The sequence below is a fragment of the Sander lucioperca genome, chromosome 5 (assembly GCF_008315115.2).
Source record: "Sander lucioperca isolate FBNREF2018 chromosome 5, SLUC_FBN_1.2, whole genome shotgun sequence".
In the NCBI taxonomy this organism is placed as follows: Eukaryota; Metazoa; Chordata; class Actinopteri; order Perciformes; family Percidae; genus Sander; species Sander lucioperca.
The window spans coordinates 35,990,698-36,051,645 of NC_050177.1; the positions used below are offsets into that span (position 1 = coordinate 35,990,698).

Consider the following 60,948-nt stretch of genomic DNA (forward strand, 5'->3'; position numbering starts at 1 on the left):
TTGAACTTTTGAGCTCATCACAGGACACTTTACCATAATGATGTCACTTTACATTTTAATTACTTTTTACTTACTGTTTTACAAACTGTTTACACCTCTCTCTAACCACCCACTTCATTAAGTACACATGCATAATGTAATGCAATCAAATGCAACAGCTCCGCCATTAATTATACTTTTACAAAGCTTCATATTTTAGTTTAGATTCAAACTCTACTTTATGTTTCACCCCCAAATCAAAAATACAAATGTTTTCTGTCTCTTACTTTAAGTATCCATTGTTTTGGTGTGAATTGCCCAGTGTCAGAAATATCAGCAATAGAGTTGCCTGACTTTTTTAATATAATGCCACTATATGGCACTCGGCTTGCTGTGTTTAAAGCACAAAAAAATACATTGTTTTGTTGAAAAACGCAACAGCAATGTTTTTTTCATAATGTTTTTTCCAGAAATCATGACTCAATTACTCAGGATTACATGCAGACCTCTTTGTAAGCAGTTTCATGTTGGAACTACAAAAAATTGTATGCTGTACATGAAACTGCTCACAACAAATCTGTAATAAATCAAAAAAGGCATCTCTATGGCCGATATCTCCAAAACTCGGCTACTCACACCAAAACAATCTATGATAAATAGCACTACAGGAAAAATATTTACTTTGATTTTGGGGTAAACTGTCCCTTCAACCTTGACTATAAGAATGTTAGAATAATTAAATGGTTAATTTATTAGCTGTTAATATTTTGCTGAGAACCTCATTAAAGATTAAAGTTATCTCTTAATTTCAAACAATGTCATTTTTAATAGATAAGATTTCAGGTATTTCCAATTGTAAATACGACTACTAAAATGTCTTGGACAGGTGCATCTGAGGGATACAACAGCGTGTTTATTAGAGAGTATAAGTAAGGGGTTTCTTTCACTCAAATATGCGAGTTTGATTGATGACTGCCAGGTCAAGAGGTCACGACCTGTCAAAATTTTGATTGATGTTCGACAGGTGTTTCTGACGCAATCCTTCCGGAACCTTCTAGAAAGAGGGCGTGCCTCAGACCAAGGAGGAGTCCAGAAACTGCATATTAATGCATCGAGACAGGAAATGCATTTTTCAAATGAGCAAATGAGAAATGAGGGTGACAGGAAATACGTAGATGATGGTTTTGAATGAGTTAAATATCTTTATCAGTATTTGTTATACTATTAGTTTATGTTTAAGATCGTTAAATCCGATTGTTAATGCATTCAATGTCTTTTAATAATATAGGAATGAACCGCAAACAAAAAATATTAAAGCTATTAAACTATTTAAGCTGACATCCCGCAAAAATATTGTCCAACGGTTACATTGTCATACTTGGTCCAACAAAGCGTGTTATCATTATATGAAATGGAACAGCTTAATAACTAATAACTTGGGTCAAATTAGGTTTTACATTTTGTAGAAAATGTGTGCATGCATCGCTCTGGTTCGTATTTTTGGTTCCCAGTGTCCTCTGCTGCTCCAAGTACATTACAATATTACAATATTGCAAAGGAGAAATTATTAAGGACTTGTTTCTGCAGCTCTTTCTGTATAAACTGAGTGCTCACCAAAAGCAGCTGTCTCCCGCGAGCCGGAGGAAGGCGTCTTATTTCAGGGGCAACTGTTTCTGTGTCTACTGGTCTACTGGTCTAAGGTCAGGGGTCAACCTCTGCTCTCACACACACACACACACACACACACACACACACACACACACACACACACACACACACACACACACACACACACACACACACACACACACACACACACACACATACACACACACACACACACACACACACACACACACACACACACCCTCGCCCTCCCTTCCTCTCTCTCTGGTTCACCCTCCCTCTCTCTCCCTCTCTCTCTCACACACACTGTCCTCTGCCCTCCTGCGTCCTCCGCTGCTCCGTACTCATCTGGCTGTGCCTGCATCGTTCTGGCCCGGGGATCTGTGTTCACTCCCCTTTTCCCTCCACACCTATTTTTCCCCATGCCCGAACACTCTACCGGAAATTGCGTTTTCAGTTCAAATGAGCTAACCAGTGAGAAGTCAAAAAAAAAAACATTTCACATCAACATTCCCTGTACCATAAATGTGGTATTTTTCATCAGATCACACAAAATCACACGTGGCATTTGAACACATAACATACTTAACATACATAAGACTACTTTCTTTGCATTTTGAGTGATTTATTCAACTTAGTCACACTTTTTTTTGTTTACGGTCAAAATGTAGGAAATTAATGGGAAAGATACACACACTCCTACAACTTTCTTGTGCTTGTGTACCATTATACACATGAAACACACACACACACACACACACACACACACACACACACAAACAGACACAGTTCATGTTGTCATGTAGCCGCTTATGCATGTGAACCACTAATGTTCGCCCGCACATGCATATGAATTTTAACTTGTGAATACAAAACTTATTTTGTATCATTTTAATTTAACTAGCAAAACAGATTTGTAGTGATTGACAATTCACAATGACAAACATTGACATTGACTTAAAAGATTGGTTGTGTTTAATGTGGTGAAAGATGTCAATTTAAAAAAGATAACGTAGCAGCAAATAGTTAAGCTTGTATTAAATATACAAACGTTAAAAAATATGTGCTTGTGACATTTTTGTATTAATACAGCTGTTAAAATTATATTTTATTCTCCTTGATGTACACAATGCTTATAATAGCTGTAAAAAATGTAAGATAAGATTCAACTTTGCACCCTGAACCCAATTTGTTTCTTTGTAAAACGCCAACGTTAAAAGTAAGTAGTACTACCTTGAAGTTATATGACTTCACCAGATGCATTTATGTTTTAGCGACATGGCATCGTAATTTCCCAATTCATAATTAACACGTTGCCAAAATGTAAGTCTCACAGACAAGATATGGTATGTTCAACATGAATTTTAACTTGTGAATACAAAACTGATTTTGTATCATTTTAATGTAACTATCATAACCACATTCGCTTAAAAGATTGTTTGTGTTTTGTGGTGAAAGATGCCAATTTAAAAAAGATAACATAGCAGCAAGTAGTTTAGCTAATTATATTAAAAACATTACAAACATTTTTAAACCTTATGTGATCAGTGTTAATAAAGAAAAGAAGAAAAAAAAGTAAGACAAGATTCAACTTTGCACCCCGACCCAAATTTGTTTCTTTGTAAAACACCAACGTTAAAAGTAAGTAGTACTACCTTGCATTTTACTCTGGTCTCGTGTTATCTGCATTTCAACCTGAGCTCAATTATTTATAATAATTAATTATACAACGCAATATGCAACTGACAACTATGTATGCATGTATTTGAATGACCGACAAATGATACATCTCTTAAGAGCAGAAACTAAGAATTTAAGACCACAGTTTTTATCCAGTAAAAGTATCACTGAAAAGACCCTGAAGGGTGTTGGAACGGCAACTATGATTAGATCAAAACTCTGACTCAAACAAGGTTCTTGTTATTTACTAGAAAAGAGAGGATTTAAGAAAACTATAAGCGATAGTTAAAAAAGAAAAAGATATAGGAAGCTTGGCCCTCTAAGCAAACTGTTATTTTATTTATGAATTCGTATATCCAAATGTGATATTGTTGACTTTGTATTTGTAATATTGTTATACAATGTTCTGTCTTTTTCATATCTACAACATCTATCAATGTTGGAAGATCTCTCTTGGAGTAGACTAGTCTCTCCCTTTGACAGAGCGAGGGCCTCTAGCATGCAGTTGTCAGCTAAGGTCAAAGGTCGACCTCTGCTCTGCAGATCTCACACACACACACACACACACAGTTTTATTTTCTGTTTTTCTGTTTCCTTGACCCATTTTTTAGTCTTAAGTACTTAATACAAGAAACAAGTTAACAACATCAGTTAGTTGCAAGGATGTATAATACAAATTATTGCAATGATTATCTCTCTCCTATATTGAGTAGTCAGGTCAGTCTTTACCTAAACACCTTTATGCTTTGTACAACTTGACATTAATGTAACTTTAAATAAAAGCCCCATACTACTACTTTATGTGAAATGTTCAAATAGTTAGGAGACAAACTGCGGGTTCTAGTTTTAGTGCTATATAATTCAGACCAGGGTAGCTTAAGTTGACTGACATTCGATAAAATTACCAACCAGTTGTTGATGGAATGCACAATGCAACAGGTAACTTTCCCTTCTGTCACATGCTGCCAGAGTGATATAGAGCCAGCGGACGGGTTGTCTAGCTTTAACTTTCACTGTTTATTTTACACAAGTGTAGACTTTTCTGTTTTTCTGTTTCCTAGTCTTAGTCTTAAGTACTTAATACAAGAAACAAATTAACAGTTAATTATGCAACATTAGTTAGTTACAAGGATGTATAATACAAATTACTGCAATGATTATCTCTCTCCTATATTGAGTAGTCAGGTCAGTCTTTACCTAAACACCTTTATGCTATGTACAACTTGACATTAATGCGTAACAACTACGTTTTAACCAGCTTTATCTTATTATCTTGTATTATCTTTTAGAAATAGTATCATATCATATATGCTGCATGAAAACGCGAGCCATAGCAAGGGGCCTCTAGGCTAACCTCTGCTCTGATGAACATACACACACAGAAACACAGACACACACACACACACACACACACACACACACACACACACACACACACACACACAGAGACACCAGTGGTATGTCAACAGCTATACATTTATGTCCACATACGTTCTCGCTTAGTAGTTATCTTTAGATTGGATATGTCATTAGATTAAATGTCCGTAGGAAAATAATTTCCAAACACAACCAGAACCACTCAAGCTAAAAAGCATTGAGGGTTAAAAGCCACATGTCCCACTGTAGCCTTTCATCTCACTATATACACACTTTGGTTTTATTTGTTAACCCTGTGTTAACCTTGTTAAGCTGTAAATGTAGCAATTATTCTCTCACTTTCATAAGGAAAATTGTAGGGTATATCTATCCAATTACAAATGCAAAGTACCGCTTATTAAACAAGAACAAGAAAATATATGAATGGATTTAAACACCAGTGCAGCCAAACACTATGAACAATCTTCATTTAGACAACACACACTGGCACTCAGAACATACTGAAAGTAAAAACACTAGCACCAAACACCAATACAGAAACTAAAAACTTTTAATATTTACAGTTGGGATAATTTGACTGATTTCACACAAATCAATATTTTCTTTAAAGAAAAAATATTTCACCTTAATTCATTTTATTTTATAACATACTAGTTTTTTAGGTAAACAAGAAGGAATGAAAATCATCTGTTTGCGTCAATAGATAGATTTTTTTGATTTTTTTAGTAATGTATGTACATACTGGAAAAACGAGAATTGATTATTTTGGAGGTGGTGCTTCCGATTCCGGTGATATGGCAACAGCTTGATTGAGCTCGCTTATTTCTAACTCCAAAAGTAATTTTGTACTTTGTTTATCCTACATCTAAAGAGGAAAATATGCCAGGCAGCAAAAACTAGTTATGAACGAGTTATAACGCATAAGGAGACTAATAAGTATTAGCCAAAGAAGAAAACGGCAAACAAACAAATTGCCGGGGACGCAAGCAGCATGGCTGACTTAAGTGAAATATACAAATTGTTTGCTGAGTTAAAAAATTCCTTAAGCAATGAGTACAAAGAACAGAAAGATTTTCGTCAAATCGCCTAGACAAAAATCTAAGACACGTGTCTTTCTTACCGACAAACAACCGCGAGGATGACATTGCCTTGATTCAGTGGACTCACAATGAACGTACCGTCGTACCTCCCGGGCGAACCAATAACATTTTCATTGCGGCGTTTACTACAGCTTATGGGCGTCTAAAACTGTACAGTTATTTAGAAAAGTTGCAGCAGAACGTTCTGTATACAGATACAGACAGTCTGATATATGTGACAAAAGAGGGCGAGGCACCTCTGGAGCTGGGTAATCTTCTCGGGGAGCTTACCGATGAGTTGGACGGGGACACAATTCAGGAATTTGTAGCAGCGGGACCAAAGAGCTATGCCTACCAGACCAAAAATCAGAAAAAAGTGGTTATGAAGGTGAAAGGCATAACGCAAACTCGTGAGTGCTGCGAACAAATCAACTTTGATAGCGTGTCAGAGCTGGTGGAGGGCTACCTCAGGGGTTCTAAAGAAATGTCCCTTGAGACACCTCAACAGAATATTAAACGCGATAAAAAAGGGTTTCTGTTGAAAAACGCGTCATTCCGGAAAAAATTTAGAGTCATTTATGACAAGAGGAGGTTATGTCCTGACGGTACAACTCTACCTTTTGGTTACTAACGACGCATGATGGAAGAGTTTGATTTTGATCCGAGGTTAAAGGGTCCATTTTCGTGTCTGATAGTTGGCCCCAGCGGATGTGGCAAGACGTATTTTCTGAAATCTGTACTGGAAAAATGTGAACGTGTGATGGATATTGTACCTCAAAATATTGTTTGGATTTATACAAGTTATCAACCCATGTATGACGAAATGAAGAAAATGAATAAAAAAATCAAGTTTGTCCAAGGTCTACCTGATTCTTTTGAAGATGCAAGTATGTTTCCTCCTGAGCAATCACATCTGGTCATACTAGACGACGTCATATTTCAGGCATCTGATCATCCTGAGGTGGTGAAAATCTTCACACAATACAGACATCATCGAAATATGAGTGTTTTTATGTTAACCCAAAATGTATTCCATAAAGGCAGATACAGTCGTACCATAAGTTTAAACAGTAATTATCTGGTGCTATTTAAAAATCCCAGAGATCAGCTTCAGATTAGGATACTAGCGCATCAGATGTTTCCCTCACAAAAACAGTTTTTCCTGGAAAGTTTTGAAGATGCTACGAGAGAGCCACACGGTTATATAATCCTAGACCTCACACCTTCATGCCCAGAACGTTACAGGGTGCGTACAGGGTTACTTCCCCACCAGCAAACGACGATTTACATACCAAAAACAAAGTAGGACGTCATTATGTCAGAGCGTATAAAACGGAATGCTCTGTTGCTGAAAGCACTGTACCACGCCACGCCTTCAAAACGTAAAGACATTTTGAAACACTGTTCACCCGATTTTCTCCAAGCCTTGTGTGAGGTGGCTCTAAATCTGTTAAAAGGGAATCTGCCTGTATCGTCTTCTCAATACAAACAAGTGAAACGTCAAAAGAAGATTATCAGGCTGCTGGCTGATAAAAAAAACAGTTTAAAGCGTAAACATCAGGCTCTGAAAAAACAGACGGGGGGCTTTATCCTACCATTACTGTCGGCAGCTATTCCAATATTGGGAAATTTGTTAGGAGGACTGCTTCCAAAAAAATAAAAGATGTCTCTGAGGGCTGCCAAGAAAATGTATTTGATTTCACCTCAACAGTTGAGCAAAATAACTAGACCAGAGCCGTCCATCAGACAGACGGCTGAAGATGTTTTGAATGAGAAAATGAGCGTGGTACTAAATGATCCTGGATTAAATTCATATGAAAAAGCTAAAAGGTATGAAGCTTTACTGCTACGATATCTCACTTTGCTTAAACAAAGTAAGAATGATGTTCACAACCAGGGCATGAAGTTAACTTTTTTGACCACCAGCCACTGTGGCAGGTGGATTTTTAAATCCACCTGCCACAGGGACTTTTTACCAGCCACTTTTTTTTGTGTCATAAAGGTGAAAAACAGGAATTGCTGTGTCTCTATGATCCTATCCTGTCCTATTGATGGTAGCCTACTCGTGGACATTGCTCCGTCATCAAGTGCTGTAGTATGGGGGCCCGCCTTGATAATCCTGCATAGGGGCCCGGTGTTGGCTCGTTACCCCACTGATATAAGAGATGAGATGACTGACAAAATCAGGAGTAGCCTACGTGCACCACAACAACAACAACAACAACAAAACACTGGTGAATGCGCACCATAACACAATCATTTTTTTTGTATAGTTCTTAAAAATAAAAAAATAAATAAAAAAGGAAACTTGTTTTGGGGAGAATAATACTTATTACTATTAATTCATTACTCTGGGCTGGGATTTCCTAGGAACCTTACCAAAAAGGCTCAGGATGCTGCAAATGTTGGTAAAATATGAAAAAGGCTGGTGGATTTAAGACACAAAATAAATATGTATTGAATGAATCAAATATGAACATATCTGTCATTGTCAGTGGCTTGTTAATCTTTACATTGTTAGTTAATTTCCTATCCTGGCCTGGGACACACATTCATACGGTTTAATAAAGTAGGCCTACTTATTGGACTTTAACTTATCATTACACTTACAATAACGAGAGTAGCTGTCCTCAATTTAGGTCATCGTGTACGTCTCATCTGCGTTTTTTCCTGCATCCACCGTGTGCGTTTGTGTGTGATTGTGTGTGTGTCTGTGCGTGTGTGTGTGTATGTGTATGTGTGTGTGATTGTGTGTGTGTGTGTGTGTGTGTGTGTCTGTGCGTGTGTTTGCGTGTGATTGCGTGTGTGTGTGTGTGTGTGTGTGTGTGTGTGTCCGCCCGCCCGCTGCAGAGAGCCGACAGTATTGAAACAGCAGCAGCTTCAGTGACAGCGTACATTAATGTTAAAATGTCTACATGTTGGCAGGACGGTCTGAAATGTTTTGACGGTCTTTCGCTGTACGTTTTGTTGGTAAACGTGAGATGTTCGAGTCACATACACGTCTCGTCTTCATATCAGAAACTAGGAAATTAACTTTACCCGTTCTCACTCCCGCTTGGTCAGTGGCTGCACGTGGGATGCTGGGATTGTGTTAGTAATGAAAATGCGATATGGGGCCCCGGCTGTCAATCAATGTCTTCCAGTGATGCGGGCCCCTGATTGGACCAGGCCCGTAAGCAACGGCGTAACCTGCTTACCGATAGTTAGGTGTCTGAATCACTCAATTCTCATTGGCTACCCGCCAACGTGGCAGGTAGATTGACAGTTTCACCCGCCAATCACAAAAGTTACCCGCATTTGGCGGGTGGGCGGGTGCCAATTTCATGCCCTGTCTGTGTGTATGTTTATGTAATTTTCTGTTGTTATACATGTTTTCTTTGTTTTTCCTATTTGGAAGTTTATGTCATTTGAGGTAATGTTTCATGTATGTCTGTTGTTGTTGTTGATCTCGTGTATGTTTGTATGTATGTGTATGTCCTCCTTTTTCTATGCGAGCCACCCAGGGATGCACAAAGAATTTCAGCCTTGGCTGACAATAAAGTTGTATCGTATGGTATCGTATATCATTTTCTATGTACAGTTTTAAAGAAGTATTTCTGCACATTGCCTACTAAAATCAGTTTTATTAAATACCATGTGGTGTTCCAACATTGGAACAATAACCTACATGCAGGTTTGATGACTAAAACATGGTCTCATTTACAATTACTGTCTTTTTCTCAATGCTCTTATCTTTTGTTTTTAACTCACTGCCATTATTTTAAAGTTAAGGTTTTTTAAAAGATGAATCCTTGCAAATGTGGACAGTTGGGATTTTAATGTCTGTGCGTCTTTAACACGTCTTTAATTTACATTTATACAACGTCCAGAAAAGACGTATAAAAAACTTTCATTCTGGCTCCCGAGAGGACGTCTTCTGGATGTCCATAAATCGCGTATTTTAGACGTATTCTAGATGACTTTTTGCTCACTAAGGAAGAAAAAAAAAGAAGGTAAATGATTAACAGCTGGCATGCGTGATTTGCGTCTGGAGCCCAGACATCAGTGACTGATCATCCTGGAGGAGAAAATCTCCAGCCTCTACCTCGTTGAAAGATGAGAGGACTGACTGTTGGGCTCCGGGGCATCACCTCCGTCATCCTAAAAGAGGACCGCTTGTTTTAAGCTGTGAGGCATCTACAGTGATTTTACTTTTAATAAAATGATTCAAAATTTTATAATTTTATAAGGTTTTGGATTTTGCTAAGGTTCTCCACTGTCACATTTGGTCACGTCATTGCGCCAAAGAAATGAGTGACATTTGTGAAGATGGTGTGGTGTCTTAAATAGTAATGCTGTGATGCTGTATGAAGAGGAATCCGCCGACATTGTATGTAGGCATAATTACACGTAAGTCAAAGTTATATATCATCAGATACAACATATTTCCCCCCTTCGAGACTTAATAAAGTCTCGAAAAACAAAAAGAATATAATTACTACAAAATAACACTTCTCATATCAGGTTCCTTATACTATAACCTTTGGAGTGTAAACAAACTTATAGAGTGTAACAAAATGAAATTTTTGGAGTGTGAGAGCGAAAAACCCATCTGGCAGCTGTCTTTTCAAGTAACCATCAATCAATCAAGATAGGAAAATTCTCTCACGGTCCCTCTGCCTAGGCGACCACCTTAGTACTCCAGATCAATTTAGAAAATAAATCTTTATCAATTTATGTAGAATTATGGTTTACGCAAATACATGTGAAGACCACAGAAAAGAAATAAAATCAAAACAATGTCCAAATTCAGGCAGGTCGACCCTTTGGATCTGAAAAAGGACTTCTATTTCCTAGACCCCATTTCCCTAAGCGTAAAAAAAAGAAAGAAAAACATCTGAGATCTCCATATGTTCACTCCATGACAAAAAACATCATTCTTCAAACAATTGATGCAAGAATATTATACAAAGCATGTATTACTCTGCAAACATGTATATATATCAGACAAACACAGGAATGTAGTCCACTACATTGCAGCTTCTCAGCAACGTTGATGTGGTGAAATCTGAACAGATCCATCCTGGTTCAGATTTCTTCTAGTTCCTTCATATTGTCCATATCCATATTTGTATCTGTATCCCCTCTGCACATTACCCCATATGCTCTGGAAGAAAAGAAAACACTGACCAGTATCGTTTGCAAAACAACACATGAAAATTAAAAACATCAAATAAGAATAAAAAATAATAATACCAAAAATAATATATGATAATATGAATCACATTCCATTTCCATTTCCCCCCTTCGATTAATAAGAAGACAGTAAATACCACTACAAAATCCAAAGAAATGTGAAAAAAGCATACAGGAAAAAACTAAAAAATTAAACCAAACCCTCATTTTAAATGACATTTAGCCAATCATTTTGTAGCATGTAATTACTCGCTTTCTACAAAGTACCACACAAAAGTCTCTCTTCACTGTTTGGTTACCAGATAGTGGGTGTAATAAATCTCCTCATGTCCAACTCTGTCAACCTCATCTATGTGACATTCCTGTTTAAATTAGACACAAGACAAACCAAGTCTGCTTGCTAATGTAATGTGCAGAACAATCGTTCCTCTCCAGTAAATTGTTTCTGTAATTGATAAACCAAAATTGTAATCACTATCAAAGTTCAATGAACTACAGAGCTTCACTCTGGAGTTTTTGTAAGTTATTTTACCTTTTTACAGACTTCATTAACACCACTGCAACTTATGCAGACTAGTGAAATTCAAATCAGATTTCTAAACCTCTATATAAATGACAAAAGATGCTGATCCATCATTGGGCTATAATAACTGATTTTTATTCGCAAATCTTAGAGAGAAGTCATGAACAAATGACTGGTACACTATAAACAACAAATAAACCAATGCAAACAACTTTTAATTTGAGTAGACTATATCTGTGATTGGGAGTTGTCTTATCTTTTCTCACATTATCACTGCTAATGTTTTATGCATTCCCTATGCATCCCTATTTTACTTATAGTTACACAATTGTTCTAAGCTTACTTTTAACAAAATTCTGAGAACAGCACTCTCAATCTGCTGTTTATAACAACTTTACATCAATCCAATTCAAATTCATACATGAGATTACTTCCCAATAAATTATCTGGGCAACACTCAAATAATAGAAACATCTTCAAAAGTTGCCTATGTCATTAGACCACAAAAATAAAACAGTGAATGTTCTTTTAACATTTCCTGACACACCAACCAAAGTAGCATATTTGTCACTAGTCTTGTTAGAAGCTGTCACAGGAAAGTCCTTACAAATTTAACAAAATACATTTCACCAGGTACTGACAAAATGTAAGGTTTCCATACCAGTTTGCTTAATTTAGATGTCTGTCTCAACTCTTCACATAGGTGTATTCACATAGGAGTAACTCTATTTTAAAAGTAGAAATAATTACTTCTTTAGAGTAATTGTATTTTCAAATTGTGTGTTTGTTGGTGCATTACCTCCTTTTTATGTGTTGGTGCGTCAATGCGTCGATGCGTCAGAGCAAATCCGATCTCTCTCACTCCTCCCTATTTCTCTGGTCAGTCTGCTGATGTCAACGCTCATCTGTGCAGATCTGTATCAACTCGTGACTGTCCTTGTCCTCAATTGTTGGATCTCTTTCCGGCCCTGATGACACCAGCTGACACCCCCCTTTCAGATCTTCTAGGTATCTCTAGAATCCTGGTTCCAGGCTCCTGTATCCTCCTCTGTAATTTACTCTGGAGTTTCTTCCTGGTCTATTACAATCACGGGCAAAGTGTCCATCCTGTCCACGATTAAAACACGCTTGTGGAGATTGCATAAAGTATGAATCAAATCTTCTTCCTCTTCCTCTGCCTAAGCTTCCTCGTCCTCTTCCTCTCCAGTTCTGTATCTGTCCAAAAACTGGCTGTGGATATAAAACAACTGGAACCACGAATGGTGGTTGAGGCATCTGGGGTTGGACTTGGCTCGACTGAAGTTGTGGCGGTGATTGTTGATTCTGTGGGCACTGGTTTTGCAAAACCACGGCCTGCTTCTTGTCCTTCTTATTCTCCACCAGCTGCATTCAATTGAGTTTTCTAAGAGTTTCTCTGTCCCGTTCTTTCACTTTTTGGGACCCTTTTTTCAGCAATTTGTCCCTCTGTATCTTCAGCTTCTCAAAGTTCTCTTCCAATTGCTCCATGTCTCTTTCAATCTCTTCTATGCTAATCGCTGCAGGATGAAATCCTGTAGCTCTTCTGCTCTCCAAATCTTCATTGCTGTCTCCATCTTCACTTTCATCACACTCTTCTGAATCACTCTGATCATCATCCTTTGTCTTGCTAAACCTCAGTCTGCCCTTAGTTTCCAGATGTTTCATTTTCTTCTTACTTTTGGAGCTTGGATTCATCTTTATGGTTGTTTCAGCTTCTCAATTATTAGTTAATCTGTGAATGTTTCACCAAAGTACTTTGTAGGCATGTGTGACGTTACTTCTTTAATGTCAGTCTCTGGTCATGCCCTGAGAGCCATCTGGGTGTCCAATTCAGTCACTTAACCATGGACAGTTGTAAATCTGTCGCCCCTCCTTCTCTGCTGCTCCAGCTCCAGATGCAGTTTCTGGTGCAAGTGGGTGGGGGATGGGGCCAAAGTTGACTACCGAATCAGCTTGTAGAGGAGTGAGACAGGTCTGCTCTGACATCCATCGAGGCACACTGAATAAACACAAAACACAACACCTCCGAGAAGCATTACTTGTACTTTTAATCATACTCATTTTAGTTTTCTTGCTTCTAACCTATGACGCCTTTTTTCCATTATCCCATAAAACTTTCTTTTCCCTTTCTACCGCATACACTTAACATCTTCTCTCAGCTTTCCTGACCATCTTTTGTAACAATAGTTACTCATTATTAACTCTAACTGTTTGATTAGGATTGAATTACTCGCTGTTTCTTCACAGGAATTGGATTCATTAATTCTGTTTTCCACCTTCACAAATGTCACTCATTTCCTTGGTGCAATGACATAACCACATGTGACAGTGGGGAACCTTAGCAAAGTCAAAAACCTTATAGAATTATCAAATTTTGAATTGTTTTATTCAAAGTAAAATCATTTTAGATGCCTTACCACTCAAAACAAGTGGTCCAACATTTTAAAATGGCAGAGGTGACAATCCTGAAGCCCATCAATCAGTCCTCTCATCTCTTACTTTCAATAGAGGTATAGAGGCTGGAATTTTCTTAATCCAGGGTGATCAATCACTGATTTGGGTTCCAGCAAATCACCTATGCCAACTATTAATCTCTCCTTTTTTCCTTTTTCTTTCAGGCCTAAGCCTTATTTATCCTACTTTTATTCTCAATTTTTCTCCCAATTTTTCTTATCATGCTTCAGAAGCAAGCATAGTTAAGGCTTCCTAATTAGAAGGACATTTTAAATTCTTATGCCATTTCTCTAGGTGTTTTATGACATTTTCTTTCTCTTTTTTATCTATCAACATAACTCTCATTTATAAATTTGATGGATCCCAATCGCCTCTCCAACCGCTTCCATTCACGTCATCCACAAGCGACAGCATTCGGCGGGGACGAGGCAGCCGGCAGCTACCATCAACCTCCTACCTAACAGTCGGCTCTATCGCCTAGTTTTTATTATACTAATATAGTGTTTTTAAAACCAAAGATACATTTTTACGTGTAAGTAAGTAGAGCCTCACGCTAATTTATCAAGACTAGGCCTACCGGCTAAACTAACGCTAGCCTCATGGCAACCTCTACACCTGGCGAGTCCCCACTCCCCCTCAGGATTTCCTCGTTGTTTAATAATACAAACAAAGAAATTGCTGACCTCAGGGAAGATGTTCGTCGGCTTTCCGAGGACTTAAAAACCAAAGATGCTTTGCTAACCGCCTGCTTGGACGTGGCTCATAATCAGTCGCTCCGGATCTCATCTCTCTCGGCGGCCTTCCAGGATACCGCGCCATGGGACCCAGCTGCCTGCCCACGCCCATCGTCCTGCTCGACACCGGTTATCAAGCCACCCTGGACTGAGGTGGTTTGCGGCCGAAAGAGAGCCTCGGGTAGGGCTCCATCGCCTCCTGCCCTCAGCCTCTCCAACCGCTTCAATGTCTTGACGGAGTCGGAGCCGGTGGCGGCCAATGCGGCTCACCAGGCTCGCCCTGCTTCAAAGCAGACTGACCAGCCGTCGTCACGGAAGACGATTGCTACCGCGCGGCGAAAGCTTCTGAGGGATGCGGTAGTCAGACGGTCCGGTGGCCTACACTGCCTGGATCGGCCAAATGACAACGTTCCTCAAAAACAATCCCCACAACCGAACGGTAAGCAATCTTCCTCTTCTTTTCTCTGTCCATCTGAAACCGACACTGACTGTTTTGCTCCCGTCACCGGCTATCCACACCCCCCCACTCCTCATCCGCTCTTCCCCCTAACCACAGTAATTATCGGGGACTCCATCACTAGAGACCTACGGTTTCATAATGCTGTCACACACTGTTATCCCGGAGCCAAAGTTGCAGACATCCTGGCTAAAGTTATGGACCTGATACCCTCATTTCCGACCTCTATCAAACGCATCGTGGTCCATTGTGGACATAACGACATGTCCACTCGGATTCAGGAGTGTGAGCGCACAAGGCGAGACTTTACCACTCTCATTGAGGCTTTAAAAAGCACTGGGAAGTCGGTTTTTATTTCGGGCCCACTTCCATCTCTAGGTCGCGGATCAGGCCTCTTTAGTAGACTACTCTCCCTTAACACCTGGCTCCAGCTCACATGCAGCATTCACAAGATAGGTTTTATTGACAACTTCAATCTGTTTTGGGAACGTGGCTCCCTGTACAGCAGGGATGGGATTCATCCCAATACACGCGGAAGCCAGTTGCTACGTGGAAATTTGCACCACGCCGTGCATACCCAGACCTCTGATTGACTGTTTACATCCCGTAAACACTCCCACAAGCACACTGACCAGACACACTCTCCCAAAGTCAATAATCAGAGATACAGCGCTACACGCCCCTCTGTGCTCCCTTCAGAGCAATCACCCATTCATAATCCCATAACCACCGTGTCTGTCCCCTGACTGAGACCGTTTAAACAAAACACTAACAAAAGAGGTGCTATACTAAACAACCTAATTGGAATTAAAACAACCACTGCAACGACAGAACAGAATAGGAAAATCAAATGTGGACTATTAAATATTAGATCTCTGTCATCGAAAGCATTATTGGTAAACAAATTGATATCAGATAACCACATTGATTTATTCTGCCTCACCGAAACCTGGCTGGGCCATGACGAATATGTTAGTTTAAACGAAGCCACTCCTCCCAGTCATAATAATACCCAAATTCCACGAGGCTCAGGCCGAGGAGGGGGAGTTGCAGCCATATTTGACTCGAGCCTGTTAATTAATCCTAAACCTAAACTAAATTATAACTCGTTTGAAAGCCTTGTTCTTAATCTTCAACACCCAACATGGAAAACAATACAGCCAATTATATTCGTTGTTGTTTACCGAGCACCAGGTCCATATTCAGAGTTTTTATCTGAATTCTCAGAGTTTTTATCATGCGTAGTCCTTCAATCAGACAAAGTACTTATTGTAGGTGATTTTAATATCCATGTGGATGTTGACAGCAATAGCCTTAGTACTGCCTTCAACTCACTACTAGATTCAATTGGTTTCAGTCAGAGGGTGCATGAGGCCACGCACTGTTTTAACCACACCCTCGACCTTGTGCTAGAATATGGCATCCAAATTGATGATTTAATAGTATTTCCGCAGAATCCTTTATTATCAGACCATTTTTTAATAACTTTCGAATTCCTACTACCAGACTATACGAATTTAAATAAAAGTTTCTACACTAGATGCTTATCTGACAGTGCTATAGCTAAATTTAAGGAAGATATTCCAACAGCACTTAACTCGATGTCATGCCTTAATATAACAGAGGACCGTTATGTTAACTTTAGTCCCTCCGAACTTGATAACTTTGTAGACGCTGCTACGGACTGCCTACGGACTACTTTAGACTTGGTTGCTCCTCTCAAAAAGAAGATGATGAAGGAAAGGAAACTAGCACCTTGGTATAACTCCCAAACTCGCAAATTAAAACAAATCTCACGAAAACTTGAAAGTAAATGGCGTTCCACCAAACTGGAAGAATCTCGTGTGGATTGGCAAGATAGTCTAAAAAAAAATTATAGGAGGGCCCTCAGAAATGCCAGATCAGACTACTACTCAATACTAATAGAAGAAAATAAGAACAACCCAAGGTTTCTTTTCAGCACTGTAGCCAGGCTGACAAAGAGTCATAGCTCTATTGAGCCATCTATTCCTATAGCTCTGAGCAGTGATGACTTCATGACCTTTTTTAATGATAAAATTATAACAATTAGAGAAAAAATTCAACACCTTCTGCCCACAGCTTCTAACGGCTCACCATTGGGCGCAGGAGGGCTAGAGAGAACGATAAGACCTGATACTTATTTAGACAGCTTCTATCCTTTAGACCTCCAACAATTAATGTTAAGGGTCTCTTCAGCTAAGCCAACTACCTGTCTCTTAGACCCCATTCCAACGAGGCTACTTAAAGAAGCACTACCCGTGGTCAATACCACATTACTGAATACGATCAATATGTCCTTATTAACGGGTCACGTACCGCAGTCTTTTAAAGTAGCTGTGATAAAACCTATTCTGAAAAAACCCACCCTCGACCCTGAGGTCTTAGCCAACTATAGACCTATATCTAACCTCCCGTTTCTCTCCAAAATCCTTGAGAAGGTAGTCGCTAATCAATTGTGTGACTTTCTGCATAGGAATAGTCTATTTGAGGACTTTCAGTCAGGATTTAGAATGCATCATAGCACAGAGACGGCACTGGTGAAAATCACTAACGACCTTCTAACTGCTGCTGACAAAGGACTTGTCTCCATACTTGTCTTATTAGATCTTAGTGCTGCATTCGACACTATTGACCATACCATCCTCTTACAGAGACTGGAACATTTAGTTGGCATTAAAGGAATCGCACTAAGCTGGTTTAAGTCCTATTTTTCTGACCGATCCCAATTTGTTAATATTAACGATAAACCATCCAAATACGCTAAAGTTAGCCATGGCGTTCCTCAAGGCTCAGTGCTTGGACCAATTCTATTCTCTTTATATATGCTTCCCCTAGGCAATATTATTAGGAAACACTCAATTAACTTTCACTGTTACGCAGACAACACCCAATTATATCTGTCAATTAAGCCAGACAAAAGCGGTCAGTTAGCTAAACTTCAAGCGTGCATTAAAGATATAAAATCCTGGATGACCCACAATTTCCTGATGTTAAACTCAAATAAAACGGAAGTTATTGTGCTGGGACCCAAGCACCACCGAACTTCATTATCCAAAGAAATAGCTACCCTAGATGGTATTGCCCTGGCCTCCAGCACTACTGTCAGAAATCTAGGAATCATTTTTGACCAGGATCTATCCTTTAATGCCCACTTAAAACAAACCTCTAGAACAGCCTTTTTCCATCTTCGTAACATTGCCAAAATCAGGAACATCCTCTCGCAAAACAATGCTGAAAAACTAGTCCATGCATTCGTTACTTCCAGGCTGGACTACTGTAATTCTTTACTATCAGGCTGCTCAAATAAGTCCCTCAAGACCCTCCAGCTGATCCAGAATGCTGCAGCACGTGTTCTGACAAGAACTAACAAAAGAGATCACATTTCTCCTGTATTAGCTTCTCTGCATTGGCTTCCTGTAAAATCCAGGATTGAATTTAAAATCCTTCTCCTGACCTACAAAGCACTAAATGGTCAAGCACCATCATACATAGAAGAGCTCTTAGTACCTTATTGTCCCACTAGAGCACTGCGCTCCCAGAACTCAGAGCTACTTGTGGTTCCTAGAGTCTCTAAAAGTAGAATGGGAGCCAGAGCCTTCAGCTACCAGGCTCCTCTCCTGTGGAACCAGCTCCCAACTTGGGTTAGGGGGGCCGACACCGTCGCCACATTTAAGAATAAACTGAAAACCATCATCTTTGATAAAGCTTATAGTTAGGGAGTGAGGAGTTGCAGAATAAGTAGAGTAGAGTAGAGGGAGGCAGGAAGTACAAGCCCATTCCGGCAGGGGAGAGTACGAGCCCGGTCCAGAGCCCCTCTCTTTAGCCTGCCTCTCTTAGTTATGCTATTATAACTCTAGACTGCTGTGGGAAGCTCCTTCCAAGGACACAATGAGCTGCTCCCTCTTCTCTCTTTTCACTTGTCTCCTTTTGTGTGCATCTTAGTCCCAGAAATGCTTGTTACTAACCTAGCTCTGGGGAGTTTTCTCCCCGGAGTCCCTTTGCTTCTTCTTCACCCAGAACATCGCCTTGGAATTGGGTGGCACCTACACCGGGGTCCTGGGTGCAGCTGACGCTATGGACTTACTACACCCTGCTACGCTCTGCAATCCCCCGCAGTGTCCGACTGCGTCCTGCTGCGTCCAACCGCGTCCACCCAGGCTGCTGTGCCACACTACACCCCGTAACGCCCTGCTGTACCCTACTATGACATGAACTACTACGACTACCATTGTGATCACTGTTTCACTATCTTTATTATGACTATTATTGACACCATTCACGACTCCCCCAACTGGTGCCGTCAGACACCGCCTACCAAGAGCCTGGGTCTGTCCGAGGTTTCTTCCTAACAAAAAAAAAGGGAGTTTTTCCTTGCCACTGTCGCTATAGCTACTGCTAATGCTTGCTCTTGAGGCAACCACTGTAATAGTTGGGGCTTCGTAAACTACAGAGTTTGGTCTAGACCTACTCTATCTGTAAAGTGTCTCGAGATAACTCTTGTTATGATTTGATACTATAAATAAAATTGAAATTGAAATTGAAATTGAAATAGTTAAATAGTCAAGCAACAGCCACTTTAATGTTTTACTGAGCTGCACTCAACCCCCCTTCTCCTTTAGCCGCTTCGTCTCTGCCCTTTAGTGCAGGTAAGGAGTGGCCTAAACTTTCTGTGAAGACTTGAATTCCTAGCATTCTTGGGCATGCGCAGATCAGTCAGCAGTGTGATTTCACAGTGAGAGGAACTCCAGAGCACCCAAGCTCACACTCAACCAAGAAGAATAACTAAAGAATCACTCAGCTTACTTCAACATAAAATTTCTTAATCTTAGTAGTTTCAAAGCAGCAGATAATGCAAATAGCAATATGCTATCACAAAGCAGTTTAAACGATCTCAAAGAAATCAGAGAGAACTTAATGATTTTTACAAATTCTCTCAACAGACAGACCTATTGTCTCTCCATTTTTCCCTTCAACAGACCACATTCATAAAACAACAGTGACACGAGACAAAATGAACAAACCAACACAAAACATAAAACACAAATACTAATTTGAAGCTTCTTAAGTTTACTATAGTCTAGTCTATTTTCACATCCTCCAAAAAGGGACTCATAAGTTTTAGCAATTTTTGAAAACGTTCTCCTTCGAAGAAGACTCATAAGATTATTAAACAAAAGTCCTCCCAAAGAAGGCTCATACATTTTAACACTTTAGAAAACATTCTCTTCAAAAAGAGACTCATATTTTTAGCCATAATGAACAGAATATTTTCCTTACTAAACTAAACATATATATCTAATATAGGATCCTTATCACGCATACACAGCCTATCACACACAGCAGAAACACCATTGTTCACACGCACCGCTGTTCACACACACTCTCTCATACACACAGAAGTCGACATCATTCATGCATGTAATTCCTAAAAAGAGCCTGCTTTCCGCCGTATTGTTCTTTTCTTTTCTTTTCTTTTCTTTTTTTTTCTTGTTTCTTTTTCCTTATTATTTTGCTACCTAGATATAGAAGTCCAATGGGAAGTCTGCTTCAGACACTATTCGTCAACAATGTATCGATTGGGAAACCTACCATTGAACTGTTAGTCTACACCTCAGTTCTCAGAACTGGCTCAGACTTTTCATCTAATAAAAGTTCAAGACTACGGCCCATCCTATGATCGCCTTTTTTCAAAGGGCTTTTTATCAGATTAACGGCGTTATCCTTTATTCTTTGTTCCTGTTATTTTCTCTTTATTCTTCCTGTTATTTTCTGTATTCCTTTTATCTTCTCTTTATCACTTCTTGTTTTTATTTTCTCTTGTTTCCTTTTTCTTTATGTTGTTTAAGCCAAATTGCCCTGGCCAGGGTTATCAACTGTTTTCTTTAATCCAGTTTGCCTATTCCTTAAAACCTTTTCACATTGTCTATGTGAATATTCCTTAATCCCTTACTTTTTCCTTTTCTCTATGTCTTTAACTTCCTTACGCCTTTGCTTCGTTTTCTTCTTATTTCTCAAATGTTAACTCACACTTCCCCCTGTCTGTGTTGATTTTAACGCAAATAAATTTAGGACGGAACTCCCCCCTCACACAGCAATTCACTACACAAAACACACACAGGTTCGACACGATGCAATCCCTCAACGCACACACAGAACCACACATGAACTGACCAGCGCCCAAATTGTGAGAAAGCTCACCTCATAGTCGACCAATGAAGCGGGAGTCAGTCCCTGGGTGCCCATAATGAAACGATGACCTGGGAGATGCAACCGATCCCATCCTCGTCGCCAAAATTGTGGTGTCTTAAATAGTAATGCTGTGATGCTGTATGAAGAGGAATCCACCGACACTGTTCTTGATTATAAAAAGGTTTATTACAAGCAAAGATTCAGCATCAATTTTACAAACTCCTGCAGAGAGCTTGGAGAACGACCAACCCAAATTCTTCCAAAAAGTCGTTCCGCCGTTCTGCTGTTAACACAGGGTATATATTCTATGCATTGTATGATCTAAAGTGGGAGGGTGTATGTGTGTTCCTGGGGCCCCTCTGCTAATGTAATCAACCTCATAGCATAATCTTATAACAAACATGTTCTCATACACTGTTGAACATAGGTTTCCTGTAGGCCTCTCCAAGGTCATTAGTTGACTGTGCCTAAACTGGTTATTCGCCATAAAATGACAGAATACACATTTACCAGGACGTATACTTATCAGGACCCCTTTCCTGTCATTGTTCCAGACCCAGCATCTGCATCCTCTCTTATACACAGGGCCCCAACTCTCTCACCATAACCTCAATAACATAGTACAATATGGAATACATTTAAATTGAATATATGTAGGCATAATTAAACATAAGTCAAAGTTATATATCATCAGATACAACAATGGGAAACAGAACAAATAAATCTGATCCCTGTGAAGAAACAGAGCAAGTTAATTCAATTCTGATAAAACATCAGACTGACATGATTCAAATGTTATTTTTATGAAAACTAAATATGATGATGTTACTGTGAAATCATTAAGAATTATGTTTAAAAAACGGGGGTTTTGGTTAATGAAAGTGGATTATTAAGAATGAGGCAGTTCATGTAAGTGTAAGATAAGATTGAGTCGGAGATCTGTAAGATTACAGGGGAGAACAAAGAGAAGCTGATATATTGATAATTATGTCCTTAAAGAAGAACAAGAGGAACAATTGAGTTCAATACAATGATTTACAAACTGATAAAAAGTATTTCTCTGTGGTCGATATTAGTAGGCCTAATGCTTTCTTCTCTATCCCTGTAGACAATGACAGCCAGTTTTGGTTCGCATTCACCTAAAAAATGAAAAGATACACCTATACCAGAATCCCTCAAGGGTTTTGTGAGTCTCCAACCATGTTTTTGCAAATAATGTCTGCTACCTTACCAAATTTGAACCTCCAGCAAGAAGTCAACTTTTGCTTTATGTCGATGACATCTTGGTGTTTTCACCATCTGAACGTCACATTCTGGCCCAGATGTACTAACGCTTTTGCGCCAACTTCAGGCGTATTTGTTTTTCGCAACGTGCGCGTAAAAGCATGGGGAGGTATGTACAAACAGGCCGCACTGAGGTAAAAGAGCAAACTGCCTGTTGCAGGAACTGAAAATGGAAAATTGCGCTTTTCCGTGTCATGCATATGCATTCATGGGAGGGTGAAGGGGAAACTGGGAGTTTCCCATAAAGAGATAGGAGGAGAAGCGTAAAGTGCGCCTAATTATGTATTCTGCGATATACAAAAACCGCCCGTGACAGCGCACCTCTATTTTGCGGTGAAAATTCTCCACCTCTTAAAAGCAGGTGTAAACCTGCCGTAAGCGGGTTTCCTCGCATATGCCTCCTGGTGAAATGGCAGCAGTAATCCGAGCAAGACGAAGACATAGGCCAAGGAGACTGAAAAGATTTTTTCCACAAGGATCACACTTTTTCAGATTAAGCTATGCAATATTATAGTTATTGGAAGAAATCAAAGATGACATCGAATCTCCGACTCAGTGTTCACATTCGATTCCAGCAGTTGTTAAACTCATCGCTACATTACAAATATTGGCATCAGGATCATTTAAAACAGTCATAGCATCAGTAGTGGTAATATCGCAGTCTGCACTCAGCCGTATCATAGCACCAGTACTTGACGCTTTGCTACAGCGCATTAGTCAATACATTTCCCCACCACTAATGCCGAAATAACAACCATGGCTAATGACCCACACACAACAATACACAACCCAACAACAGCAGCTCAGCAAAATTACAACCGGGCAACCGGATGCGCTGCTTGGGCCGCACAGCTGGAGCGCAATTTACAGTAGGCCTATAGTGCGTAGGCTACATCTGGCTGTCTGAGCTTAAAATTAATGACTCACTCGACGCCATCACATCACAGCAAAAATACAGTAAAATAAAACTTTGTGTGGCTTTAAAGCATTTTGGCTAATATTATCTCTGCTGCGTTTAACATGCGATTTACCCATAGACTGTTAATTTTAGAGTCAATGGATTTACCACAGCAGTTATCAGGAGTTCTGCTGTGGATTACCCATAATTTGTTACTTTTAGCGCTGCGGCGCAATGTGAAAATCAAGTCAAGTGGGTTTTATTGTCATTTCAACCATTTACACTGTATATAGTGAAACAAAACAACGTTTCACTATGGATCAAGTGGTGTTACACAGTTGTTGTTTTTTTAAACAACATAAAATCGACATTCGAGACAGCTAGGCTACATTTAGTGCACACACATTATAGACTATACATAAAATGCAATTAAAGTAGAGAATTTAAGACAGACAAGGGACAGGACAGACAACAGAAGACAAAAGACAGGGCATAAGTAGACTTGTAACAGAGCACTGATTGTTATACATGAGGTGAAGGTAGAATATACAGAATTTAGCAGAAAAGAAAAAGAAAATATAAAAGTGCAGGAGTGCATTTCAGTTCAGTGTGAAAAATTTGTCTGACTGCTGCTTGAGGGAAGAAGCTCTTCCCTATTCTGGAGGCTGGGAGCAGTTATACTGCGGTACCTTCTACCTGACGGCAGTAAGGAGAAGAGTGCATGGGACGGGTGTGTTATCCTTAACAATGCTTATGGCTTTGTGCAGACAGTGGGTGTTGTAGATGTCAGAGAGGGAGGGAAGAGAGGCCCCAGTGATCTTTTCAGCCGTCCTCCCAATCTGCTGCAGGGCCTTTCGTTCTGCAACAGTGCAGTTACCAAACCACGCTGTGATGGCACTGCTGAGGATACTCTCAATAGTCCCTCTGTAGAAGGTTGTCAGGATGGGGGAGGGAAGGTGTGCTTTCTGCAGCTTCCGCAGAAAGTAGAGGCGTTGCTGGGCTTTCTCTGTCATGTATGTAGTGTTCTGAAAGTGACGCCAGCAGACGGCGCTCTCCCCATTTATGCAGGAATTTAACAGAACCTTTATACAACCGGTACACCAATATTATATATGGTTAAAGTATGACTCCCATTTTATGTACAGATGACAGATATTACAACTGAAGTGCAACATAGACACATATATTTAAAATATTAAATGTTTAGACCTACGCTGACAGTTTAATTACCTTGTTGCTATCCTATACAGCTCCAGCTGCTTTTATTCTCTGCATCCACCTTTTCTGCTTGAAAAGCATGAAGAATCATGGAAAGAAGCATTATTTGCATATACATTTTCATAAGAAGAAATAGTAGTAGTAGTTTTTTATTCAGCCATAATACAGTCTGCATGGAGTGCTGCTCTGTTGTTTAGAAGTTGTCCCTCTGGTGCTCTTCAGTTTGGGGATCCTATAGTTTAAAAGGTTGAAGGAATCTGAGGCACTCAAGTGGTTAAGAAGTCTTCAATATCTTATTGACTATCGTGTCATGCCTTGGCATGTTTGAATGATTACATTTTAGTTTAGTTTTATTGTTTTTCAATGTACAGCACATTTCTTCTCTACTGTGTTGTAACTCATTACCTGTATGTAACTTTATCAGTTCACAAATATTTACTTACTGGAAAATGTGTCTACTTTGGCCCTAGTGATCGTTAAGATCTGTTTGCATGACAAAAGCAAACATACCACGCTGGGTAAAGGGCAATGTTGCAGAACTTAACCTACTGTAACATTGACACGTTCAATTGATTTAAAATAGTTAGCTACAGCAATAACATCTTGGCATTGTCACTATGGAAGGAACGAAATGCTTCAAGGTGTATGTGCATATCTTAAAAAAAAGAAAACTTGGGGGGTGGGGGGATGTTTTCATGCAGCCAGGTCTCCGTTATCACTACAATAATAATACCAATAATGGTTGGTAACCACAACTATGCAAATGAGGAGCAGTTAGCTCGACGCCCCTGCTTCTTGAAGCTTAAATAGACAATGAATGGGAAGCGTGGATGTGACTCTTGCCAGTGGACACGTACCGTTAGCCTAGCCTGGATCCCGGCATGCTTGGCTCACATCTGCTCAAAAAAATCTAAACTTTAGGCCTTAAAAGTCTTACATACAGTATTGTGTTCTAGGTCTTAAATCATTTTAAACAGGTCATAATTTTACTACATTCATGCAACGCTACTTCTAATGCTCTCTGTTTTTTCTTTCACTAGTCCCAATATTTTGCTGTATTACGACCTCAAATGAGACCAACATGCAACTTGTATTGCAGCCAATCAGCTTTCGGGTTATTGGCGCAAGTCTCTTTCGGATTGTATCACAGACGTAAACAGATTTTATTCTTCAGCTATGGGGAAGTTCAAGTTTATTGATACTTGGCTTGAAAAAACTGAATTCAGGGCATAGTTGATGTTGTGATAAAGGTCTTAAATATCGTTCATAATAGTCTTAGAGGTCTTAAAAAGTCTTAAATTTGAGTTGGTGAAACTCTGGCCAGGCTGTTGTTTCTGTGCGCTTCACTGAGCCAGTAATCTCGCCAGGATGGAGCTAGATTCTCCTGGGACTCATACATCTTTTAAACACATAATCTCAGTTACATTTTTGAGGACGTTGCCAGGTTTGTTGTGTGCCAAACTAGTAAAAAGTAAATCATGCAGTTCTTGCACAAGGTCAAATGCTGCTCCTATTTATTTATTTTTCTGGAGCATGTGGGAAGATACTACACATTGTACCTTTGGAATTAAACTATCAGGACTTCAAACATTGCCTAATTAAACCATAAAAAATTGCAGTCAGCATTACACACCACAACAGGAAGTCTATAAATGATTGAATGGGTTACCTTCAAATCAAATAGAGGGGATGTGGGGGTGGGATTCTCTATCAGAGACTATTAAACAGATGCTGACTCAGGATCATCTCATTCAGTCATGGGTTGTCCTGGGATTCAGATGTGGACATGGAAACTGTGTGTCTTCTTGAGCTGGATGTGCGTGGGCCAAGTGGTGGCAGGACCGTAAGTTTCCTGTATGGTTAAAAAATAATAATAGCCTGTGGTTGAATGAATTGATGATGGGCAAGGATTTATGCTGCATAATCTTCTGGGTTGGGGTTATTTCCATGTCAGATCCAGTGAGATATGTACTGTATGTGTGTCTGTGGCTGTAGGCAGTACATGGTAGCCATTCCTGCAATTCTTGAATCTGGAGCTGAGACCAAATTCTGTGCGAGTCTCCTGCAGCCCAGCGAGACTCTGGAAATGAGCGTCACTCTGATGTCCCAAGAGAAGAATACAACCCTTCTGACGGAGACGTCCAGTAAAGAATTTCATACCTGCACTGAATTTAAGGTCAGCAGCTTTCCTGATTTGATTGATTTGCTCATTTCCACAAAATGTGTTGAAAAAAATTGAGTTGGAAAACATTGATGGGATTTCATAACTCATACAGACACAAACACAAAGATTTGTAACAGAAAGCACACAATATGAATAAATAAATTGTGTAAATTGACATGTTGTAATACATTTGTGATTTAAGGATTTTAACAATTCAGCAGCTTTCCTAATTTGATTCATGTTCACATTTTGATAAAATGTGTTGAAGAAATTGAGTTGGAAAACATTGATTGGATTTGATAACACATACAGAACCACATACATTTGTAACAAAAAGCACACAATAGGAATAAACAAATTGTGTAAATTGACAACTGCTGTTGTAATACATTTGTGATTTTAGACAGATCAAGTTAAATATTCATAAATCATTTTCTTAATATGATGTAATGGCTCTCAGTGTCTATAAAATATCTTTCTGTCACAGGTTCCTTTAGTGCAGGATGAAGTGGTGCAGAACTTTGTGGTGGAGGTACGAGGCGACACATTCTACTCTAAAGAAGTCCGAAAAGTTCAGATCAAAGTCTATCGACCAATGACATTCATCCAAACAGATAAACCAATCTACCTCCCAGGACAAACGGGTAATTTTGAGCTGATGGATTTTTACTTTCCTTTTTTTACTACTATTATGTTGGTTACTTTATATTTGCTTTTTTAATCTATTTTTGCTTGTTTACTTATGTAGATTATTTGACTTTTGTATTTGCTGATATTGAGTAGTGTTAGGATGTTTAACACTGCTGTAGAAGAGCTGTAAAGGCTCCATGTAATCTCTCTGCATGTCTCTCAGTGCATTTCAGAGTCATCACACTGGATACCAAGTTTAGACCTGTCAATCAGCTGGTGAGTGTTTGAACAGTCTTTCCTTTCTTTAGGTCTTTTTCATAAACAGTATCAGTGATATGGTTTGATAATGGTGTAGGTTTTAGTTTTGATTGAACCAGAATATGAGGTTGAATTTGAAGGTTGCTGACCCAGTAATAAATCCATTCCAACACCTGTTTCTCATTTTGTCACACATTATCCCATTTAATTGGAAATAACTGTGGAATCAATACTAAAGATTACAATAGAAAAATGACATAGTCTACTCTTGCTGACAAGCCTTTTTGAAATTTTATTCAAATTGTTCATATATATAAAATCATAAATATAAGAGCTGAAGTCTGAGTTTATCATCTTTAACTCACTTTGTGATGAGCGCAATACAAAGCAGCTTGTCCTAACAAATCTTTCTTTCTTTCTTTACAGTACGATACAATTGAAATTGAGGTAAGACTAATATCCACACTTAAACACACTACTGTGTATAATAAACTGAAAGTTAAATTATTTTAAAGTTTGATTCAAAACAAATACATGGACCAAAATATAAGATGTATTTGTCAAACTACATAAAACTTGATTTAAAAAGGATAGAAGACAAATGTGTGTATATATACTTTTTGAAGCAACTTCTTTATGTACATTTGCCCATTATACACTAATCAGACCAATATCTGTAACTGGGCACTGACATTAGCCTGCCAGTACATTCATCAGGATCTAATTGAGAGTAGTTGTTATAATATGTTGTTAAAGTGTATGCTTCAAGTTTTCATGATGTTTTTTCCCACTGAGAGTCAAGAAGTCAAATTTGTTTACACCAAACCATGGCCCAGTTTTTTCTGCCATCTTGTGGAAGGAGAAGAAGAAACGTGCTCTTCCTGTATTCATGAGTTTCCTATTGTCACATGTTCTTCTTTACTTCACTTAACAGGATTCTAACAGCAACAGGATTGGACAGTGGCTGAATGAAACATCCAATAGTAAGATATTGCAGCTTTCTTACGCCTTGAACTCTGAGGCCCGTCAAGGAGCCTACCAAGTTACTGTGTCGATTGGGTTAGATCAAATACAACACAGCTTCAAGGTGGAAAAATACGGTAAGTTAGTTTTTATTACCATCCATTTCAATCCATGTGTAATGAAGCAAAAGTTCTAATGATCGTATTTTGTCCCCAGTTTTGCCTAAATTTGATGTAAAATTAAATGCATTTGATGAAGTAAGTATTAATCAGGAAGAAATTGAAGCTGAAGTATGTGCAACGTAAGTAAAAGCTATTTCGCTCATTACTCTTAAATAATCTAAAATAGGTCCAGTTTAGGGAATGTTTTCTTTTCAATAACAATGTTTTTTTATGTCCAACTAATTAGGTATACATACGGACAGCCTGTGCCAGGCAGTGTTGACTTTAAGGTGTGCCGACCTTTTCATGCTTATATTTATATACGCTATGTATACACCCCTGGACATCCAGAGGGAATCCCTGATATCCAGATGCCTTGCTACGAGGAGACAAAGCAGGTACAGTAGCTATGGTGACAGTCTCATGAAGCAAGGTGCATAGACCTTACATATCCTCCTACATAATGTACACTGTGCACATTTAAAACTACATATTGTCATCTGTCTTGTCAGTCTAATGTACAAATTGAGGAGTGTAAAAGTTCATTTTTATACAATGAGATAGTAGTTGGATATAAAGATTTGACAGTTAAAAGTTTTTAAGAAGTAATGGTGCTGACGTGTGGAAAGTTTGAAATGTCCTTCACTTTTTCATTTTATTTTATTTTATTTTATTGTGCTTTCTAGACGGATAAGAGAGGCTGTGCCACTTTTATCTTCACAATGTCAACTTTCACGAAAATTGACCAAAACGTGCTGCGAGATGTACTGCAACTCAGTGCAAATATGGAAGAGGAGGGGACAGGCAAGTCATAACATATATTGTACTTTATTATAAATAGTATTTTAAAAAGAGTTAGTAGGCCTATAATAACAAAATGACTATGCCATGTATTGAAACAATATGGCGTACACATTGTTGTAACATGAAGACTTCTTGTACAGGTATTTCACGCTCCCAAGAGAAGACTACGGTGATTTCATATGTTGTTGGAAAGCTGTCTTTCACTGACACTCCCAAGATTTATAACAACGGATCAAATGTGGAAGGAAAAGTAAGTGCATTTGGTCTTCACTTCTTCAATGTGATTCTATACACAGTGCAACTGAAGCAGTGTGCATTCTCGGTGATAAAACGTTGTGCTTCCAACAGGTTAAAGCAGTTTATTACAATAATACACCCATTCCTGACATGCCGGTGTTCCTGTTGGAGGGTGAAAGGTGGTCAGCGCGTTGGTTACAGAATCTCACAACGGACAGTGATGGTGTCGCCACTTTCTCATTCAGCACAGCTGACTTTAAAGGGGACATCCACTTACAAGTAAGAAGTAGAAACTACAATCTGTAACCCAACATTTGCTAGCCACATTATAACACTTTCATGAAGATGATAAACAGTCCAAAATCTAAAACCTAAAATGGTTTCTCAATATGCTGCAACTGACCAATGTACCATAGGAACTGTCTACTATGTCTATACCTAAACATTTATGTTGGCTGAAAAAACTGAAGCTTTCTTCTACTTCAACCACCATAATCACATTTATATTTTTTCTTTTTTTTCTCTGCTCTCTAGGTTAGCGACACACCGACACTGGGCTACCCTCCTTACAGAACGCCATATTATGATTCTAAAGATCACACAGTGTCTTTGGCCACACTTTCTTCTCCTGATACTAAAACAGTCAGCTTCCTGGACGTGAAGAAGAAGGATGAACCACTTTCCTGTGGGAAAGAAGAAGACATCTCCATCCAGTACACCGTAGTTGGAGAGGCCCAGGGCTTTATGGATGTGATGTATCTGGTGAGTGGTTGGCAGGGGCGATTCTAGGGTCAGAGCTTTAGGGGTGCTGAGCACCCAATGAGCCCCACTGCCACCACCCACCCTCTTTTCACACAAAAAACAAAAATATGTCTATTGAAAAATAACTTTATCATTTTAACATTGGTTCAACTAACTCCAACATCCAGATTGTTTTTCTTTTTTTTTGAGACCTTTTCAGAGCACCAGCTTAATTGTGAGAGTTCACACAGACAGCCCCCTGTAACAAACACAAAACCTTCTTCACTCAGCTGGGTTTCCTGACCGTTAACTCCATGTGCCGAGAGAGAGAGAGAGAGAGAGAGAGAGAGAGAGAGAGAGAGAGAGAGAGAGAGAGAGAGAGAGAGAGAGAGAGAGAGAGAGAGAGAGAGACAGAGACAGACAGAGACAGAGACAGACAGACAGACGCTATGAGTTCAGGAGTTAAGCCTGGTTCAGGTTAAATCCTCTGTGTGTGAGGAATGAATAAATACAGCAAAAGAAAAACATTAAACTTTCTTTTATTGTCTAGTTTGATAGTCAGCCACAACTGAAAAATAACAGATATAAATCTAGGAATGAATACCAATTCATTTAAAAAGTGTTTTCACACACAGGCCTACTGGTAGTATACAGTGATATGTTTGTTTTTTCACTCTGGTCCAAACGCCAGGGCCAGAGTGATAGAGATGTTTCCATGACGACTGACCAAAAAAGACGCACGTGATGTGTGTGTACGTCCAGCTATGGTACTGATAAACAAACCTGCTAATGCTAATTGGTTAGCTAGCATCAGACATCAAACTATTGACATTATACCTTATATCACATTTAACCGACCTGACATGTCAACGTCCTGGGCAACTTTTCTCCACGCAGCAGCCTCTCTATTTCTATCTGTATAAGAGAGGTCAGAGAGAATCGTACATTCAGACACTTATCACTCGTTCTAGTCTCTCTGTCATTTTTGTGAGTCGCTTCCGAAGCTTTTCAACGGTGTAGTACGACGTCCGCTGGGGGCGTATTGCGTATTACGGAGCGGATTTCAACTGCCAGTGTAAAGGCGGCGTTATTATAGGTGTACACGTGATTCAGGTACTCACCGATATGGTTTGTGAGACACAGCTTTGGAGCAACTTAGTTGATTCACAACACTACATAACGGGTTCTCACTCTGCGTGTGTTTCGCGCTGGATGACGGTCGTGCTGAGCGGTGCAGGTACAGAGGAGAAGTAGAAGAAGAGAAGAGGATGATACCATTTGCTAAGCGGGGATGTTTTCATTTTCATCCTTAACGCATACATTTTAAACCACAAACTACGGAGTATGTTTTGGACATCATTTAACCTTGTCAAAGACGAACAAAAATGTTAGAATAACAACATTTCTTACTCCAAGTTTTAGGGGTGCTGAGCTCCTTTTTAAGGGTGCTTCAGCACCCCTAAAAAGGGGCTAGCCTCGCCCTTGGTGGTTGGTGAACTATTTTCCTCTCACCAGTTGTCTTCCAGAGACATGGACATGGGGAAGATGTTTTTAAAATGACCTTTACATCAGATAACTGACATCCACAGTTTACCTGGTAAGACTGGAGACACCAAATACCCAGGAGAGTTTGTGTTTTGTGCTACATTTAAGCATAGACCATGTTGAGTAACTAACATTAGGGCTAACCCCGTTTACAGTTGCAAGCATGTATTGAACAAAACTGTTAAACAAATCTGCAAAAGAAAATTCTGATTAATGTGTGTTTCCATCCACTACATTTATCCAAATATTAAGTTATTAGTAGTTAAATATTGAGCGCATCAAGCTAAATGTCCAGTCTGGTGCGATTAAACCACTAGAGAATCACAAACGCCTATTTAGGAAAAAAGATCACAATCATTGCAGCAGAACCAGAGATTTTTTATTCCATAATTTCTTGTCAAAACCCAGCAGCTACATTACCCATAATGCAACTCAACCACTGACAGTGTGTTCAGACATTCTTGTGTGTTATGCTAGTAGTGGCTAATGTAGCTAATAGCGGGCTACAGAGGTCTTCTTTCTCCAAACCCCCAGATTATTTACATGTTCAAACTGTAGTCTTAGCCCCAACTAATGCTGACTCATGCAACTTGTGGAGTCGTAAAAGGATACATTTTTTCCACATATGCAGTAGTACTTCAAAAACCTCTGTAAACAGTCTTGTGTTCAGATGGATAACATTGTCAGAGTTCCCCTTTTAATACATCTCACTGCAGGAATCAATAATAATGATATCAGTATCTTATTAAGCCGCTCTGGATATGTTGATGTTGCATTTGATTGGCTGTTTAGTATAAACCCCTCCTTCTTCACCTGCGTCAGCACATAGTTGGTTTGCTAAACTCAGAGTTAACAGGGCTAGTTTAGTAAAGTCAGATACCTCAAAGAGAGCCAGAGTAAATTCAACTTGCATCATGAGACAGGTCTGTTCTTTTAGCAACTGTATTTTAGGCAGGCAAGTGTTTATTGATGTTATACACACTAAACTTTTATGGCAAACATTTTGACATAAACCATATGAACACATTCCACTATGTAGCCTACTTAATGACAGGAAATACAACCACACATCAGAACAGCAGCCAGTGTTGTAATCTGCTGTTAAAGGAAATGTGGTTTTATTGTTGCATTACTCATTCTTTGTGTCATTTTCTTTTAAATTTCCCAGGTCTTATCAAGAGGAGTCATTGTTATACAAGGAATTAAACAGGTTGAAGTTAAAGATAAATCAGGTGAGCAAAGAATGACTTGTCTTAAAATGATCCTTTGAATTAGCATGGCCAATCTATTGATCTATGGAGGCATGTGAGTGATTGTTGTTCATGTTGTTTCAGTGAATGAGGGCGAGGTGTCCTTTAAGCTGACAGTGTCTCCAGACATGGCACCAGACGTCCAGGTTGTGGCTTACGCCATCCTCCCCAGTGAGACTGTGATCGCCAACAGCGCTGACTTCTCTACTGAGCAATGCTTCAGTCACAAGGTCAGCCTGAGAAGAACTAGGACATGTGGCAAAGGTTTTTTTGGGAGATTCTAGATGCAGAATTAAAGTATATGCTATTTGTGTTACATAACATCAAAGTAGCATTTAATTCAAATAATCATTTATCTATGTAAGATATATTATTTGGAGCAATTATAAATATCACACTTTCTTACTTTAACCTTCTATTGCATAGGGTGGTCTAATCCATGTGCAGTCCTTGCTAGTTATACTTACTAACACAAGATACTTTAGTTTATGCATTAAGCATGTCCCTTGTCTGAAGCCATGGCATGCAAATTAGAGTTAGTTCAGTCAGCCAATTCACGTTGAACAGATTATTATGTTATTGTAGAATAACTGCAGCGTTGCTTTTTGGCCTCTAGGCTCTGACCTCATCACATCTCAAAAGGAAGCACCAACCTTAGCAGAGCAGGGAATGGGGAGTGACAATAATATCATAATCCTCAAAATCACATTAGATACAGAGCTCCATTATGAGGAATGTATTAAGCGTCGGCGGGACCGACTGCCATGTGGCCATTCCTCTGGCAGGAAAATGCTATCTAGTGAAATCGCAGAAAGATCAGTGGTTTCATTAAAAAGCTCTTCTGATGGGGCGACCTCCAGCTCACCTGGTAGAGTATGTGCCCCATGTTGGCTGAGTCCTTGGTAGCAACCCAGGTAAAGTTTAAAAAGATCCCAGGATCTCATCTACCACTAAAGTCCAGATGGTGCGATGTGTCTTTTCTGATTGTGTCAGGTGTCGCTGGAGTTTTCTCCGTCCTCGGCTGTCCCAGGAGAGGAGACCATCATGCAGGTTACCGCCCAGCCAGAATCTCTGTGTGGTGTGAGTGCTGTTGACCAGAGCGTCCTCATCAAGGAGCCAGGGAAGACTCTGGATGCAGACAAGGTAACTACTGGAATCAACCAAAACTACATGCATACATAATTTGTTAATTCTGCATGATCTTTTGCACATTTATCATCATCCATTTTTACTCTGTTGTTATCTACTTGTGCCATGGTTAAACTGTGCAATGTAGCTCAAAGCTGATTTTGTTCTTTTTACCCAGTTGTAAGCATGCTGTTATGAAAATGTTAAAGTGTAAGGTTATGATCACATATGTGAGGTGTAGCCCTCTGTAAGAGTCTGCCTTATGGATAAAGGTAATGATTTGACAAATATACTTTACATCAGTGTTTCAAGATATAAGAGTAGGCCTTAGTGTCCAAGAGTTTCCCAATTGTCAGATCTTCATAGAACATCAAACATTGTCAGTTTATAACTTTGAACCAAACCTTTCTTTTCAGATATTTGAATTGTTGCCGGTCAAAAAAATATCCTATATTCCATATGATGTTCAAGATGATGTAGAATGTTTGCATGTGAGACCGAGAAGAGATGTTTTGCCATACCCCCATGGTGATGGGAGAGCTGATGCTTATACAGTTTTCCAGGTACTTCCTGCACAAATGACTGTACAAAATAAAAAATAGACTAATAAGTTACTGTTGCACATTTATCAACTTTTCAGTGATGCCTGTTTGTTGTTGGATTATCTAGAATGTAGGGATGAAGATGGCAACGAACATGGATATCCGAGAGCCTTCATGCGTCAAATACAAAGGAAGAGAATACTACCAGGACCACGGTGGCTATGTTTTTTTTTGCTCCATCAAGTGACACATGCTGAATATTTACTACCTCATTAAAACCGGTAACTGTGTCATTGCTTTCATTTTTTTCTAATGAAATATTTTCTACTTTCTTCTCAGGTGTTAGTTACAGGCATCATTCGGTATCTCCAGCCAGAATGAGCGAAATGGGACCCCCTGTCCCTGTTGGAGCTGCTGGGGCCTCTGATAGGTCGTCTCCTGATAAATCACCAATAGAGACAGTCCGCACTTTCTTCCCTGAGACCTGGATATGGGACCTGGTGGAAGTTGGGTGAGTTTTTGCCATAGAGGGTTTTGATGGTAATAAACGTGTTTGAGTGTATGAGTGCATTTTTTTTGCCTAAAGAGTATGTGTACCTTCCTGCTGTCTCCCTCCACACCTGAATGGCATGAAACCAATTAGCTGACACTGCTCCTAAGCTTTTTTTCATTTTTTGTTTTATTAAACTGCTGGCTCAGTCATTTTAGGAGTGTTATTTTAGTTAGTTATTCTAAGCAGAATGTTGTGTATGGGGAATAGTCTTTTTGGGCTAGAGTACACACTAAACCCAGTATAACTGCATTTATTGAGTTTCTGAGATCTCAAGGATGCAGCATATGAAACAATTTCACATTTCCACATTCTTTTTAGGTAACAGTAACTACAATGTGGTGGTGTTACTGCAATTAAGTCTACACATTAGTAATCTACTCATAGTTGTTTTTTTGACTAATCTTAATCAAGCGAGTATGTTTTTCAAGTTCACCGTATGCGTCTGTGTATCTTCTGATCCAGAGAGTCTGGAACGAAGGATGTGTCCCTCACTGTCCCAGACACCATCACCACCTGGGAGACGGAGGCTTTCTGTCTGTCCCCTCAGGGTTTCGGCTTGGCTCCACGTAAAAACATCACCGTCTTCCAGCCCTTCTTCCTGGAGCTCAGCCTGCCCTACTCCATCATCCGGGGGGAGCACTTTGAACTGAAGGCAACCACCTTCAACTACCTGACCAGCTGCATCATGGTAATGCAATTTTAAAAAAATGTTAGCGTAACATTTTTACAATGGAATGCTAACATGCTGATGTTTAGCAGGTGTCATGTTTGCCATTTTCCCCACCTTTAGTGTGTTAGGATCTAAAATTGGCTAATTGGCACAAAACAAAGTACAGTAAGAGTGATTGGTCTGCAGGTATTTTGGTCGTAAACCAAAGTACTTGGCAAAATAATTATTTTCATTTTTACAATTTACCTGATGATGGCTCTAGATGAAAAGTTAAGGGATCACCAAAAACCATCCTGTGGTGGAAATGTACTGAATTAGAGGGAAATTCATCCAATATTAATGCAGTTTATGGTTTTGTAATACCTTGTTTGTGTTATTATAGTTTTTTCTTCTCAGAGAAACACTGACTATCTTTCTTTTTTCATTATCTGGAACAAAAAATAAAGATCATAAATAACAGGACATGTACATATATATATATATATGTGTGTGTGTGTGTGTGTGTATATATATATATATATATATATATATATATATATATATATATATATGTAAGAGCCAATTATTGCCCTTGGTATAAACAGGAACCAATCTTTGGTTCCTCGGGTGCAACCCAGAAGCACATACAGTTTTTGACCACACGCACACCAACACCACAACACCACAACACCACACAGGCATACATACAAGCAGTGATTTGTCTGGAAACCCAACTAAGATCTCATGGAAATAAATGGAACCAAAGGTTTTAACTGCAAATACGACTTCAACTTTCATTGATCAAAAAGGTAAAAAGTGCGTCAATTACTCTACCCGTGGAACAGCAACGCCAGGGGCTTAAAGCTTGGGTTTAGCCTCTACAATATACATATATATATAGTATATATACGTGTGTGTATATATGTGTATGTATATGTGTGTGTGTCTACGTATGACTCTAATGAATCCAAACTTTTGGATGCACAACATACTTACAATAATTGGTTGGGTTATGCGTTGAACCTAAAGACAACTGCTTTTTCTCATTAAGCAGATTGTAATAGATAATGACTTTACCCACTCCCTTTACAATGTGGAATCAAACGCACTTTTAAAATATTGCTGAAACCTTTAATTGATTGATGTTTAACTCTACCCACCTCTCTAGTTTCCTGTCAACTCCCTCAAGACTTACCAAGGTTATTTTAAATACAAGGAATAATCATAATTTTCTTAATTAAGTCAGTCTTCAAACTGCTTGATAATTAGATGTCAGCTTTTATTTGGAACAAAAACGTTTGCAAGATGTACCGGGGAAAGGTTAAATGCTGCAACATTGTGCTGCAGTTTGAACAGTTTTTTGCATTTGCCATAAATCTCCAATCTCTAAATCTATTGTTCTCTCTTGAACAGGTCACTGTGACTCCAACCCCCTCCTTAGATTACACCCTCAACCCCCTCTCTGGTGACCAGTACACATCCTGTCTGTGTGACAGTGAGCGCAAGACCCTCAGCTGGACCATGGCCCCCTCAGTCTTAGGTGAGAGTCAAGCTTTTATCCACAAAGCTGTCGAGGTGGAGGAGCCCTTTTTGATCTGTTAAATCAGTGAGATCCACCTTAGTGACAAAATAAATAAATCTTAATCAAGTTTCACACTGTTTGTTCTTTTTAGGAGTTGTAAATGTGTCAGTGACTGCTGAGGCCGTGACATCCCAAATTTCATGCTACAATGAGGTTGTGAGCGTGCCTGAAAGGGGACGAATTGACGTGGTCACACGACCTCTCATAGTAAAGGTTGGTAACTTAAAACAAGATGATAAAGGGAGAACATTTTTATCCATTAACCAAATGGAAACTCTTTGTAACTCACATTATTTCTTTCCCTCTCAGGCTGAGGGAACTGAGATGACAAAGACCTACAACTGGCTGCTCTGCCCAAAAGGTCAGTACGGTTTACACCAGGCCTGGCCCATCAAACATGTGAAAAGAAGTTAGGAGAAGTTGAGTAGATGGCATGTTAAAAACATGTAATGGAGACCTTCACTACTTGCAGATAGCTTAACTTAGTTTCAGTGTGATTATGGCAGTTGTGCCAAGTTTAGCGCAGGTGCGTCAGATTGATTTACTGTCATTAAATACATTTGATCAAAAATACATTTTATCAACCTAATGAAAGAACCCTCCATTTTTATGATTTTATTTTTCTTAATCCAGTCTGACCTGTTTCAATGCATGATCCACTAACTGTCCGTTTAATCTAAAAGACATCTTTGGTTTAGTGCTGAGTGTTTGTTCTCTCTCTCTGTTCACAGGGGAAGCTTTGACAGAGGAAATGAACATACAACTCCCTGAGAACATGATTGATGGATCTGCCCGTGCTTCAGTATCAGTCCTTGGTAAATTAATAGAAAATTAATTTTAATTGAGAGTTGCTTTAACCAAGAAAATTCTAGGAAGGGAACAGGCTTCCATCAAAAATAAAAATCTGTGGTTAGAATGAAAATGAATCAATTGAACAATGTAAAGTCAAAATACCAAGTGCATTTATACCATCAACATATTCATATAGTCGGGATAAACAAAAGGTGGTATAACAACATAAGAACATACAGTTTGTCTTTCAAGCCCCAGTAGAAAGTAAAGGTCAGGTTAGTTACGTGTTCGGTCTCAGTGATTCCGTGTTTTTGGGCAGGTGACATTCTGGGCCGGGCTCTGGAGAACCTGGATGGGCTGCTGCAGATGCCGTATGGATGTGGTGAGCAGAACATGGCGCTCCTTGCCCCAAACATCTACATACTCGAGTACCTGAGAAACACACAGCAGCTGACCCCAGCCATCAGGGAAGAGGCTACCAACTTCCTGACCAGTGGTGAGTCTCCGTTTACTTTGGTAGCTAAAAGAACACGTATGCCAAATCTACCGTCTGCTACATTCTGGTGCTGGTTGCACAAAATATAATAAGCAGCGTGCATAATCACTTGACAGTGCTCGTCATTCATATTAGAGACTACAGATCAGGAGCACCCTGCTGGCCTCTGGGTTATGGTGCTGACAACAGGCCCCCACAACACCATAACTTCTAGGCCACCAGGGCAACCTTGGTGCATGTCATTCCTTCTTTCTCTCCCCTAATTTCCTGTCATCTTTTTACTGTCAGCTGTCCAGCAAATAATGTAGTTTTTCTTTACATCTGTACATTAACACTTATATATGTTATAAACAAATGTACCGAAAATCATTAACTTATCATAAATCCTATCAAATCTGTAAATGCCCTAATAAAAGTGTTTCTATTGTTATACAGGCTACCAGAGACAGCTGAACTACAAACATGAGGACGGTGCTTACAGCACATTTGGAGCAGGACCAGGGAACACTTGGTGAGACCATTACTGGTCAATCATCCACAAAGAATAATTAATTATATATGGATATGTTGTGCAACATTTACTATGACACACAGTTTACCTTTTATACTTACAACAGAGTAGATGATTATCGTGAGCCATTAAACGGATCATAAGTGCTTCCTCTTGTCTTTTTTCTGTCTAACTTTTGTTTTAATATCCTCAGGCTGACAGCATTTGTGTTGAGATCTTTTTCCAAAGCCCAGTCTTTCATCTACATTGACCCAGCGAACATTGAAGCGTCCGTGACTTGGCTGAAAAGTAAACAACGAAAAAATGGCTGTTTTGAACAGTCAGGAAAGCTCTTCAACAACAGAATGAAGGTAATTAAAGTCCCTCTTTACTAGAGTTTGTATAACAATGACTGATAACTGAAACTAAAGGTCAGTTTGTTAATTTTACTAAATGACGCTTTTGCTGTAGCAGTAGTTAAATGGAAATGCACCATCAGGACTTTCATTCATGTCTCAGTAGTAAGAAATGCAGACTGGGACCCACTTCACGAAAAATGCCATAATTGTGACTCATGCATTCGAGAGCCATGTGGGACTCACAAATGTATTTGCAACTTCCGACTGACAAGCATTTGTGACACAATTAGATTGCAAACTACGTAAGAAGATCTCAAAATCACTTTTGTGAGTGTTGGAGGTACAGTGATCTATGTCTGTATATACGTAGGCCACAGTGTCACATCTGGTAAACTCTACCAAATTTGAGCCCCCTATGGATTGAAAGGATTTCCATCCAAAAGTGACTTGTCTTTGAATCAAGTCTTATACCTACATAGTAAACAATCTGATCAGTCCTCTTGTGTGAGGTTATGAGCTGAGTTTATGGTTTGAATTATGGTGGAGGTGGTCAGTTAAATCTATTAGGACTCCATTATACCAACCAGGGAATCCTAATACTAAGCTAAAAGCCACTGAAAGCTGAAGAGTGTAGTAGTGGGATGGGCAGGCAGCACTGGGATGTAATTTGAGTCAACAGCTCAATGTCGGCGCATGGCTGTGGCTTGGTAGTGTTGAATTTCATGTCCTGGTTCTCCTTCTCCATAAACAACATGAACTCAAGGAGAGGGTTAACTTTTCCTGCTACAGATTTCCGACCGTGGTCAAAAAGCACCGGGGGAGCAGAGGGGTATGCAGCAAAATTTTTGCCAGAAAAGTGCCAGACATCATTATATATGGGGTTTAAATAATACAGGTTTACTAGGTAGGCCTAGCATAATTATAAATAATGTTATGGTATATATATGCATATATACTGTAAATGTACTTTATTTTCATTACAATAAATAAATCATCATTGATGGCATTTGGACATATGTGTTGCGGATGATTAAATTTGCGTTGCGTTTTTTACTACGTTCCCACTGTCAGACATAAGCTAATTGTTATATTTCCCATATGTGCCGGGTTTTGATATAGAAATGCATTTTTCATTCACAATGGCAAGATTAGCCTAATATGATATAAGGGACCGTTCGGTATTTATGGAATGGACCACAGGAGGAAAATAGGGGAGGGTCATGTCTTTTTATTCTTTGATGAGGGGAGGGTCATCCAACATTTTTTAGTCTAGGAGGGGGGGGTCACCCAACTTTTGTTTTCATGAAAAAAGCAACATTTCAATGTGGCTTGTTTGGTGCATATTTATCCATGTACCTCTTAGTCTCTTCCCTCCTTCGCTACCAGATGGGTCTGACCCATGAGTTTGCTGGGGGGCAGGAGGAGCACTGCCCCCCTGGTTGCTGTAATTGCATTGTTTAAAAAATGAGTGGAATAATTATATCTGGCATGACCAGATCTTCTATAAATATCTTAAAAAACACAAAACAACTAAATGATGGTAGGTAATACATCAGATTCCATATACTGCTTTAGTAAAAAAAAAACATTACCTGGCTGATGATGGGAGCAGCAGGACGCAAAAAACGAAAGTTACTGTTGCACTAGTCTGGACATCTTGCCGTGCCAACGTTGCGATTGGATTTCCATTGGATTGGATTGGAGTGACGAGTCCATAGCAACCAGTGTTGATGATGTTGTTGAATTGTTATTTCCCAGTGTCCTTTGCTGAATGGTCTCAATGTTTTATTGTTTTATTTCATATGAATACTAGTTTACTAGAGGAGTAACTTAGTATTTGAAGTACTGCAGTAATGCAGGAAGTGTGCATTTAGTTTCCATGCTTATTGTGTTTCCACAACAATGTTAGTGAGTAAATCTACTGAAATGGCCACCACACCATAACAGAGGAGTGGGATGTGTAAGATGAGAATGCAGAGGTTAACTTCTGTATGTCATGGCTGTAAAAAATCAAATGTCTTATGTACATCTTTGTTAAGTGTAAACTATCACATAAGGGAAGGCCACTTTTTCAAATCAGTTTGGGGGGTTATAGAAAAATTATTACTGGCGAGGGGAGGGTCAAGTCTTTTTAGCCTAAAGGTCCCAAAACTCCTCTGGTGGCCCCTTAAATAAATAATGAACAGTCCCTAACAAAACATGTTAAATTATTTTGATTTGGCATTAGAAGTAATCAGACTTCATCTGTAAGCAACACTAACGTTAAATTACAAAAAGAAACGAATGTGAGGAGGACTCAGAACTTGAACTGGACATTTAGTTTTGTGTGGTCTAATAGAACTCCTACCTGATGTCATCACTGGTCTCATCTCTACTTGACGCCATCGCCGACCTCATGTCTGTCTCATTCACTCCTTGCCAGTGTTCTTCTCCACTAAGACATATTGTCAGACATTATGTAATATATGTATATATTAGTTTTTCCATATTAATAATATTAAGAAATGAATCTGTTGGTATCAAGTGGCTCCCCCTACACTTCCACCTAATGTTAGACCTACCTGTTGCCGTCCCCTGTCTTTCCTGATCCACCATCCTCACACCTGAATGAAATGAACTCACTGTTAAATAAAGCAGCCTAAATTCAATTCTTATCAGCCTAGTGATGGTATTTGATAAGACTATTATGTAGTAAGGTTGTGCTGCTGTTGAAATTACATTCACATTTTGGATTTTATCGCATTTATTCCTTGGCAAAATGCTGCACATCTCCCTGTGACAGGTGCATCTTGTCTAGCAGCTTCTACAACTTTTAGACACACCAGCTAGCAAGACCCAAAAAGGGCCAACTTCTTCTTAAGAAGGACAGCATTGTTGTTGCCAACTTGGCCTTAATTTGTGGTGTGACTGATTCTAGTCTCTATTTTTCAGATGAATTTAAATAAAAAGGTTGATGATTGATCATATAATCATTTTCAAAACATTCAAAACTGTTACTGTGTTATTTCTGTTTCAAAAGGCAGAAATAAATAACACATTATAATCCAGAGTGTTCATGTAATTTGATACATTAGCAGTGAAATTAATTAATGCATAATAATCGTGATAATTGTGAGACCGTTATTATTTTTCAGACTATAATCGTACCAACAAAATCTATAATCGTTGCACCCCCAGTCAGTACTCGCTCCAAAGCTAACTGCCGTCACTCTCTCACTCGCTCTTCCACACACTCCCCTCACACACACATGCCGGCCCTGCTATTCTCTTAAAAAGATCGACGCACACACCAACGCCCAAGTTTAAACTTCGGGCCACGTGTGAGGAGGTCTCAAAAAGAACGAACGGAGAATGAACAGATGTGGATGTGGGAAGGGGCCCATTGAGAATGCCTTTGTACCGGGCCCAGAATTTTGTGCAATGCCCCTGGCTATACTGAAAAAATACTGGCATTGGCTATAACTGATAGTGGAGATAGCAAAAAGGGAGAAGAATACTGTTTGAAATACGCGGCCAATGACAGGCCTACATTCTGCATCCAGTGAGTCAGACTAGATCACTAATTACTTATGCTTCCTCTTTACAGGGTGGTGTGTCTGATGAAGTTACTCTCAGTGCCTACATCACTGCTGCCTTCTTGGAGATGAATACTTCCATAGATGTGAGTTGATTATTTTGAAATGTTTTCATTAGTGTATAATCACCTGAAACAAAGAATTGATGTTTTTGTTAGATTAGAATGAGCCCTTCATATCTACAGTAGGAGTTGGTCCACTTTCAAAGAGCCAGCCATGTTGCACCGTTTCTACAGTAGCCCAGAACAGACAAACCAATCACTGGCTTTAGGGAGGGCCTTTTTATGTTTTTACATTGAAGTGAAGGCCACTGTAGGTTCTCCTACACGCTTGGACAGAAGGGAGTAAGCGGAGGTGTATTCAGTTGGTTGCTGCAACCTCACCGCTTGATACCACTTAAGTAGTAGAAATACCCATTTAGTTTTGAGTACAGGCAGTATTAGGTTGTAGTGATGAATGAAACTGTCTATAATAAAAAAGTCTCTTTTTCAAAAAGCTGAGAAAAGGAGCATTTAATTAGTTAGAATTAATTTTAATGCAACCCATGTAGCCCAGTCTTACCCTATTATTTTTTCTTTTGCGGTGCTTCCACTCTCTCACTTGAGTAACAAGCCATCTGATGACTTAATATTTCAAATGTTAATGTTAGTCTTTTTTAAACATATTTCTGTTTGTTGGTTAGTATTGTATGCCTCATTTGACAATGACATTTGTGGGTAGTGGTTTATTTTGGTTGATGCAAATAGTTTTTTGTTACCTCCTTTATCATTCAGATTAGTAGCACTGGTTAATACTTGATGCCTGTTTCTTTTTCCGCTGTGCCCTCACTTTGTCTCTAAAGCTCACTTTCTGCTGTTTTGTGTTATTGCCTCCATTTACTGAAGTCGTTCGTTGAATATGTGAATTTGTTAACACAGCGGCAAAAGACAATGTATTGTTTTAATCTGTTCTAGGATCCTGCGGATCATGGACCTGTGAATGCTAGCTTGTCTTGCCTCAAGGAGTCCATCAGTAACCTCAGCAACACCTACACCACAGCTCTGCTGGCGTACGTCTTCACCCTGGCAGGAGACATGGAGACCCGTGATCACCTACTGAAGCACCTAGACGCTGTTGTATTACAAGAAGGTGAGTCATCCTCCTACAGGAAATCATTCTGGCTTCATTACTGTGACAAAGCTTACCCTGTGCCTGTCTGTCTCTTTGTGGATGGCTGTTTTTTAGGAGGTTTTCTCCACTGGTCTCAGACAGCAACAGAAACGTCAGCCTCTCTGTCTGTGGAGATCAGCTCCTATGTGCTGCTGGCTAAACTCAGTGCCTCTCCGACTGTTGAAGACCTGAGCTACGCCAGCCGCATCGTTAGATGGCTGACTAGCCAGCAGAACTATTATGGAGGATTCTCCTCCACACAGGTACAGCCCAGACAGGGTTAAGCTGGACTTTGAGTCCAACACACAGTAATCTCTTCTGGGACAAATAAGATGAACAATCAAAGTTATTTAAAAATGTATGGCTTAGCTGTGACCTTAAGCCCAAACAATGGCACAAGAAAAACAGCCCTATTTTCATGTTTGTGACAATGCATTTTTCTGCTTCTTCAATTCAATGTTTCTTTAGATGTTGTATTTAGCTTATGAAGTAAAGGAGCTTTTTATCCACTTATAAAAAATACTAAAGCATTCAGTTTCTTTCAAATTATTTTAAAATTGAAACTCACATTATTTAGACATGGATAGTTCTCATAGGACAGCGACACTGCCCGATACCTCAACAGTTTAGTGTCAGTTAAACCATACCAAGAACAGCATTGTTTTAGCCCATTATCTACAATTAAAACAAAATGTGCATACTATTATGTTTTAAATGGTAATTTTCTTGATTGATTTCTGTATGAAAATCAACAATTGGAGAGACCTGAAATTGATAAAAGTGAACTCCTACATATGAACTCTGCTACAGGTGTAAACAAAAGAACATTTACAGTTGTATAAATTTAAGCACATAAGTATTAGGTATTTTCTTTTGTGTGTGTTGTAGGACACCGTGGTGGCTCTTCAGGCTCTGGCTCTCTACTCCACTCTGGTGTTCAGTCCAGAGGGTTCAAGCACAGTGACGGTCCAGTCTCCCAGTGGCCAGCTGATGTTTGATGTGAATCAGAACAACAAACTGCTCTACCAGGAGAAGCAGCTGCAGGACGTGACAGGAAAGTACAGCCTGGAGGTGAAGGGCACTGCATGTGCTGCAATACAGGTCAGTGGTTTGATGTACATAAACCACCAATCCTGATGCTTCATACCGTACATTTGAAGCAACTTGTTCACTTTTTATGATTGATTGATTGTTTTTTTTATTTACGTGTCATGCCTCTAAGTGGTAGCCTGGTCCTACCAGACTCTGGTACATTTCATCTGTACAGAGAGTCTGGCCTCTCTCCATTGACAAGTGTTAACTTCCTTGAAGGCGGGTACTCTGTTGAAGTTTAAAACTATTGGATCTGCCCAGAGCCACTCTGGATCTGCCATAACCAATCGCTAACGTTTAGTCGTGACGTCGGCTTAGCATCGCTAGCGTTCGCCTTAGCCACTCCTTCACCACTAATGGAGCGAGCTGGAAAATCAAACTGTTCCCAAACCCCGTGGGGAGGAGGGCCACAACATCATGGCCACCAACAAAACTCAGCAAAGATTGTTCTTGCTCGGACTTTAACTTCTGGATATTCGGCAGCGTTGCCACAATGGAACGAATGGCTTCACTCGCATCTTTCTCCGCCGCCATTACGGAACTACAACTCTAGCGCACAACCTCAACGTCATCGTTCTCAGCCACTCCCTCTGTTCGCTGATTGGACCGCCAAAAATTTGACTGGAGAAAACCCAAGACTATACCGCAAACTGCAAACCCAGACGTATGCTGCGTTCATAGACATCGAAAAAAAATAAATTCCAAGTGAAAACGTCATTCACGTCACTTCCTGTGGGAATCAGAGGTGGGAAACTCGAGCTAGATTTTGCTAACCGAGTTTCCCAGTTGGTGACGCTTTGTTGACTGTTGACTGACGTTTGATGTAGGTGACTTTGGTTCACTGAACATATTTCAATGACAATAAACTGTTTATTGTGGACAAATGCCTCTGCCAAGAAACAACATGTTTCAAATTATTTATAAATAGGCCCATATATAAAAAAACAACACTTTATCCGTGTCCTTTCCTGTCCGTTGTCCTGCAGAAAACACAAACAAACAGCTGTCCATGTGCTGTTTCTATGCTCGTATAAGAAAACAGCAGCAAATCTTTTGTTATTGTGGCCTCCATGTTTTCACACACCTGATGCTCTAGGCTACGGCCAACAGTTGGTGGCAGTCATGCAACAAGTTGTTATGCCCAACGCCAATATAACAGAAGAAGAAGAACACGCATCCAGACCATGTGAACGCTGGCAGTCGGAGAAACATCGTAAAAACGGGGGCGGCCCCTGTTATTCCCAGGTGGCATGAACGTAGCAGTAGTACTGAAGGGAAATGAAAAGTGAGCGTAAGTACGTAGGAGGGCGGAACCAGGCTATCTAAGTGGCCCGTCCTACACAGAATTACATGACACCAATACAACAGTAATTAATTCTACAGCTTCCAGTCCAATGTCCACACACAACATTCACAAATAATCACAAATAAAACATACCACAGCAGCCACAACACAACAGTGCAACACATAAATTGTCCAACTAGAGCCAAACACCTCATACACACAACAAAACCACAGACACAAAAAAAATGTTTTCTTTTGTTTTTAATTTTATAAATATTAAACTTTCCTTGTTTAGATTTCTCTTGTCTATAACATCCCAACTCCTGCTGATGTTACCACTCTCAGTGTTGAGGTCAAACCAGAGGCCGACTGCACCAGCAAAAGACCCAAACTCAGTCTGACCCTAACGTCCCTGTAAGTTATCAACAAGCAGATCCACGACATTGACAAATACTGAAGTTTTTGGCAAATAATCCTCTGTATCTACCAGCTTGAACTATGTAACTGTTGGTGGATGGACAGGGGAGGAATGTTTACAACTTGGTAACTAAAACTCAGCTCAAACAAACGGTAAATGGAGCCTTCCAAAGCACCAGATTGACATCATATTTTTATGGTACTTGCATTACAGATATAGTGGAAAGGAGTCCAGTACAAACATGGTTATCCTGGATATCAAAATGCTCTCTGGATTTGTCCCAGACCCAGAGTCTTTGAACATGGTGAGTGATTACAGTAACTTTAAACTGAGTAGTATTTGTGTCAGTTGTTGTTGTCATGATAACAGCTGATTAATGTCTCCTCACAGCTCAAAGGTGCCCTGCTGGTGGATCGTGTTGAACAAAAGGAGGATCATGTTCTGGTGTACATACGGGAGGTGAGAGGGATTTAAAGTGACAAACAAGAGATGATTCTCTCCAGATTTGTTACTGATCATGTCGTCTGTTTTTCTTCCAACAGTTACCGAAGAACACAGGCATCAACCACAGCCTAAAGCTCATACAGGAGCACCAAGTGGAGAACCTGAAGCCAGCCGTGGTCAAGATCTACGACTACTACCAGCCAAGTAAATCAGTCCTCTGTAAACCTCATTCACAGAAGTCACAGCACACACTGCTCCGTGGTAGCTGTACAACAACCTGAACAGTTATCAGAATAGTCATTTATAGTATGTTAAATATTATGGGCTATTGAACACATGATGCAAGTTTGACTCATTTTCTACTTTTTTCCCCTTAAGGTGACCAGTCTGATACAGAATACATCCACCCTTGTGTTGCAGGTAACAAACTATAATAACATACAGAAGCACTATGGCGTATGTAGATGTAAACTGGAATTGTTTAAGAGATTGTAAAAGTGCCAATTTTGTAACCTAAAACCAAATGAAGCATACAACTAGTGTAGACTGTAAAGCTCACACCAAATATTTGCAACAAGGAAAAAACATTTTAGAACGTTGCAGCAGTCTGATGGTGTCGCCTGCGACTCGGCTTGTCAAGTCGCCATTGGCTGGTTTTAGAACGTAAGGCACGTCACCTGTTTGAACAGCCAATTAGCTCGTAGCGAAATCAGCTGGTCAAGTCAGTTACAAACTGTTAGCTGGTCGAAAATGGCAGAGTCCAGAGGATACTTTTAATTATCCTCAACTGTTACTGTTTGGCTGATTAGAGGTGACACCAACTCCCCTGAACGATGGAACTGCTGACTAGACGGGAGAAATGGACAAAAGAGGGGAGATCTCTTGTCTTATGTTATGTGGGGCGACCTCTAGCTCAGCCGGTAGAGCGTGCGCCCCATGTAGGCTGAGTCCTTGGCAGCGGCCGGCGTTCAAATCCAATTGGTGGCCTGTTTGCTGCATGTCATCACTTCTATCTCCCCCCATTTCATGCCATTCTTCAGATGCTCTATAAAATAAAAAAATGCTAATGGACTACTCCAAATTCTGACCCTTTGTTTGTTTTTGTTTTTGCCAATTCATCACTACTGGAAATTATTAACTATCGTCATTCATATGCTACAAATTATATCCAGCTACAAAAAAAAAAAGTTCAAATGGAAGTAGGTCTACAGAGAGTCGTTGCTATGAAGAGGATACACTGTCTCGTATAGTAGCATTGGTGTAAACTGTCAGGTGTCAGAATGTTGCAAATCTTTGGTATGAACCGGCTTAAGTCTTCACAATGAATTTTTATTTTTCATTATTTCTGTTACAGCTTGAAGAGCGTGTGGTCAGTCCTCGAGTCGTCCAGAAGATACATATTATGTACTTAACACCATGTCTGTTTGTATTTCCTTGTTAGTATTCTGCCACAACCCCTGACAGCTGTGTAACTACTGTGTCTGAAGTGAAATACATGCATAATGGACAATTAAATAATGTGACGTTAATGTCCCGCTTGAAACTGATCTTTTGTTGAACTTTTTCCACTGTTTAATCTTTCTGCTGTGTATTTATGGTATGTGTTTTATCCAAAGACCAGAAGTTGTGCAGCTCAGCTTAGTGTGGAAATGCAGTCACAAAAGCAAAAAGTGTCTTTAGATAATTTAGATAATATATAAACTATATCAGACTCTTGGAGAATCTACAAATCCCATCTCCTAAAGTAGTTGGAAATCAAAGTTTAGCAAATATATTGTTTTTATAATATGTATGTAAACCCTCACCAACTCAGGTGAACAGGCTGAGATAAATGACCCTTGTGCTGCAGCTAACGGATTATTTTACAAAATGATGAAAGGTCTTAGTCCATACATCTTAACCTACAGATGCATACAATACAGCTCAAGTATTTTGAGAAGACTGTTAATCTTAAAGTGACTTATTTTTCTTCAGTTGCAGCTTGAAGACGTGTTCCCAGTCACATTTTAAATAAACCATACATTTAAGGATTGTGTATTCAATGTCTGCTTGTGTATATTTGTGTTAAACCTGTATGTATTCATATTTTTCTGACCACTTGGGGGTAGCAAATAAGCTGCCAACACAAGACTGACACTATTAGTTTATGAACATGTTGGCAAACAATTCCCTATTCACACAAGCAGACGCAGGCAACATTAGCGTACATTTGGTTCACCTGAAAAATGCAATATAATATAATATATATAGTATATATACAATACTACTTTTAGCTCAGTTTTGACTGAAATTAGACTTAAAGCTATCCAGGTGACCAGAATTACAACTTTAATGGAATGATTTGATTTGTTTGCTGGATAAGTTGATGCTACTGTATATCACGGGTCTGCTCCAAGAAATAGGTTGTTTGGATTAATTGGCTCCCTCAAAACTGGAACATGGACCGGTCCAAACTAAGAATAAAACCAGGGGAACCTGAGATCAGCAGGTCACTGAATGTTTAATTACTAGGAATCATTTTGCCTTTGCCTTTATGAGGAAAAAGAGGGAAATTAACTTTGAGTTAAAGTCAAAATGAAAAGTTGTTTCACAGCTGAGAAAACAAGGAAAGTGTGTTTCATTCATTCTATTCATTTCATAGTTTTATATTGCCAATATTAAGTTTTTGCAATAAGTCAAGTAATTAGACCTTACATTTGAACAACAATACATAAGATTATCAGTACCAGCTGCAGTGTTATTCAGGAAACAACTGTCATGTAAGAGTTCAATAAGGGGTGCTATTTATTACATTACATTAGTGCAGATGCATAGCTGAGCTTGCACTTCTTGTGATGGATTTCAACATCATTAATGTACTTATTGATGTCTAAAAAGTCCCCATGTTTGAGAATGAAGAGGGCAACCACTGCTGTGATGGTACTTACCTGCAGTATCTCTAACTGGACAGAGTGGCCTTCAGTGATCAAATTAGAAAACAGGACATCTGCAAGCTCATCATAGACTCTGCTGACAAACTAAGGATCAATCATTCTCTATTACTGAGTATCCACTTTGGTTTTTACTTTAAACCCCACACAACAGTTTCAAAACTGCAAGGTTAACCCTCATATTGACAAATCAGACTCAAACAGCAGGCAACCAACACGTGAGTCAAAGTACCTGAAATTTAAATCAAAACTTTACTTTGTAGACAATAGTATTTTACGTGCTGATGACAAAATATCTGTGAATTCCAGCCAGGATGACACACAACCACTAGAGGGCTCCAGTGCACAGACCCTGGTGTCCCAGCTGAAGATGTTTGTAAGAGCCAGGTCAGGCTAAATGTGACAGAAATTGAATCTCAACTGTGCCCCTGTCTGTCCATGTTCAGTGTGATATGTGGATATGTTTATGAGAGAGCCTACACTCCTCCATGGTGACAAAATCTTCCATCAAAAATAAAAATCTGTAGTTAGAATGAAAATGAATCAATTGAACAATGTAAAGTCAAAATACCAAGTGCATTTATACCTTCAACATATTCATATAGTTGGGATAAACAAAAGGTGGTATAACAACATAAGAACATACAGTTTGTCTTTCAAGCCCCAGTAGAAAGTAAAGGTCAGGTTAGTTGCGTGTTCGGTCTCAGTGATTCCGTGTTTTTGGGCAGGTGACATTCTGGGCCGGGCTCTGAAGAACCTGGATGGGCTGCTGCAGATGCCGTATGGATGTGGTGAGCAGAACATGGCGCTCCTTGCCCCAAACATCTACATCCTCGAGTACCTGAGAAACACACAGCAGCTGACCCCAGCCATCAGGGAAAAGGCTACCAACTTCCTGACCAGTGGTGAGTCTCCGTTTACTTTGGTAGCGTCTGCTACATTCTGGTGCTAGTTGCACAAAATATAATAAGCAGCGTGCATAATCGCTTGACAGTGCTCGTCATTCATATTAGACTACAGATCAGGAGCACCCTGCTGGCCTCTGGGTTATGGTGCTGACAACAGGCCCCTCACAACACCATAACTTCTAGGCCACCAGGGCGACCTTGGTGCATGTCATTCCTTCTTTCTCTCCCCTAATTTCCTGTCATCTTTTTACGGTCTGTCCAGTAAAGGCATAAAATGTTTTTTTTTGCTTTGTTTTTTTTACATCTGTACATTCACACTTACAGAGCGGTTTTAAACAAATTCACCTAAAAACATTAGCTTATCAGAAATCAAATCTGTAAATTCCCTCTAAAACGTGTTTCTTTTGTTATACAGGCTACCAGAGACAGCTAAATTACAAAGATAAGGACGGTGCTTACAGCACATTTGGAGCAGGACCAGGGAACACTTGGTGCTTACATTACTGGTCAATCATCCACAAAGAAGAATTAATTATATATTGACATGTGCAACATTTACTATGACATACAGTTTATACTTGTAGAGTAGATGATTATCGTGAGCCATTAAACGGATCATAAGTGCTTACTCTTGTGTTTTTTGTTTTACTTTTGTTTTAATATCCTCAGGCTGACAGCATTTGTGCTGAGATCTTTTTCCAAAGCCCAGTCTTTCATCTACATTGACCCAGCAAACATTGAAGCGTCCGTAACTTGGCTGAAAAGTAAACAACGAAAAAATGGCTGTTTTGAACAGTCAGGAAAACTCTTCCACAACAGAATGAAGGTAAAGAAAGTTCCTCTTTACTAGAGTTTGTATAACAATGACTGATAACTGAAACTGAAGAAGGTCAGTATGTTAATTTTACTAAATGACGCTTTTGCTGTAGCAGTAGGTAAATGGAAATGCACCATCAGGACTTTCATTCATGTCTCAGTAGTAAGAAATGCAGACTGGGGCCCACTTCACGAAATTTGTGACAAACAACAATTTGCAATATGGGTTAATTCTCTTAGATTAATTTCAACAGGTTTCACTCATCAAAACAAATGCCATAATTGTGACTCATGCATGCGAGAGCCCTGTGGGACTCACAAATGCAATTTCCAACTGACACGCATTTGGAAATGGTGGCGATGTCCTGTTTCACAAATGCTTAAGTCTACGTGAGTGGGGCGGTCCGGTGATCTGTCTATATACAAATATGTACAGTATTTTTAATATACAAATTGTGCATATATACTAAATCCATTTACCCTTCTGATTTCATTTTATTAAAGTTTTTTTTTTTTTTCCAAAAGTGTCACATCTAGTAAACTCCACCACATTTTAGCCCCTTATGTATTGAAAGGATTTCTATCCAAAAGTGACTTGTCTTTGAATTGAGTTTCATACCTACATGTAAATCTGATCATTTGTCTTGTGAGGTTGAGAGTTTATGGTTTGAATTATGGTGGAGGTGGTCTGAAATCTAGGACTCCATTATATCAACCAGGGAATCCTAATACTAACCAAAGGGAAGGGGACTAAGTACCCAGAGCCCTCGCGTGAGGGCGGCCCAAAAGATGCTAGAATGAACAGTTGTGGATGCGGGGAGGGGCCAATAGAGGGCCTTTTTTACCAGGCCCAGAATTTTGCCCATTGCCTCTGGCTATGGGGGAAATAGACTGGCTTTGGCTAAAATTGATAGTGGAGATGGCAAAAGGGAAGAAGAATACTGTTTGAAATACGCGGCCAATGACAGGCCTACATTCTGCATCCAGTGAGTCAGACTAGATCACTAATTACTTATGCTTCCTCTTTACAGGGTGGTGTGTCTGATGAAGTTACTCTCAGTGCCTACATCACTGCTGCCTTCTTGGAAATGAATATGTACATAGATGTGAGTTGATTATTTGTAATATGAATGTATATGTACTAGTGCTGTCAGTTGAACGCGTTAACGCAAACCCATTTTAACAGTCAATTTTTATTTTATTTTTTTTTTTTTCTGGAGATTGTTTTCTTTTTGGCCAAGCAAACTTTGTAGTTTTTTCCACATGCTGTTGCAACAACTAACGTTAGAAAAACCAACATCACGCCGAATCTAGCTAGACCCGAAACGAAACGGTCACGTCGCACACTTGTTTGGGCTTGCGAGCCGGCCAAAGAGTAGTAGGCTAACGTTATGTTTTGAGTGGATGGCGAGGGTGAGACTCCGAAATGGATGCCAATAAGATTCTGAATGGAAAGTTTACTTTTAAAAAGTCGTCGAGGGGGACGGTAGTTTCACACATACACTGCCTGTATGACGCGGAGATTCTCATGATGTCAGTGAGTAATGAAAATTATTTAGAAGTTACTGCACACTATATTGACTATGTATATCAGCATATGGTTTTAGGACCGTTTCATTTTTTTGACTGTTTTTGTCATTTGGGACCTTGTCCACCCCCTTTTCTGTCCAGGAGAATTGTTACATTCATTATTAGAAAACCATAGGTTACAAATGTCGTGCTGTGGCAACTGGTTTTTGGACCATTTTGATTGTACTGTATAAGGAAAGTGTTACATCTCAGTAAGGTACTTGTAGGAATTGTGCAATAATGACGGATTCACACATTTTTCTTTTTACAGTAAATAATGAATTACAAATATTAAAGTCAAGTTAATAAAGTAACTTTCTTTGCGTTCATTTGATTCCCAATCAAGATACACTGGTAAGAATGGCTTTCCATTGTTAATATGTACTTAAACAGTTCTGAAATGCAAAATAATTGATTAAAACATGCAATTTAATCGTGATTAACTATAGAAATTTGGCGATTAATTGCGATTAAAAAAATGAATCGTTTGACAGCACTAATATGTACGTAAGATGCATTGTAGTATCTAAATATTTGTCATAGCACTAAAGATTCTGTGAACCGTAGTTGGAAACACTAACTTTTTTTTACAGTTTTTAATGGACCAGTGTGTAGGCTGTAGGGGGGGGTCTATTGGCAGAAATGTCGAAGAGTAAACCTCTCTATATGGGTGCCTGCTCTACCAGGTGAGCTAACCAGGCGCCCCAAAGGAGAACTTTAAGTAGTCTCACTGGTCTTTTATTTCTTATTGCTCATTGTCATACAGTTCCAATTTTCAACAATGCAACTTCAGTAACAATTAAAAATATAAATGTAAAATACAACAATAGAAGTTACAGTGCAGTATAAGAAGTGAACAATTATTTAAAGACGCAGCATCAAAAAGGGGTCGTCAGCCTTGCTTTAAAAGAACAGAGTTGCGGCAGACCTGCAGTTTTCTGGGATTTTGTTCCAAATATGTGGAGCATTAAAACTGAAAGCTGCTTCCCCCTGTTTAGTTCTGACTCTGGGGACAGAAACTCAGCAGCGAAAGACAATGTATTCTTTTAATCTGTTCTAGGGTCCTGTGAATGCTAGCTTGTCTTGCCTCAAGAAGTCAATCAGTGACCTCAGCAACACCTACACCACAGCTCTGCTGGCGTACGTCTTCACCCTGGCAGGAGACATGGAGACCTGTGATCACCTACTGAAGCACCTAGACACTGTTGTATTACAAGAAGGTGAGTCTTCCTCCTACAGGAAATCATTCTGGCTTCATTACTGTGACGAAGCTTACCCTGTGCCTGTTTGTCTCTTTGTGGATGGCTGTTTTTTAGGAGGTTTCCTCCACTGGTCTCAGATAGCAACAGAAACGTCAGCCTCTCTGTCTGTGGAGATCAGCTCCTATGTGCTGCTGGCTAAACTCAGTGCCTCTCCGACTGTTGAAGACCTGGGCTACGCCAGCCGCATCGTTAGATGGCTGACTAGCCAGCAGAACTATTATGGAGGATTCTCCTCCACACAGGTACAGCCCAGACAGGGTTAAGCTGGACTTGAAGTCAAATGCACAGTAATCTTTTCTGGGACAAATAAGATTAACAAAGTTATTTAAAATTGTATGGCTTAGCTGTGACCTAAAGCCAATATGTCTGACAGTCCGTTATCCCGTGAACAATGGCATGGCACAAGGGAAAAACAGCCCTGTTTTCATGTTTGACAATGACTTTTTCTGCTTCAATGTTTCTTTCTTTGGCTTATTAAGTATAGGAGCATTTCTCTCCACTTGCAGCTCTTCTGGATATTTGCTCATAGTCTGTGTGAACTTTCTACAAAGTTGGTTAACTGGTCCCTGTTCAGTCATATATGTAAGGAGTAGAGGTGTTCTGACTTGCTCTAGTGTGGTTTTTGTGTTCACAATATGTATATTACCATCAAAGTGTTTGTGCATACAGACTGCAAAGTAAAGAAGTGTTCTAAATAATATGTAGCCCTGGCTAAATTTAATTTAGATATTTATTGAAATAATTTTAATGCAATACAAATATATAAATATGGTGAAGAAAATATAAGTTAATGCCATATGTTGAAATGGTTAACATGAATAAAACGTTTAAAAAGGTAACAGTTATATTTACAGTTTTTTTAAAAGATCAAAGTGTGAAGTTCATGCAGTTGACTGTAGATTGAGTGAAGTGTACATGATTCAGCACCATGTTCAGCACGTGTAAGGGTAATCTGCCACTCAGCTTAACATGATAGCAGCCTAATATGTCAATCATCGTCTTTCTTTAATGTTGTTGGAGGGTCATGACCTATCAGCCAATGTAATTACAATCCCAGGTAGAGGGGCGGGGCTTAGTTGCAACATGCAGAAATTGCTAAGTGAACGAGCTTCGTGAGTTTCAGTAGGTTGTAGAAGGACATTGTTATCCATTACTGAGGCTGACAACCAGTTATGCTTTGTTTTGGAGTATTGAAATCTACAAGAGGTAAATATACATGTGCATGTGTGTGATTATGTATGCTTAATTAAGTGTGGTAGTCAGGGTTCCAAATTAGCACCATCTACTAACCAAATGCTGGTTAAAATATGCAAGTGGCTGGTAGATTTGCTACACTCACCAGCCAAAAAAACAATGGTACTCTATTACGTGGCTGGTGAAATGTGAACATTGACTAGCCATTTGGCTGGACGAAAAAGTTAAATTTGGACCCTGGTTGTAGTATGAAACCATCTATTGTGGCTGTCGGTACACGATCCGTTCTGCCTGCACGATCCGTTCTGCACATGCGCAAAATGTTCGCATGCGCGGTTGTACGAGGATTTACGACACTGCACGATCTGTTCCACGCTTCCGGTCGACAGCCAAGCTAACGTTAGTTTCGCTAACAGCTAATTCGGCTAACCGCTAGCTGACAGCTAGATTCAGTCTAAAATAACGTTAACTCAGCTGCCGTTAGCCTCCACAGGCAAGCTAACGTTAGTTTAGCTAACAGCTAATTCGGCTAACTGCTAGCTGAGACAGCATGTAATAACTTTAAAAGACCCTCAAAATAAAACTTGAAAATAAACGTTGACATATATAACAAACACCTAACATATATAACAGCTGTTACGTCAGTTCTACTTTACTTGTGCTCATTTAAAATACAATCACTCAATACTTGTCTTTATTGTTATTACTGTGAAGTCTTAATTTAGCTGTAGCCTGCTTTTCCCATTACGTTTGAGTTAATGTTATTTTAGACTGAATCTAGCTGTCAGCTAGCGGTTAGCCGAATTAGCTGTTAGCGAAACTAACATTAGCTTCCCGGTGGAGGCTAGCCATAGGCTAGCGTGGAACAGATCGTGCAGGTCGTATGGATACGTAAAACAGTATTATCTTGCGCATGTGCAGAACGGATCGTGAAGGCAGAACCAAAGAATTTCTAATATGGGAAGAAGTTCCACTCTCTCGTTACTTCCGGCTTCTGAACTGGTTGCAGTTCCACCAGAGTTCCATATAGGGGGCGCTCACAGGCCAGTGCAGAATGAATGGGACTCTATGGAGCTATACCCCTCAAAATCCACTTTTCTCAGAATATAATTTTTTGTCTAGTAATTTGAATGTTGCATTTGAAAGGGGAGGCTAAGAAAATACACACTGCTGGGTGTTAGATTTTTTTAAAGTGGCTTTTTTGTTCTAAAAAGCCTTTTAAAATGTCAATGACGTCATACACATACGGCCAGAGATTCTGCTTTACGGCAAGCTCTGAGTCGCTTCCTTTTTTCTCTCGAGGCATCGACAACACAGCTGACAGGTTAGACTCTCCCTGTCAATACACATGCTAGAAAGAGGTTTGCTAATGTTTTAAAGACCACGCCGAAATATTGACTCTGGCATTCTGGTTCTGCTTCGGATGCCATCAAGCGCAATCTCCGATCGTAACCAGTCCTTCACTGACCAATCAGCATTCATTAGCAGAATGCTAGCGTGTTATGGGCAACAACGACTCAACCTGTAACAAATCGAAAGGGCATAAGTACTCGTTCATTCAACTTTTGACCTATAATCCATGTTGAACTTGCAAAAACTACAATCAAATCTGATATTTCTCAACGACAATCAGGCAAAAGAGACAAATTTAGCCGTCTAGCTCCATAGGGTCCCATTCATTTTGCACTGGACCGTGATCACCCCCAGTGGAACTCTGGTGGAACTGCAACCAAAATAGGTACAATGGGGCTTAATAGGGAGTGGAACGGCTTTCCGTAGACGGGCTTTGGCAGAACGGATCGTGTACCGACAGTGTCACTAACTGTCAATAGCCATTAGCATTGTCCATTAGCATTGCTTTTGTAGCCTACTGTTAGCTTTGCATGTGAAATAATTGAGACAAACTACCGACAATTCGCCGTGGAATAGTGGACGGACCTGCTTGCTCAGTTAATGTATTTGATTCAGGAGACGGACATTTGTGACTGAAAGAGAGGATCGGGGAAGCTCCTTGGGACCACACAGAGCGATTTTCCATCCTGCTGGTGTGATGTAGACTGTCGCTGCTGTTTTCTGTTCCGGTGATCTTCCTGCTGTGGTTTCTCCGGTGCTCTGCCTGCTGCCATCGCCAAGTTCGCCTTTTTCATATATCCCCTTGGCTAGGATTCGTGAGTACTATATTGCACGTGCATTTTATTGTATTGGTTGTGTAAACAAGTGAAACGGCCGTCACAGTTTTAGGCCTCCTCGCTGCAACAGGGTTTTTTTGTTTGTATTTTGACTGCTGAGTATGAATGTGAGTGTGGGCCCACAGGTAACTATTCAGGTTTACATGTCAAAAGGATTTATGCATTTATTTTATTGAAACCTAAGCAGAGGTAACAATAGCATACTCTGAAAGCTATATTGAGGCAACATATTTAGTGTGTCATAAAAAAGAGGGAGTTATTTATACTGGCCTCACTTGTGTTTATTTTTCTAATACACCATAAATGTGTTTTCATATTATTTTTGTACTTTAACTAAATAAATTCCCTTATCTAAAATGTGACTTAAGTTAAGAAAAAGGTGTGCTTGACACTCTAGTCTTTATGTGCACTGCAGTCTCCACGTTGGGTTGTAACACGAGCAGCAGATGCGCTACCAGCTGTTTATACGAATCAGCAGTAAAAGACAATCAAAGAATGAAAAATTCTAGCCGAGCATTGTTTGAATTATGAACGATATAATGGAAAGTTGCCCGCACAGCGCCAAATGTTAGACAGTGTATCGACTGCACGGCAGTGACAGGATCAAAGAAAACAAACGCAGATAATTTTTCCTCATGTATGCTCATTTATCTTTGTTTCAAAATCAGCCAGTCACAGGTACTCTGGGGCACAGGGATCTGTCCTCCACCATATACTCCATACAGACAGAAACTTACAAGAGAACAGGGATTTCTCTATTTTCTAAGTTTGAGTGGATGGAATGACATATCTTCTGTTGCTTGTACGGAAGTGAACTTTGAATGTCTGTCACTTCCACTAATGTCATCTTCTCTCTTTGTACCCTAGTGACTCCCCTCATCCGCTCCATCTACAACTTCCTGTAAGGGAGATCACATTCTCCGAAACAGTGCTGATCCAGTTCCACTTTTCCCGAGGAGGCTGCGGTGTCATCCATTGTTTTGAAAGCTGTCACTTGATTGCCATGCAGGGCTGCGATGGAGAGTTGACAGTCAAGAAAAGAACCTCCTGAACCATTCCTGCTTAACTCACCTCCACTGGACCTTGCATATTATTTTCCATCTCAACATCAAACATATTGAATGATACTCTAAAATTTATATATAAATCGCCCAGTCCTACGTCAGCCCAAAACTTACTTTTCCTGACACATTTGACATTAACTTGTACATAATTCATCCCCATACACTGGAGTATGTCATGAGTACAGATGCCCATCAATACACTGTTGCAGGATAGGTGAATGACACCAACATATAGCACTTGAAGAAAAACTAATGTCCAGTATGTGATAACAGGACATGCTAGTCATCAATTATCAACAGTGTAGCAAGTTGTTCATTAAGGGCTAACAGCTGGTTAACATTACGACAAAAACTATTTGTTCCGTGTATTCTCTTGTGTGTATCGCGTATCCGTCTCCTCTAGCTGTTGTGGTTGATATGACGTAGGTCCTCTAGCTTTGACCAGACGCAAAAAATGGTGACAGCAAAGCACTGTGATGTCACGTGGTCCTTATAAATATATACCAGAAACTATGCACAAAGGACTACTTCACCTGCTGCTGAATTTTTGATGTTATTTAATAAATCTCATTTTCATGTCATGCTTTTGTGTTTGTCAGTACATTTTTCAGCTTAATATTTTTAGTAATGCATGGAATAAAAATAAATTAAAATGCTTAATGATTTATTATAACTTAATGTCCAATTGAGTCAAGATCATAAACCATAGTATTTGAATGTGTTGAGGCATCTGACACCTACTGTTCCTGTGTCAAGGTAAGTCTCCTGAAAGGTCAAATGAAGTATGAGACACGTATGTTTAATTTAGTTGCTTTAGATAGAGCGCTGGGGGGTGTTTTTTTGCATAAAGATATGAAAGTAGAGGAAATGATATATCTAGCCATCTTCAGGTCAACTGCGCTTACTGGAATTAAAATAAATGGTGATAGTGACCTATTCTGCCATTATAATTTAAATTTAGTTTTTATTGAGATATAACTTATCCTTATTTAATTGA

General features: G+C 39.5%; 2 protein-coding genes and 1 long non-coding RNA gene across 3 annotated transcripts; all 3 read left to right on the plus strand.

Moving 5' to 3' along the window:
• Positions 1-26,454: 26,454 nt before the first annotated feature.
• Positions 26,455-49,548, plus strand: LOC116039003 (alpha-2-macroglobulin-like). The gene is made up of 36 exons (XM_031283758.2): positions 26,455-26,555; positions 26,708-26,888; positions 27,364-27,520; positions 27,730-27,782; positions 28,191-28,211; positions 28,699-28,864; positions 28,944-29,028; positions 29,136-29,286; positions 29,575-29,692; positions 29,833-29,942; positions 30,041-30,208; positions 30,464-30,691; positions 33,384-33,447; positions 33,550-33,695; positions 34,459-34,608; positions 35,010-35,156; positions 35,263-35,350; positions 35,475-35,646; positions 36,151-36,376; positions 37,751-37,877; positions 38,011-38,132; positions 38,229-38,280; positions 38,651-38,734; positions 39,031-39,207; positions 39,643-39,718; positions 39,912-40,068; positions 43,643-43,717; positions 44,585-44,759; positions 44,856-45,043; positions 45,669-45,881; positions 47,453-47,571; positions 47,789-47,879; positions 47,966-48,034; positions 48,118-48,223; positions 48,398-48,439; positions 49,374-49,548. Exons 1-36 carry the CDS (start codon positions 26,470-26,472, stop codon positions 49,376-49,378), a joined length of 4,395 nt encoding a protein of 1,464 aa, XP_031139618.2. The 5' UTR covers positions 26,455-26,469; the 3' UTR covers positions 49,379-49,548.
• A 1,353-nt stretch (positions 49,549-50,901) lies between these two features.
• On the plus strand, positions 50,902-55,782 carry LOC118495024 (alpha-1-inhibitor 3-like). Its single transcript, XM_036001123.1, has 7 exons — positions 50,902-50,938; positions 51,678-51,854; positions 52,273-52,348; positions 52,527-52,605; positions 53,639-53,779; positions 55,303-55,462; positions 55,559-55,782. The coding sequence occupies exons 1-7, from the start codon at positions 50,902-50,904 to the stop codon at positions 55,765-55,767; spliced, it is 879 nt and encodes a 292-aa protein (XP_035857016.1). The 3' UTR covers positions 55,768-55,782.
• An 821-nt stretch (positions 55,783-56,603) lies between these two features.
• LOC116039007 lies at positions 56,604-60,173 on the plus strand. The gene is made up of 3 exons (XR_004102218.2): positions 56,604-56,710; positions 58,667-58,866; positions 59,755-60,173. It is a non-coding gene; the product is annotated as an uncharacterized LOC116039007 (long non-coding RNA).
• The last annotated feature ends 775 nt before the right edge of the window (positions 60,174-60,948 follow it).

Excerpts from the sequence above, each read along its gene's own strand:
- LOC118495024 (XM_036001123.1), top strand. The coding sequence starts at position 50,902 with ATGTTTGAGAATGAAGAGGGCAACCACTGCTGTGATG. Across the intron at positions 52,606-53,638 it reads CAGCAAACATTGAAGCGTCC|CAGGCCTACATTCTGCATCC; the intron begins GTAACTTGGCTG and ends CGCGGCCAATGA. Across the intron at positions 55,463-55,558 it reads CACTGTTGTATTACAAGAAG|GAGGTTTCCTCCACTGGTCT; the intron begins GTGAGTCTTCCT and ends GCTGTTTTTTAG.
- LOC116039003 (XM_031283758.2), top strand. The coding sequence starts at position 26,470 with ATGGGTTGTCCTGGGATTCAGATGTGGACATGGAAACTGTGTGTCTTC. Across the intron at positions 34,609-35,009 it reads AGACTCTGGATGCAGACAAG|ATATTTGAATTGTTGCCGGT; the intron begins GTAACTACTGGA and ends CTTTCTTTTCAG. Across the intron at positions 43,718-44,584 it reads AGATGAATACTTCCATAGAT|GATCCTGCGGATCATGGACC; the intron begins GTGAGTTGATTA and ends AATCTGTTCTAG.